This window comes from Glycine soja, chromosome 14, assembly GCF_004193775.1.
Source record: "Glycine soja cultivar W05 chromosome 14, ASM419377v2, whole genome shotgun sequence".
Taxonomy (NCBI): Eukaryota; Viridiplantae; Streptophyta; class Magnoliopsida; order Fabales; family Fabaceae; genus Glycine; species Glycine soja.
Window position 1 is genome coordinate 27,627,175 of NC_041015.1, and position 72,089 is coordinate 27,699,263.

General features: G+C 34.5%; 4 protein-coding genes across 7 annotated transcripts in view; 2 read left to right on the forward strand and 2 right to left on the reverse strand.

The window, feature by feature from the left end:
- Positions 1–8,475: 8,475 nt before the first annotated feature.
- Positions 8,476–11,515, reverse strand: LOC114383474 (uncharacterized protein At4g08330, chloroplastic-like). The gene is made up of 2 exons (XM_028343157.1): positions 10,965–11,515; positions 8,476–9,155 (listed from the first exon to the last, which is right to left on the reverse strand). Exons 1-2 carry the CDS (start codon positions 11,042–11,044, stop codon positions 8,759–8,761), a joined length of 477 nt encoding a protein of 158 aa, XP_028198958.1. The 5' UTR covers positions 11,045–11,515; the 3' UTR covers positions 8,476–8,758.
- A 25,293-nt stretch (positions 11,516–36,808) lies between these two features.
- Positions 36,809–44,355, forward strand: LOC114382995 (exonuclease mut-7 homolog). 3 transcript variants are annotated; one of them, XM_028342562.1, is made up of 8 exons: positions 36,809–37,217; positions 37,896–38,021; positions 39,708–39,831; positions 41,328–41,773; positions 42,031–42,107; positions 42,251–42,386; positions 42,744–42,981; positions 44,040–44,355. In XM_028342562.1, exons 1-7 carry the CDS (start codon positions 36,873–36,875, stop codon positions 42,975–42,977), a joined length of 1,488 nt encoding a protein of 495 aa, XP_028198363.1. In that variant the 5' UTR covers positions 36,809–36,872; the 3' UTR covers positions 42,978–42,981; positions 44,040–44,355. The 3 variants fall into 3 exon arrangements, with proteins under 3 accessions (XP_028198363.1, XP_028198362.1, XP_028198364.1); XM_028342561.1 differs by having other exon boundaries at positions 42,744–42,947; XM_028342563.1 differs by having other exon boundaries at positions 37,196–37,302; positions 42,744–42,947.
- A 24,272-nt stretch (positions 44,356–68,627) lies between these two features.
- Positions 68,628–69,412, forward strand: LOC114384229. Its single transcript, XM_028343887.1, has one exon. It carries the CDS (start codon positions 68,869–68,871, stop codon positions 69,211–69,213), a length of 345 nt encoding a protein of 114 aa, XP_028199688.1. The 5' UTR covers positions 68,628–68,868; the 3' UTR covers positions 69,214–69,412.
- Positions 69,413–69,925: 513 nt separating this feature from the next.
- The window catches only part of LOC114383106 (chlorophyllide a oxygenase, chloroplastic-like), a 5,043-nt gene continuing 2,879 nt past the window's right edge, over positions 69,926–72,089 (reverse strand). For both annotated transcript variants that reach the window (XM_028342699.1, XM_028342700.1), the window contains exons 8-9: positions 71,318–71,612; positions 69,926–70,485 (exon numbers count right to left, since the gene is read on the reverse strand). In XM_028342699.1, the coding sequence (XP_028198500.1) occupies positions 70,303–70,485; positions 71,318–71,612 (478 nt within the window). In that variant the 3' untranslated portion in view covers positions 69,926–70,302. The remainder of the gene's footprint in view (positions 70,486–71,317; positions 71,613–72,089) is intronic.

Below are 72,089 nucleotides of genomic sequence, written 5' to 3' on the forward strand. Positions count from 1 at the left end.
CTCAATCTACTCAGTTGGATTACACATCACGGTCGAGTCCAAAGGTTTGATTAATTTTGAGTTTTAATGGACAATATAATTAATTATTTATTTATTGTTTATTTCTGCAGAATCCAGCAGCCATGACTTTAGTTTGTTAGCGAGGTCAGTTTTGGCCTACAATACGGTGAAAAAGAAAAAGACATTGAGAAATACTTGAATGTCGTTTGCATTCAAGTTTATTATTGATTTGTACATGATTAGTTAATATATTATGCTTTGCTTTTCATGGAATTGTTAGGCTCCGACTGTTTTGATTTTAATTTTTTTTGTAACTTTAGGGTGTTTGCCCATTCTTGAGATAATTAAAAGGATTGGAGGATTGGTGACTGTTTTAGTTTTAATTTTTTTTTTATATTTTGAGAATTTTCCAGTTCTTGAGGATTTTAGATTATTAAAGTGGATTGGTTAATTATGAGTCAAGTTTTTAAGATAGAAACACTAAAAAATAATTACTCATATTGTTGTAAGTAAAGTGTATCAATTTTTACATTGCAGTGATAATATTTTTTTCCCAATTTTGAGCTTCTGGTTGGTTTTCTTAAGTTAATTTTATGATGCATCAAATGGTTTTTTATGTTTGCTAGGCTTAAGTTTGAAATTCACTATAATGGTAAGTTGATTATATTTTTATGTGCAAAAACATAAACATCAGAGAAAAAACAATGATTGAGTATTTGAGTTGTAGTTCCTAACATTGTTTCACATCTATTACAGATTAGCATTTTAGAGGGGCACAATAAAGTAGTACTATGTTGTTGTAAGTATTTTAGACGGGCATAATTTTAGAGGTAGCTCACTTTTGCAGCTAAACAATTATGAGGTAGCTCACTTTGCAGCTAAACATATAACATTTTTTTAGACGGGCATAATCCTCTATGAATATTTTTCCTACTTGGTTTTGGGGTAACTTATTGTAATTATATTTATTTTGTTATTTGCATTAGCTTAAAATGAGGTCACATTAATGTCTGTACTTGTTATTTTTTATTTGAAACACAATCAATCAAACATTTTTTTTTTCTTTTTGAACTTGTCGTTTAAGGCACCCCCACCAAATGTGTAGAACGAGCAATTTCTGATTGAACAAACTTGGAGATCAACTCAGGAGTGCAAGTCACTCGAGCAAACAAGCCAACAACGTACATTCACATTCCAGTGAATGTTAAATAAATATGGAAAGATGTAATTGTGAAAGAATGAGAGACAAGGACATCAAATTTATCCATATTTTTTTAGCATTGTGACTATTTTTGTGTTTTTTTTTTTGTGAGGAAAATGCAAGGAATGGGCAACTATGTGTCAAGATCATGCATGAGTGAACATAATGTGTGAACGATGAAAATAGAATGTATGCAATTGGTAGAACAAAAGTATGCTAAATGAAGATGTATGATAATGTGATGACTTGTGCAAATGCAATGCACGAATATGATAAATGATAAATGCAGAAATGAATGTGTCCATTATGATGCAATGAAGAGATGCATGACATGATCAAGCAACAAGCCAGAGTGAGTTTGCTCTGTGCCCCTAATTCAAGAACCTAATGGAAAGGATCCAAAAGTCCACTTCTAGTGACAACTCCCAACGGTGGTTACACGTAACTTTACTGGCTTCTACAGATATCATCCTTTTAAGTAACAACATTGTGGCAGAAGGGACTACCAGCGACAATGCCTTACCAAAAGAGGAAAACTCTAGATGAGGTTTCACTGTTATCAAGCGAGTCGGAGACCCAGCATGATCATAGATCGACCTCCACTCCCTATGGCTCACACAGACCCGAGTATAGGGCCTAATATCTCAATGTGTGTGCAAAAGTGTAGGTGTCATGTGTGTATATAGCAACCTAAGAATTACCCCACCCTACTTGCCAAGCAAACAGACAATTCCCAAGTAAATGCAACAAGTACATGTCATCTACCCCAGGATTCAATGGCATAAACTATCTCTAACTATGAACGTAATATATAGACAGATACACAGCAAAAGGCAATAACATGGCAAAGGTCATATACAAATATGAACAAACAAAGGATAAAAGAGAAAAGGGAACATAAATAAAGGAGAAGTCACGATAAAATTGCATACCGATCGAAAGGCTTAACTATCTAACAACTCCCCAGTGGAGTCGTCATCTGTCGCAACCTACCCTATGATGGGCGTGCGAACGAAAGCAAAGAATGCGTCTTCCAAAAAGAAAAATGTATGGGAGCCGCCACCAACGTTTATTCGAGGAAAACGTTAGGAAAACCAAAAAGAAGTCTGTGAATTTTGAAAATAAGGATTCAGGAGTTGTTTACGCATAAGGAAGGTATTAGCACCCCACGCGCTCATCACAAGGGACAATAGCCTTTAATCAAGTGTGCAACATGACTTCAAAATTATTTACTTTTCCCCTTTTTATATCTTTTTATTTTTTGGGGTCAACAAGGGTGTTGCCCTTGCTCCTACCTATCCTCAGGTGCGATGAGGAATTCAAGCCTACGTAGTTCTTTAAAGTGAGAAAGTTTATGTGTTGCGTTGGTTTTATGTTTTTTAAAGATTCATTACAAACAAAAAAGGTCGTTAAGGCATTGGACCTTGAAACGATCTCAAGTAATTTTCTATGGAGGGAAATTTAGTTATGAGTTGGTTTTGTTTTGGTTTTGTTTATTAACCTTCAATCTCTTTAAAGACAATTTTACGGCACTAGTGATCGATTAGGATTAAACTTTACAAATAAAAACTAGATCATCGATGATAAATGGAGGAGATGAATATAATAACAGAGAGGACCCCTAAGGGTACATAGATTACATTTAACTCTTGGAAAAAACTAATCGACTGTTGCATGAGGGACACAAAACAAGAGAACGATATAGGGAATGATCACGGTCGTGATTCGGTAGCACCTCAGCTTCATTTCCTCTTCTTTCTTCTTCTTCTCTCTCAATTCTCTCAAGTGCTGACCCTTGGAACCCTTTAAAACACCCATCATCATGCCTATTTATAGGAAAATAGCCACCTTGGGGCAGTTTAAGCTCGCCCAAGCGAGCTGAACCTTAGCCCTGAAGTAATGAGCTCGCCCAGGCAAGCTAGTTGCTTAGCTAGGAGGTAATTCCATGGCCCAAGCAACCCAGATGCTAGCCTGGGCGAGCTGGGGTCTAGAAAAATAAAGAAAAAGACTCTTGCCCCCTTCCTTGGTATCCTTTTGTATTGTTAATCAAAACACTCAGTGATCCTTTACTTTATGCGGTAATTGGTGTCAAACACCGCAATTCGGCTAGTGAGAATCAAAACATCAGTGAATGATAGTCTCCGAACGAAATTAGGGTCTGACACCCTGGAACTCCTCCATGATAAGCACATGTTGCATTCGAGTTGTGTCCTCGGGAAAATGGAGGTTGAGGAATCTTTGCTGGGATTATGGCTACCATTGCATTATTGAGTTGATATGGAAGTAAGTTAGCATACAACACCAGAATTGGGGTGAATTCTATAGGCTTCTTTTCTGGAAAATTCCTTCCTTGGTTGGTGTTTTGGTTCGTATTAATGGTGTCTGGCCTCGGATGTGCAGCAGGCAGGTTTTGTGGTTGATTTAGGGGTGGCCTTTGTGGATGATTGGGTGTTCTTGGCTGATAGGGTGGTGGGTAATGAGAAGGACTGATATTGGCTGAGTATTGATATTGTTGAGCTAGTGGAAAATTTGGTCATGTAGGAACGACAGTCACAACAGTTTTCTCCCTCCTTCTTATTCTCTACATTTGCCCCAGGCTTCCTATTCATCAAAGCAGGATGATCAAATTTTCCTCTTCTCAGACCCACTTCAATCCTCTCACCAGCAAACACTAAATCTACAAAGCTTGAAGGCATGTATCCCACCATCTTCTCATAGTAGATGTGTTCTACTATCATTGTTATCATTTCCCTTTCCATCATTAGAGGTGCTACTTGAGCTACCAGATCCCTCCACTTTTGGGCGTATTCCTTGAAAGATTCATGCTCCCTCTTACACATGTTTTGTAGCTGCATTCTATCCAGAGCCATATCAAAATTATACTGATATTGCCTAATGAAGGCTACAGTGTGATCTCGAAGTACTTCATGTGTCTCTCCTATGGGTTGAGGGACCTGTGCATGACCAGATTGGGGGTGTTGGCTCTCAATGGGTATGGGAGCGGAGTTATCGACATTCTTATCAGGAGCGTGTGCTACATTGGGTGGTGTATAGTTGGGAGGCATGCCATATGGTGGGAAGGAATGCTTGCTCAGGACCTGCACAAAATGGGGGCCGCCCGTACTTCCCAATGCTTCGCCTCCCTGACCTACCATATCTAAGACTAGACGATTTACATGATTGAAGCCAGGTGGGTGAGTCGGGTCCACCTCAGTGGCGGTACTTGCGAAAACGACTATATCCGTGTTAACCTCCATCATTTTTCTCATACTCATCATGGTTTCCATCATTGTGGTCATTTGCTCTTTCATGGCCTTCATGTCGGCCTTCATATGTTCCTTTACCTCCTCTATTTCACTCATCACTCTAGCTTTGGCACACATTTGATAAGGGTGTCGTAAAGCACGTTATTTCCTTTTGATTACAATGATTACAGTTCTAATTCCAAGGAAAGAATGTGATGAGCAATGCAACCAATGTGAAAAGAGAAATAAGCATGGATGTATGTGAATGATACATTGTTGAAGTATTGCAATTCTTACACAGGACATTCAGTAGAACATGGGGTCGAATCAATTCAGATTTTCATTAAAACAACATGGTTCATTACATCTTGTAAGGGTCAAAGTGCAACTAGAAATAAAACATGGACATCAACAGTCCCTAATTTTGTAAATTATTTAGCTCAATCATGTGTTGGTAGTAGCCAAAGAAGCTATGTAAACTCGATCCATCTTCTACCCCAACTTTTGCAAGCTGGTTACTTTCATACTTGACCTTGACTTGATGAAAACCTTTTCTTAAAAGCATGTGCTTGATTCAACCTCATAATCCAAGGAATAGATATTTTGATTGTCAACTTCGACAACCTATCATAGAAAAGAATGATTAGGGCACACTTATGCTATGCATGACAAATGTAATTATGAGATTGACACGAGACGCCCAAAGAACCACCATTTCCTAGTTAACAATGCATTAGGCACCATGTTCACGTGATCTTCAATCATTTTTCAAGAGAAATGAGTGTATAATCCCAACATGGTCTATTTATAGCTATCATCATGGTACCCAACACATGTAACTAAGAATGTGGTGTAAACTTTCATACTTCATTGTGACTTTCTTTTTGTTCTTTTTTTTGTGTTTTTTTTTTAGGAAAATGCAAGACATGAGCAAATATGTGTCAGGATCATGCATGAGTGAACATAACATATGAACGAAGAATGTATGCAATTGGCAGAACAAAAGCATGCTAAGTGAAGATGTATGATAATGCAATGACTTATGCAAATGTAATGCATGAATATGATAAATGATAAATGATAAATGTAGGAATGATATGTCCATTATGATGCCATGAAGAGATGTGTGAAGCGATCAAGGAACAAGCCACAGTGAGTTTGTTTTGTTCCCCTAATTCAGGAACCTAATGGAAAGGATCCAAAAGTCCCCTTCTAGTGACAACTCCCAAGGGTGGTTTCATGTAACTTTACTGGCTTCTAGAGATATCATCCTCTTAGGTAATACATTATGGCGATAGGTACTATCAGCGACAATACATCACCAAAAGAGGAAAACTCTAGATGAGACTTCACTGTTATCAAGCTAGTCGGAGACCCAGAATGACCACAGATCAACCTCCATTCCCTAAGGCTCACACAGACCAGGGTATAGGGCCCAACATCTAAAGGTGTGTGAAAAAGTGTAGGTATCATGTGTGAATAGAGCAACCTAAGTATAGGACATGTCTTATATCCTAGGGTTCAATATTACATATTATTTCTAACAACAAAAGTAATAGGTGCACAGATACACACCAAGAGGCAACAACACGACAAAGGATATATACTAATACAGACAAAACAAACGATAAAAAAGAAAAGGGAACATAAATAAAGAAAAAGTCACGATAAAAAATGCACACTGGTCAAATGGCTTAACTCTCTAACAAGTCCTCAATGGAGTCGCCATCTGTCGCAACCTACCCTACGACAGGAGTGCGACAAAAAAGCAAAAGTGCGTCTTCTAAAAAGAAAACGCGCAGGTGTCACCACCAACGTTTATTCGAGGAAAACATTAGAAAAACCAAAAAAAGGTCTGCGAATTTTGAAAATAAGGGTTCGGGAGTTGTTTGCGCATAGGGGAGGTATTAGCACCCCACGCACCGGTCACAAAGGACGACAACCTTTAATCGAGTGTGCGCAACGTGACTTCAAAATTATTTATTTTCCTTTTTTATATTTCTTTATATTTTTTGGGGTCGACAAGGGGGCTGTCCTTGCTCCTACGTATCCTCAGGTGAGAGGAGGAATTTAGATCTACGTAGTTCTTTAAGTCTGAAAGTTTGTGTGTTGAGTTGGTTTTATGCTTTTGAAAGATTCATTTTAATTGTGAACAAAGAGTCGTTTAAGGCGTTAGACCTTGAAACGATGTTTTAAATTTTGAAAAGCGGAGAGAATCATTAAGGCATTGGACCTTGAAACGATCTCAAGTGATATTTGATTAAATGAAGTTAGTTATGAGTTGGTTTTTATCTTGGTTTTGTTTATTAACTTTCAATCTCTTTTAAAGACAATTTTGCGGCACTAGTGATCGGTTAGGATTAAACTTTACAAATAAAAATGAGATCACCGATGATAAATGGAGAAGATGAATATAATAACAGAGGGAACCCCTAAGGGTACATAGATTACATTCAACTCTTGAAAAAAAACTAACCAACTGTTGCACGAAGAACACAAGACAAGAAAATGATGTAGGGAATGACCACGGTCGCGATTCGATAACGCCTCAGCTTCGTTTCCTCTTCTTTCTTCTTCTTTTCTCTCAATTCTCTCAAGTGTTGACCCTTGGAACCCTTTAAAACACCCCCCATCATGCCTATTTATAGGGAAATAGGCGAGCTGGTTGCTTAGCCAGGAGGTAATTCCATGGCCCTTGCTAGCCTGGGCGAGCTGAGGTCTAGAAAAATCAAGAAAAAGACCCTTTTGCCCCCTTCCTTGGTATCCTTTTGTATTCTTGATCAAAACACTAAGTGATTCTTTATCAATCTCAATGGGAGATTGAGGATGTGCCAAAAGTGACCCATGTGAGAATACTTGTGTAAGCTATAAGTGAAAGGATAGAATACTAGCTTTGTAATCACTTTAATCAGTGAAACCTTTCAAGGAAAACTGGACATAACTCAAGAGTTTGTGTGAACCTCTATAAATCAAGTGTTTATACTCTCTTTAAAAATTTAACTTATTCTCTATTGAGTTCATTTTAGCACACCTTGAATGCATAAGTTCTTGGTTAAAGTCATTTTTGAGAAAACTATTTTAGCATCTTTGGACGATCTCTGATTAAAAACCTTATTTTGTAAAACTTGGCTAAAACTGGGTTGGATGATCTTTTGATCAATTTGATTTTCAAGTGCTCTACCTTAGCTATTTTTGAAAAGGTTTCATCTTTATAAAAAAGATTTAAAGTTTTCACTAACATATTATTCAATTCTCTTTTGTTCCATTTATTAGGAAAACTTCTAGTTACATAATTGAAATGTAAACATATATGATATAGAAACATAAAAGTATTATCTCCTAATGAGGCAAAAAATAAAAAGTGATTTTTGGTATTATTCCTATTTGTAGACCATAATAAGTGATTTATGATAACAATGCTTTATAGTTTGCACTTTGTTTTTAGTAATGTCCAGAGAAAACATGTTCTTAATTTGGATTTTCGTAATTGCACCTATATGAACTTTTATTCATTTCAAGATATATCATATCCATATATTTTTAGAATACAGGAACTACCATATAATATGTACATCGTAGGTTGTTAAACATTAATCATAATCCCTAAAAAGTCTGATATGAGTATGACTGACATTTGTGATTCTTAAGAATAAGGTGGGATTTTTTTAATTCTTAATAAATACTTATGTGTTATCACGGCCAAATTCCAGGGTTCAGTCATGTGAAAATGTGCATCGAGAGTATGAGATTTCAAAAAACCACCCAACCCCACCCCCCACCCCCCATAAAAAAAAAAAAAAACCTCAAGCTAAACCTTCGAACAAAACTACTAATTTGTCCATAACTCTTGTCCCACAAGCAATATACGTTGATTCTTAATATCTATTTCATTGCTTGCTTAATCTAAAAACTTTTGTATGTGGTAAACATTCATGACTAACCAATATTTCTTGTCAATTAAGTCAATATCACTAAATGCAAATCCGATTTTAAGAGGCATCCTTCGTACCACACTAATCCAACAATTCATTTAAAAATAATTTTATTTTTTCTTTTCCCTTAGTTTTTGTTTTTCTTCCAAGTAATATAATATTTTACCTCGGAAGTTTTGACAGTTTAGTCAACTTCATAAAATCCCACACCTGTAATAATTTTTAATTTAATTCTTACAACTCTTTCACACGACTATTAGTCACATTTTCATTAGGAAAAGCACAAAAAACAAGCCAAACCATCTGCATATATTAATGAACTTCTAACCACCCTGTCACCGGATTTGGCTGTGTAGGAATTACTATTTTTACCAGGTAGTTCAAGCAAACACGGGGATTCCAGATTCTTCAGAAGATGAAGGTTGTAAGGCACAAATGCGAATGTCATATTTTGTATGATTGACCACTTTGGAACTAGGAGATGATTCTGCTCCGTCTGACACAAGAGGAAAGGACGAAGTGTAACCATTGTATGCATTTCCAATATGGTTGCCACACTTGCGACAAAGAAGCTTGGTTCTTCGGCGAAACAAACCCCATGAGTGCTTATCAAAATGGGGCACACACTGAATTTCATCAACCTGAGTAAATCTGCTAAGATCAATGCTGAAGAATGATATAATACCTCGCTTTATGGACTTCCCGTATTTAGATCCAATGGATGCAGTGTTCCGGTTTGAGGAGGATAGGTTCAGCTCATAACCACAAGTGCCACAGCTGCCAAATATATAAAGAAGAGGTATTGTAATTGCCAGAATAAAAATAAAGAACCTGGATTCATCACATGTAAATCATACTCAGAATAACAAAGCATAAACAATTATAATGACCAAGGTAAAGAATGCATTGGAAGACGTGGTTGGTTATTATCACAAGTTCTCAACATTTCAAGTTAAAAATATATGCATGTGTCTGATAAGGCTACGGCTTGTTTGCTATGGAAGGGAAATGGACTTGGCCTTTCGTCTTCCAATTTTAAGTTCAACAAGCTCTAACTACAGCACTTACCATGCTGTCCAAATCGTCAAACATCTATCCATCAATCAAGTCTTGGAAAATAAGTAACAGAAATCACTAAAAAAACTTAGAACTTACAAGTGGAATCTAACCAACCCCTCCGTGTCTATTTAAGGTGTTTCGTTGTTTAGAGCTTGGCCCTCTAAGACAAACAGAAATTTTTGCCACACTGTTTGTGGCAATATGATCATAAATTAAAATAACCTCTCATTCCTATCATGTTTTATAAACATATACACCATGAAAATCACATTCAATCATTTGCCATCATTCAAACTTCACTTTTTATTGTCTAGACCATAGACATTTTGCACGGGAACCAATCTTGTTTGAGTAAAAACATCCACAGCATGATAAAGCTCTCCTGACAATGAATTTTTCCATACACAGGACTTGAATTAATGAACTTCCTTAAGGAGGAATCAAGTGTGCACTAAATGACCCAACACATGTTTGTAAACTTCATATAACAAAGGCAAACTACACCTACTCTTTTTTGCTTTGTTTTTCTATTTCAAAAATCGAAGTGTTAATTCATTACTTACATAAATAGAAGCTACTGAGTATTTGTCTATAAATGCCATGGGATTGAGAGCAAACAACCCATTCTTTTCCCATGGAAAGTCAATTTCAATCAAATACCATCTTAAACCCTCAACATATAGGTTACAACTCAAAGAAAAGGTTATATTCCAAACTACTCCAAATTTTCAAATGGTCCACAACTCTCCAGGTAGCAACAATTTGTGAAAAGATAAAGGAGAAACAACTCTAATTCCAACCACTCTCAAGAGTAACATGTAATGAACACTAATATTCAAGGAGAGTTTCACAGTGGTGTATGCAGTTTCTGAAGAAACCAAGATGCAAACGATCTAACAAGCAAGGTTTTAAATTGCAGTTGCCAAATCGTCACAATCCTTAATATGGCAAAAAATTCTGGAAAAATTTGCACCAAATGTGGCCGAAATTACGATTACAGACCCTCTTTTTCAATACGTTGCTTAATAAGAAAGAAAAACAGACACGCCTCTTTTCCTAAGAAGGGGAAAAAGACAAACTATCTCACACAGTCGTTACCAGATGCAAATTCTGATCACTGAAAGTAGCTTTCAATCTTAATTTTTCTGCAACAATCTCTCTAAAATGTTTAAACAATTCCTACTCGTGAAAGTTGAAAGTGACTAAGAGTACCAAATCAAATGCTCTAATACCAATCCGAATTTCCCTCATAAAATTAATAAAAGTAAAATAAAATTTCCCCTTTAATAATGAAAGTTATTAATACTATCATGCTAGTTAAGTAATCACATCACAACCACATCACAAAGGGTTAAAACTTAACAATGAATTTTGACATTTTGTTACATATATAAAAAGAATTATACAAATCACGAATTCACGATCACAATTCGATTGCGATTTATCGAAGAGAACACAAGAATTATTTAACCTAATAAAAGAATCTACGAATTTAACGAAAGCGCGATGATGAGAGAGAAAGCGAACCTGTAACAGACATCTCTCTGAGAAGAGCACGAGTAAGTTCGATTAAAGTGACCGCCTCGTTTGAACGCAGAATCATCCATCTATTGATTAGTGTTTTCCGGCGGCGGCAACGGCGATGGCAGTGGCGGCGGCGGAATGCGGAAGAGCCACCGTCGCGAGGAGGTTACCAGAGAAAGCGAGAGAGAGAGAGGAGTGAATTATAGGGAATTGGGCGAAGAGCGTTGTTCCGGAGGATTCTGAACGCGCGAGTTTAACCGAACGAACGCGATCGGCACGACACCGTTTTGCGAGGGAGTGGAATGGTTCGGTCACGCCAAAGTGAAAGGATCGAAAGGTAGAGAAGAAGAAGATAATGACGATGATGGAGAGGAAGCTTAACTGAATGTAAGTGGCATTTTTGGATTTTTATTTTCTTTTTTTATTATTCGATGGTTTTGTTCAGATTGTTAATTTGTTGGTATTATTGCTGTGGGAAACTGTGAATTGATTGGTTTTTGTTTTTAAATCGGTCGGTGACTCGGTGTGGGTAAACGAAGATCCTGTTGCTGAGTTATACGATTAATCTGTATCTGCCGTTTTTGTTTGATTTTGGATTTTACATGTTTGTAATTTTATTTTATTGGCGTGGTAATATCCGTTTTAGGACTGATTAACGGTTAATAGGATTATTGTTTTTTTAATATCAAAGGGCCAAAGACCCAAAGAAAGAAATTACATCAAAATAAATCGTGTAGTCACTCCAAGAGCATTAGCTAACAGCAATTGCCTCAAACATAAAGGGGATTGCTCATATAGTCATATATCACAAAGTCATCCTCTAACTTATGTGCCAAATTAGCTAAATCATCCGCACAAGAGTTTCTTTCTCAATAAACATGAAAAATTCTGACTCTCGAATCCACACTCAGAAGAGATTTAATCCCTTGAATCAAACCCGGACCAACAGTATTATCGTTCTTGCTTCCTGACAATACCTTAACCACCACATCAGAATCAACTTAAACCTCCACATATCGGTAACCCTTCTCTCTAGCAAGCTTCAAACCTTCAAAGACTCCCCAAATCTCGGCCACAATCGCAGAAGCTCTTCCAATTTTCATTGCAAACCCGCAAATCCAAGCACCACTACTATCTCTCAATAATCCACCACAACCAGCCAACCCATCATTCCATCTAACAGGCCCATCTGTATTGAGTGCCACCCAACTCTGAAATGGAGGCCTCCAACTTATCACAACTTCCTTCTTCGTGACAGCCTTGTGAGTAAATCACCTTTGTAGTAGTACTCATATACTCCTCCCACCTTTTCACAATAATGCTGCAAGGTTTGAATATTAATGGTCTCACAAAAGCCTCCTCATGCTGTTGCTTGTTCCACCACTGCCAGATTATTGTGTGACGTGGCAAAATACAAAAATGTGATTTATTGTATGTGTAAAACACTTTTACACATACAATATATATGAGCATTATTTTTATATTCAATTTAACTCTTTATATGTTTAAAGTGTGTCAAAATATTCTTCTATTAGTTTAAAATTAACATCGTTAATAATTTTAACATAATGCACCACAAAATAATATTTTATTTTTTTGAATTATTTTCACACAAATTATTAACATATAGGTTCTCGGGTTTGACTAAACTCATTATCCAACCTGTTTAAAATTTTACAGGTGTGTTTGATCGGATTTATGTAATTTTAATAACAAACAAAATCCAAACCAAGGCAGTCACAAACGGATTGGGTTGATTTGGATGATTGGGTCTGAACATTTAAAAATGATTTTTTATTTTGTAAAAATAAAAAAATTTAGAACAATAATTTACTTTTTGCCTAAAGCTTTGTGAATTCATAATGATTAAATATACTTAAAAGAGACAAAGTTGTGACAATATTTGGCTAATAGAAATAATGATTTCAATGCTAATATAATTTTTTTATTTTAGATGAAAAAAATACTATATTAGCATAAGAAAACATAAACAAAATCAAGATAAAGATAAAAACTACAACTTAAAAAAGAAAAAAAATCATGAATGATTTAATTTAATAAACTATGTTAACTAAAAATTAACTGGTTTCGTATTTAATATTTTAATTATATGTTATGGGTTAGGTCATGTTAAAAAAAAAAAACATGTTACTTTTGACTTATACATTGATCTAGGTTGATTGGGTTGGGTCAAATTTGATCTGAACTTTCAAAAAAATCAGAACCAAACTAATTGGGTTAGGTTAGGTTCACAAGTTAGTCTTACCCATTAATAGCCCTATTAACATAATGGTGATTTTTAGCTTTCACTAACCATAAAAAAAATGTCAATATTATATAAAAATGAATATAATATGTTTTTAGTCTCTATATTTTTGGTAAAACTTAGTTTTAGTCTAAAGTTCAATTTTGATCAATTTGACCCTGAAATTTACAAAAAATAGTGATGTTTGTCCTCATCACAATGAAAGCTATCTATAATGAGAGATGAAAATCATTATTTTTTTAAAATTCAAGGACCAAATTGATCAAAGTTAAAATAGGTGAACTAATATCAATTTAGTGAAAGTACAATAACTAAAAATATATTTTATCATTTAAAAATTATAACACTATAAAGAAAGCCTCCTCCTCTCTCGGTGCATATTCTACAACCTTTGTCCCACCAAAATAACCACCCAAGATGAAAAGAGTGTAGAACATATGCTTTCTATTTATTCTTTCATTCGATGAAAATAAGAAACAAAATAACTTGAAACTTAGTCTAAAAAATAAGCAAATTTCAACTAATTTTATTTTCTTTAATGAGATCATTCCTAAAATATCATTCTGTATTTAATTGTGGTTTGATTTTTAAGTTTTAACACCTCTTTTATTCGTGGTTGATTAGCTTATAGTTTTTGATTAATAGTGGTCGTTAAAATCACTAGTTTTTCACTCATGCGATGCACAGTGTTAATAGTTTGTTTGTGTATGTATAGTGGTGGTTAAAAAATTACTTCATCTAAAAAATAAGCAAATTTTAACTTATTTTATTTTATTTAATGAGATCATTCATAAAATATCATTCTTCATTTAATTACGATTTGATTTTTAAATTTTAACGCCTCCTTTATTCGTGGTTGATTAACTTTTATAGTTTTTGATTAAAAGTGATGGTTAAAATCACTAGTTTTTCACCTGTGCGATGCATGATGTTAATAGTTTGTTTGTGTATGTATAGGATGATTTTTTATGTAATTTTTTTTATATAAGAAAGGATTGTCCTAAAAAATGTAGGTGTTTTTTAATTATTTATTGTAACATATAATAAATAAAACGTTCCAAAAATAAGTCAATGTAATAAATAAAAAGATAACATAAGAAAACAATTGAGTTATTATGTAACAAAGCATGTATTGATGTTAGAAATAAGTCTCTCATCATTATTTAAACCTATTTTGTTTTTTGTAAATTACTATACATTGTTAAAACGTATCCTTAATTCTTCAATTATGTCCAAACATCTGATAAAAATAATTTAATATATTAAAGTTGATAATAAATTATTGACCAATTAAGTTAAATAATTTTATATTTATAACAATTTTACATGATTAATATTGATAATAATGTAATGTATAGTTAATATAAGATGCTATATGCTGGAAAATATAATGAATTATATTTTGAAGTTTAACAAAATGAAAATCTTTGTTGCAGTATAGTTGTTTATGTGAAAGGTGTCAAAGTTTCAATCTTATGTTACACTTTTATGTCAATTTGAAACAACACATCAATATTGAAAAACATACAAATAAAGAAATAAAATGCTAATAAATATTTAAAAAGTAGATAAAAATGCGTCAGAAAATAATAAATAGTAATAATACTTGGTTTAATTTTTAAAATATTTCTCAATAAATAACATTTGAGTTATCTATATTATTAACAATAATATTTTGTTAATAAGTTTTCATCAGAAAAGATATGAAATATTTTTATTATTAACAAAAATTAACAAAAAAATTAAATTTCACTGATATATATTTATTACCAAAATAATTTTTGTCAATTATAGAACTTTTGTATTAATATAATTATTTTATTTTATCATTATAATATAAAGATACGATATAATACGTTTATTTAAATGTATATCATACATTTTATTTATAATTATATTTATATATTTCAATTCAAATTTATTTATTTTTTAATTACAATGGATTGAGTTGTGCCTATTCAAAACTTTGACAAACTTCCAATATGAGAAATATAAAAAAAAAAAAAAAAACTGCTACAATTATGATTATGACCCTTTATGTTTTGACACAAAAATAAGTTCAAATTATAAAAATCAATCTGCAAACGTTTTGTATTAAATTTTGACATGAAAAACTAAGAAATATTAAGAATTATGTTAAATTTATTTCAATTAATTGATACCAAAAAAAAGGCTAAAATTTAGCAATTAATAAAAATTTAGAAACACTTTTACATATAAAATTTTGGTCCCTTATTTAATTTAATCCAGAATTAGTTCGTACATTTTAAAAAAAAGACATTTAGGCATCACATATTAATGTTTTAAATTTATGTAATTTTTTATAATAACTTTAATTGTTGAATTATGGTTTTTTTCGTGAATACACTCTCTCTCCTATTTTTTCTCAATATACATAGGGGTGGGAATAGGTCAGGCCGGCCTACAGGGGCCTACGACCTGACCTACATAAAGTCTGGTCTGAACTGGCCTCTCAGACTTTTTTAAAAGCCTATTAAATTAAATAGATCAGACTTAGGCTTATTAGAAAATAGGCTGGCCTATATATATATATATATATATACTTATATTATTTTTTGGGTACAATTAATTTTTAAAAAAAACTATCAGACTTTGATTACACATTACTACTCCATAACTTCTATCCCTATAATCAAGTAAGACTTTAATTACAATTTAGGTGTGAGTCATGTGCCCTTTTATATTTTTCATTGTTTTTATTGGCTATCAGGTCAGGCTAGGCTTTTAAAAAGGTCAGGCTGAGCCAAAATAAAAGTCTTTGATAGGCTATATAGGCCAGGCTCAAGCCTCAAAAATTCATCGTAGGCTAGGCTTAGGCCTTTCAAAACCTGGTCTGACCTATTCCCACCCCTAAATATACATCACTTTGTAATTTAATTTCCAATCTACACTACTTTGAACTTTGTGCTTTAATTCACACAACGTGGTCAAAGAAATCAGACAACTACAAACTCAAATGACATGAATATACTCTTTCTCCTTTTTGTTTTTTTTAATTTAAAATATTATAAAATATAAATATTATATTATATAATTTTTTTAATTGGTTTTAAAATTAGTTATTTGTTAAATTAAATTTTATAATTTTTTTAAAGAAAATGATATTATTAAATATAATTATTTTTGTTTTATTATTTAATTTACTTAACATATTTTTTAGGTGAATATTTTTATTTAAAATATGAATTTTCTAATATAATTATTTTTAATAAAATTATATTACTAAATATAATTAGTTTGTTTATGTCATTAGATTTAATTAAAAATGATAAAACTTGTTGTTTAACAATTTATTTATAGAAGAACATTATATTGCATTATCAATAAAATACTTAAACAATAACACTTGGCTAAAGACAAACTTAAGATCAAGATATGCTAGGACAATTGTTTCTGTTATGACCATGTTGCCGACAAATTTCACATTTTTTTCTACTTTCCCATTTATTTTCTTCTTCGTCCATCTCAGTAGGAATGCGAGTTGAAACGGGACGACCCTTTACAGTCCTCTTTCTCATTGGATCAAGACCCCACTGATCTCATTCATATTCTTGCCACATTGATTCGTGTGGCAGTAAACCAAAAGAGTTCTCATAAACGTACAAAATGTGTTGTAAAGTGAATAGCATCGACACATAGTTCATGGGATCAAGATTGACAAATTTATAGGCATCCATGACGTGAGAACACGATAAGTGTTTCGTCTGATATTCACCACAATCACACTTTTGGGATTGTAACATTACTCTAAACCTTCTAGGTGGTCTGGGTGTTTGAAGTGGGGATTGAGTCTCTATTATAATAAAAGTGTGATTGTGTTTGTCGAATTCATTTACAATGCGTGTATTAGATTCCTGTTGACCGTTATTCATTGCATCAGAGATGACTTCAGAATACTATGAGCTGGAGTTGATCATTGCCTGAGTTTGTCGACCTCTGATAGCAAAGAGTTGTGCAGTCTTGAAATACATTTCCTCAACCAACGATGACACCGGCAAATGTCTTGTGTTTTTTAACATGGAATTAATAGACTCTCAGACAAATTGGTAATCATATGTCCCCAACATTTCCCCTCATCGAAGCATTGTACCAAATTTTGTTTGGGTAATTGATCAAGTCATTCAGCTGCACTTGGCTTATTCGCACGGATATTCATGTAACTAAAAAATATCAACAACACATAAATTTAACTACAAAATTACATGCAACGTAACTAAAAAATTGTACTCTAATTTTATCCATTTTTTTAATTTTTCTTTATATAATATAATATTTATATTTTATAATATTTTAAATTTAAAAAAAAGGAGAAAAAGTGTATTCACATTCATTTGAGTTTGCAATTGATCTCTTTGGCCACGTTCATTTACAAAGTGGCGTGAATCAAAACACAAAGTCCAAAGTAGTGTAGGTTGGGAATTAAATTACAAAGTGGTGTACATTGGAAAAAAAACAGGAGAGAGATGGTGTATTCAAGGAAAAAAACCTTGAATTATTTGATTCAAAATAAATATGATTGTCTTATCATAAATTTACCATTCTAAAATTTTAAAAAATGTTTACATACATTTAGCATGTAGTTTTTATTTTTTAATATAATTAAATTGTAATCATCAATTTTCCACTCTAATATTTTTTTTAAAAAATATAATCAGAATTTACACTTCTTATATTATAAATATTACCTTTTAATGTATATGATTACCTAAAAATATTCTTCTAATAATTTTTCATCCGTAAAAATTGAAGACAACGTCAAGGGATTTACGATAACTCACACACTTTTGTTCAACCACAAATTCAATTTTATTCATTGTTATAAATATATTTGAAAGGAATGGTCATAATTCTACAATTCAAGATCATAGCTAATCTTGGCAACAAACTCTCTTCCAATCCAAGAACTCCAATGCTACTTTAAAAAGTTGATCTTCATATCGAAGGCAATTTCAAAGCACCTTAGAATGCTCTTTAAGGTCCAAATGTTTCTCATGGATGGTTCCCCAAAGAAAAGGGTGTCATTCGTGATTTGTTAAATATAAATTTTCAATTCACCTCCTCCTACGTGTATACCTTCGAAGATTTCCTTTGTTTTCGCCTCTCTTGTAAGTCCCTTTTTTCCACCGAGAATTCCTTTGTAGGGGAGCCATTGACCAAGAATGAGGTTGTGATAGACTCAACACAACATCTCATCCAAGTAATCCATTTCTCACTTAAGCTCATTCTTCTCATCATATAATATAAGAAATCTCATCTCATCGAAATCATAAGCCTTCTCAAAGTCCACCTTAAAGATGAATGTAGGCTTCTTCCTTCTTTTTACACCATCAACAATTTCATTTGCTATCATCACCCCATCAAGAATATTTCTTCCCCCATGAAAGTCAATTGTCTTTCATCAATAACTTTGTCAAGAATCCTTCTCATCCTCTTTGATAGAACCTTTGGAATAATTTTGTAAATGCATCCAATGAGGGAGATGGATCTAAAATCTTTAAGACCTTGTGGACTTTAATTTTTTTGGTATGAGTGCTATAAATGATGCATTTGTACCTCTTGGAATTTTTCCATTAGCATGAAACTCCCTCAAAACCATACAAAAGTCCCCTTTGAGAATATCCCAAAAGTGTTTGATGAATTTAAAAGTGTATCCATCCAGACCCAAACTTTTGTTTCCATCACAATCCCACATGACTTCTTTAATTTCAACCTCGGTGAAGGGTGAAGTATGTAATGACCTGCCTCGTCGTTACGAATATCAACACTCTAATATGCGATAATTTCAATTTTTATAAAAAAAACTCCCTTAATTTGCTTATGAAAATAGAAGTAATTTTGTCCCAACATACATTTGCTAAAACATACACATTTACTTAGGTGAATATATATATCTTAGTACACGCCATCCACATGATGGAAAACTAAAATTTGTTCATGCATATAAGTAAAATCTGAAGTTTACATCTTTGATTCAACAAAATGACTTATAACCCAACAATGGAGGAGTTGATAAACAAAATACAACTCTCTCCCAAAATAATGCCAACGTCGTCACGTCGGCTCGGCGGCTTCTCACCAGAATCTTACTCCCTGCATCCTGCTACTGTCATTCTGCTCCCACGAACAATGGTCGTGATCATCACAGGTATCAACCACACGATACAAAATTGCAAGGGTGAGTTTATTATAAAAAGAACCAATACCAATTCCAAATAACCACAATTAGCAAGAAACATAGGCAAACATTATGAGCTTACACAACATTCATTATTTGACACTCACATCCAACAATTATTCATCATCCATATTCAACAATTACTCATCATCCATCCATGGATCAAATCAAGACTGCACAGAATGATGCATGCACCTGACTCAACTCTCAGATGCAATGTGGTACGTACCAACAACCAAATCCCAGGAAATAGCCTAAGCATGTCCACACGACACTCTCACTTAGGAAACCATGCAGAGTTCGTCGAGACCACCCGGTTGTGCACGTAACTGCCCCCCCATAGGTGATCAGCCTGGGGCCCAAAGGATTTCCCTACTAGGTGACACCCCCCTAGTACAAAGTACACTCTGCCACAATTATTCTATTTCCTATGTCATATGAGGTGATCTGCCTAGGGCCCAAAGGAGTTCCCTACTAGGTGACACACCCCCTTAGTACAAAGTACACTCTACCACAGTTATTCTATTTCATGTGTCGTATGAGGTATGAACATGGCCACAAGCAAGTGCCAAAGACCATGGACCAATTAAAGCCCCTAAGCATCCCCTCAGAAATGCTTAGATTCTTTAACCACGCTTGTCCCCACAAATGGATCATCCGACAAGGTCAATGCACTTCCCCCACATAAACATACACTACATACGACGTATGAACGTGGCCACAAGCAAGTGCCAAAGACCATGGACCAATTAAAGCACCTAAGCATCCCCTAAAAAATGCTTAGATTCTTTAACCACGCTTCTCCCCCACGAATGGGCCATCCGACAAGGTCAGTGCACTTCGCCCCCCACGAACATACACAACATCCAACGTATCGAACATGGGCACCATCAAGTGCAATGACCATGGACAAATTAAAGCACCTAAGCATCCTCATAGCGAATGCTTAGATTCTTTAACCACTCTAGTCTCCCACGAATGGACCGTCCGACAAGGTCAAAGCACCCCCCCATGAACATACAAAACTTGCACATGCCAATGCATTTTCAACATCAATCAACATTCCATTTTCATATCATTCTCAACATATACATCATCTCGTCTCAATGACATTATCAACAACAACAACAACAATCTTATTTCATATTCACATAATCATCAACGATAACATTAATTCATGTTGACATGGTCTTTATTAGCAACGTCATCTCAAATCAATATCATCATAATTATCAATATCACCACATATCAATTTAAATCCTCAATAACAACATCAACAATAAATCGCATTCCGCTCATACATATTTCTTTCATGCCTGAGATTCGCATTCCCCAGGTCTTCAAACAACACAAATAAAATAAAGACAACAATTTCATTCATCACAATAAATATATATATATCGCATCCCATTAGTTAAAAACATCATTTTCTATAAAGGAAAAATCAGCATGCAATAGGGACAGGCAGTTATTCCCATAGCTAAGTTTTCTGACCTTAACTATGGTGTTAAAACGGTAAATTTTATAATAAACTCCCCTCACCTATTGTAAGCTACCCGCGGGTCCCTCGTCACGTCACTTGGAGATTTCATTTTCGTCCCCGCTCGTTGATTCCATGTAAGCCTCTACCATACCAAAACGAAGGATACTTAATATGGATTTCAAAAATAAAGCTAGTGACAATATTCTGAGTCAAAACCCTTGTCAGAACGTAAAGGCTAAAGGGCGTTTTGGGTTTTAGAAAAGGAACATCATTTTGAAATTCCAATCACGCCAATGCGATCGGGGTTCAGTGAAGGTCACGAACATAACACCCATTTCATGAAAAGCTAACATTTACAAAGTCTCTTTGCTCTAGGGTTTTTCAGAGGAAGCGTAAAACATGCAATGACGGTTTCCAAACTCAGAAATGATGCAAAGGTAAGATGAAACTAACAAGAAACAAGAGTAGAACCATGGTTACCTCGAAGGAAAACGAAAGGTCAGATTAGGGTTTCGTTCTCTACCAAAATCGCGAGCTAAGTTGGAAGATTCCGCTTCGGTTGAAGGGTTCCTCTCGGTGTGGGGTTTCAATGGAGAACAATGGCGGTTTGTGGTGGCTACTGGTGGCTGTGGGTGATGGAGAAAGAGCTTGGAACGTTGGAAATGGTTTTGGAAGAAAGAAGGAGAAAGAAATGGCATTTTTCCAAGGCTACACGAAAAGCAAAGGCTGAAACACTCAAGTGCTTCTGCTCGCGGGAAAGGAAGCGTTCCTCACACGCTAGACATTGTACCAAAGATCGCAATGGTCAGATCATGGACATATGTCCTATGAACCTCCAGACCAAATTTCGAGAAGATCCAATGGTTAACGAAGGATGGGAAGCATTTTTACCGAGACAGCTTCATGTAGCTTCTCGCATTTGACTTTCTAATTCCTATGTGGCATCTTCTCCAGATGGATCATGGATATACTTACGGAGTTGAGACACATGAAAGACATTGTGAAGATTAGAAAGAGACGGGGGTAATGCAATTTGGTATGCCATAAGACCAGCTCTCTTAAGAATTTGGAAAGGACCGATAAAGCGAGGTGTGAGTTTTTGGGATTTCAATGCTCGACCAACCCCAGTCCACGAAGTGACTCTCAAGAATACATGATCACCAACCTCAAATTCCAGATCTTTCCTCCTCTTATCATGATAACTTTTCTGCCTACTCTGAGCAGTCCTCATCCTTTCCTGGATTAACTTGACTTTCTCGGTGGTTTGTTGTACCACTTTAGGTCCTAAGGTAAGGCCTTCTCTGGGCTCTAGCCAACATAAGGGTGCCCTACACCTTCTACCATACAAAGCTTCATAGGGATCCATGCCAATGGTAGAGTGAAAACTATTGTTATAAGTGAACTCTATCAATGGAAGAAAACTCTCCCAGCTTTCCTTCTACTCTAAGACACACGCTCTTAAAAGGTCCTTCAATGACTGAATGGTCCGTTCAGTTTGGCCATCAGTCTGAGGATGGTAGGCTGAAGTTAGTCTAAGCTTGGTCCCCAACACTCTGTTCAAGCTCTCCCAAAATCTAGAGGTAAATCTAGGATCTCGATTAGATACTATGCTAGATGGCACACCATGTAACCTGACAACCTCACTTATATACATGGAGGTCAACTTCTCCAGGGAAAGTCTGATATTAATGGGAATAAAGTGAGCAGACTTAGTCAGTCTATCAACAATAACCCAAATAGAATCTAAACCTCTAGGGGTTCTAGGTAGTCCTACCACAAAATCCATGGAAATACTGTCCCACTTCCACTAGGGTATCTCTAAAGGTTGTAACTTCCCTGAAGGTCTCTGTTGTTCTATCTTAGCTTTCTGACAGACTAGGCACGCATAGACAAACTCATTAACCTTTCTCTTCATGTTGGGCCACCAAAACATCATCTTCAAATCCTGATACATCTTGGTAGCACTAGGATGTATGCTCAAATTACTCCTATGTCCTTCCTCTAAGATCATCTTCCTAAGTTCAAGCACATTGGGAACACAAACCCTATCTTGAAGTCTCCAGACCCCATCTGATCCAACATTGAAACTACTGTCCATTCCCGACTCTATAGCCTCTAACTGAGTCCTTAGAAAAGGATCAATCTTCTAGCCTTCCCTGATATCACCTAGTAACTCACTAGTGATCCTCAAAGTTCCTAATCTTACACTATTAGGAGTAACCTCACATGTATGATACATTGAAAAGTGATTTGAAGAAGCCTTTGTATTTGGGGTGCAAGAAGTCATTGACACTATTGTCAGCAATGTTAAGTCTAGTTAATGTGAAGGCTAGATATGGGTGGAGTAACAAAAGCTTCACTTCATTGCTTAAGGTAGTGCAGGATATGCTTCCAAAGGAAAACACGTTGCCAAAAAGTTACTATGAGGCAAAGAACATACTATGTCTAATAGGTATGTAGTATCAAAAAATTCATCCATTCCCTAATGATTGCATAATGTACAAACATGAGTTTGAAGAAATGCATAAATGCCCCAGGTGTGGGGTATCACTGTACAAAGTGAAGAATGATGATGAGTGTAGTAGTGACAAAAGCACAAAGAAAGGCCCCGCCATGAAGGTGTTATGGTATCAACCTATCATTTGTTTGCTAATGCAGATGACGTAAAAGACCTTACATGGCATGCAGATGAGAGAAACTACGATGGAATACTCCGCCATTTGGCTAATTCCTCCTAATGAAAGAAGATTAATCAGTTGTATCTAGATTTTGTGAAAGAGGCAGGAAATCTTACGCTTGAACTTGTCATTGTTAGTACAGAGCAATAAGAAGAGAAAGAAATAAGGATAAGAGAGAAAACACAAAGTTTAATGTGGTTCAACACACAATGTATGTGCCTACATACACGACTACACTAAGAGAACTTTTTATTACTTGCACATATAAAAGCTTACAAGGTGTCTCTATATATAACACTAATGAGACAAGTTTTTACAAACCAAGCGATGTGGGACAAAGGAACTAAGACCACAAACTCTAACAATTCTCCCACTTGGGGTCTAAGTTCCAAACTCTAGCAGCTCCTTGTAAGCAATGAGTTCATCGACTCTTTACCTAGTGTAGCACCTTCATTTTCAATTATCCTTAAAGGCCAACTGAGGTAATGCAAAGCCTCAGCTCGTCAGTTGTAACAGCTTTAGTCAACATATCTGTTAGATTCTCTGATCCTAAGATCTTCAACAAAGATAAGTCTCAATCATTTATCAACTCCCTAATAAAATGGTATCTTAATTGAATATGCTTGCATCTATAATGGAAGACTGGATTCTTAGCAAGACTTATAGCACTTTGACTATCACTAAACATTGAAGCATTATCTTGTTCTTGTTGGATCAAGTGGCCTCAGAATAATTAAGAAGGGGGGGTTGAATTAATTATTAATGAACCTTTACTAATTAAAAATCTAACCTTCTTAATGTTACTAGATTTAATTAGGCTTTTACTACAAAGTTAAGAAAGTAAAGAACAATAATTAAAACTTAACCAAAAGTAAAAGCGATAATTAAAGTGCACAGCGGAAATTAAAGAGTGTAGGAAAGAAGAAGACAAACACAAGAGTTTTATACAGGTTCGGCAACAACCCGTGCCTACATCCAGTCCCCAAGCGACCTGCGGTCCTTGAGATTTCTTTTCAACCTTGTAAAATCCTTTACAAGCAAAGATCCACAAGGGATGTACCCTCCCTTGTTCTCTTTGAACAACCAAGTGGATGTACCCTCCACTTGAACTGATCCACAAGAGATGTACCCTCTCTTGTTCTCAGTCACAACAACCCAAGTAGATGTACCCTCTACTTATACCACAAAGGATGTACCCTCCAATGTGTTAAGACAAAGTTCTCAGGCGGTTAGTCCTTTGAAACTTTGTGAAAGGGAAACAAAAGATATCTCAGGCGGTTAGTCCTTTGAAATCTTTTGTTTAAGTGAAAGGGAAGAATCAAAAGAATTCTCAGACTGTGTCGTTTTGAATTCTTTGACAAGGGAGAAGGGAGACACAAAAGAATTCAGGTGGTTAGTCCTTTGTTCTTTTGGAAAAGGGAGAAGAGAGACAAAAAGAATTCAGGTGGTTAGTCCTTGGCGAATTCTTTTTGGCAAAGGGGGAAGAGAATGAAAAAGATGAATAGCACACTTTTGTTTTCTGTGAAAGAAGAAAGTTTGGAAACCAGAAAACTTAGAAAATTTTTGGCAAAGGAAGAAGAAGAAGATATCAAAAGGTTATCAAAAAGTTGTGTGTAAAAGTTGTAATAATTATTCTTAAAATGTAAGTCAAGGTCTTGCTTTTATAGACTCTTCATGTCTGGTCAAGAAAACCATTAGAATAGTTATAACCTTTAGAAAAACCTGAAAACCATTGGAAGAGTTATATCTCTTGATTTTTATTCAAAACTTGTCACTGGTAATCGATTACCAAAATCATGTAATCGATTACACAAAGCTTTTTATGAAAGGATATGACTCTTCACAATTGATTTTGAATTTCAATGTTTAGATACAATGGTAATTGATTACCAATATCTTGTAATCGATTACACCATTTTGAAATCAATTTGAACGTTGCAAATTTAGTTAAAAACTTTTGAAATCAAACTTTTCCACTGGTAATCGATTACAGGAAACTGGTAATCGATTACCAGAGAGTAAAAACTATGGTAACTTAGAAAATTTTGAGAAAAACTCTTTTGAAAAACAAAACTGTGCTATGTTTGTTTTTTGAAAAATCTTTTCAATACTTCCCTTGTGAAATCTTCTTGATTTCTTCTCTTGAATCTTGAATTCATCTTCTCTTGAATCTTGAAATCAACCTTCTCTTGATTCTTGAATCTTCTTGATTTCTTCTCATGAAACTTGAAATTAAACTTGATCTTGAACTTGTTGACTCAATCTTGAAATCATTCTTTGGGCTTTTTGTCATCATCTTTGTCATTATCAAAACTACTTGAATCAACTTGATTCATCATCATGAAGCTTGCTTCTACAGTTCTTTCCCTAATTCATTGAGAAAATTCTTTAGCCAAATCATCTCCTTAGCTGCTTCTGAGATAGCTATGTACTCGACTTTCGTGGTTGAGAGAGCAACTCTATTTTGAAGTTTAGACTTCCAACTCACAGCAATACCTCCCAAAGTAAAAATGTAGCCTGTGGTGCTTTTCTTGGTATCAAAATCTCCTCCCAAGTCTGCATCTGAAAATCCCTGTAAAGTGAGATTGCTTTTTCTGAAGCACAAACACATCTCTGAAGTACCCTTCAGATATCTGAGTATCCACTTTATGCCTTTCCAATGCTCCTTTGCTGGATTTGATAGGAACCTACGACAACTCCCACTGTATGTGCTATGTCAGGTCTGGTACACACCATAGCATACATCAAACTCTCGACTGCTGATGCATATGGTACTCTTGACATGTAACATTTTTCTTCATTTTTCTGCAAAGATTGCTTCTTTGAAAACTTCAAATGAGATCCCAAAGGGGTATTCTTGGTCTTAGAATCTTCAAGGTAAAACCTGCCAAGCAACTTGTGTATATATTTCTCTTGAGACAATTTCAAAATTCCTTCTGATCTATTTCTAAGAATTCTCATACGAAGGATTTGTTTAGTTGGACCAAGATCCTTCATTTCAAAGTTTTCTGCCAACTGCTACTTCAACCTATTAATTTCTGTCATACTAGATCCTACAATCAACATGTCATCGACATACATGACAAGGATAACATAACTATTAGTATATTTCTTAACATAGCAGCAATGGTCCATGTCACATCTGTTGAATCTTGAGTTGCTCATAAACTCATTAAACTTCTTGTACCACTGCCTCGGTGCTTGTTTCAAGCCATATAAACTTTTATGAAGCTTGCACACAAGATTCTCCTTTCCTGGCACTTCAAAACCTTCTGGTTAGGTCATATAGATGTCTTCCTCTAAATCCCCATGCAAGAATGCAGTTTTAACATCTAACTGCTCCAAGTGAAGATTCTCTGCAGCTACAATACTTAGAATAACCCTGATGGTAGTCATCTTTACAACTGGAGAGAAGATCTCTGTGAAATCAGTTCCTTGTTTCTGCTGAAACCCTTTCACCACAAGTCTTGCCTTGTATCTTCTTTTACCGTCAGATTCTTCCTTTAGCCTATAGACCCACCTATTTTGTAACGCTTTCTTTCCTTTTGGCAATTTAGTTAGAGACCACGTCTTATTCTTCTAAAGGGATGTCATCTCATCTTTCATTGCTAGCTCCCACTCAATAGAGTCATTCCCCTGCATAGCCTTACTGAAACATTCTGGCTCACCAGCACCAGTTAACAACAAATAATGCAATGAAGGGGAATACCTATCTGGTGACTGAAATTTTGCTAGATTTTCTTGGAGGAGTTGATGGTTCTGGTTCTGAATCAACCTCTATGCATGTACTCTGGTTTCTGTTGGCTACATCACTTTCTGAAATTTCTTCAAGATTTGCTTTCTCAGAAATTTCTAACAGTTTACCTACACATGTAGATTCTGTAAAAAAATTGTCCTTATAAAATAAGTTCTCATTAAAAGTAACATTCCTGCTTTTGATAACTTTCTTGGTTTGGTCATCCTAAAACCTGTGGCCATACATGTTAGATCCATAACCAATAAAATAACACTTCCTCGCCTTCGGATCCAATTTATCTCTACTATTAGAGTCTATCAGTATATATGAAACACAACCAAAAATTCTCAAATGTGAAAGTTTTACCTCCTTTCCAGACCATACTTCTTCGGGAAATTGATAATTCAAAGGAACTGATGGTCCTCTATTGATGAGATATGTTGTTGTGTTTATTGCTTCTGCCCATAATGCTTTAGGCAAGCCAGATTGGATCCGCATACACCTCGCTCTCTTGTTCAAGGTTCTATTCATCCTTTTTGCAACACTGTTTTGCTCAGGTGTTCCTGGTATTGTCTTGATCATTCTGATCCCATGTTCGGAACATAAGTCTTTAAACTCCTGACTATCATACTCCTCGCCATTGTCAGATTTCAGACTTTTAACCTTTAGACCTGTCTAATTTTCAACTTTTGTTTTCCACCTTTTAAACACAAAAAACACATCAGATTTATTTTTAAGAAAATAAACCCATACCTTTCTGGTAGAGTCGTTGATAAAGGTGACATAATAGAGTGAGTTTCCAATAGATTTCATTGGGGCTGGCCCCTAAACATCTGTGTGCACCAATTCTAGCCTTTCAACTTTAGGAGTCTTCCCTGCCCTTGAGAAGCTGACCTTTTTCTGCTTTCCAAGGATACAGTGTTCACAAACACCAACATCAACATGCTTCAAGCTTGGTAGCTTACCCTTTTCCGCCATAAGCTTCATTCCCTTTTCACTCATGTGTCCAAGTCTTTGATGCCACATGGTTGAATTATTGACAGCCTCAGTAACTGCTACCATATCCTCATCTGCAATCATGTAAAGAGATCTTTGCTTCTTTCCACGAGCCACAACGAGATTGCCTTTTGTTACCTTCCAAGCTCCATCTCCAAAAGTGGTGTGATGCCCCTCATCATCCAATTGCCCTATAGATATTAAATTTCTCTTTAAGGTAGGAATATGTTTGACATTGTGCAATGTCCATAGGGATCCACTGGAGGTCTTGATGTTAATATCACCTCTTCCGACAATGTCCAAAGATTTTCCATCTGCAAGGTAAACTTTCCCAAATCTTCCAGAAATATAGTTAGACAATAAATCATTACAGGAAGTGGTGTGGAACGACGCACCTTAGTCCATGATCTATGAATCAATAGGACTATCCAAATTGAAAATTAATGCATCATCAAATTCATCAGTTGTTGCATTTGTAGATTCATCATCATCGCGCTTCTTGTTTTTGTGAGACTTGTTCTTCTTTGGTGCCTTGCACTGATTGCTAAAGTGACCTCTCTTGTCACAATTCCAGCAAGTAATGTTACTTTGAAATTTTTTTTGACCTTTCCCTCTTGACTTTGATCTGCCTCGACCATTTTGACCCTTCTGGGTAGTCCTTCCCCTGCCTTCAGTATTCAATGCTGAATTGGAAACATGACTGGAAGATTCTCTTGAATCTCTCTTGTGAACATCTTTACTTAAGATCAAGTGACGGATGTCACTAAGCTTTAATGTGTTCTCCCTTGTAGAACTACTAACTACAGTAACAGTTGCAGTCCAACTATCCGATAGTGATGACAATAGAATCAATGCCTTCACCTTATCCTCAAATTTAATCTGCATTGATTCCAACTAGGCAAGAATAGTATTAAATTCATTAATATGATCAGTTACAAAGATGCCTTCTCCCATCTTGAGGTTGAACAACTGGCACATCAAGTATACTTTCTTGGTTACCGACGGCTTCTCGTACATAGCTTATAACGCCTTCATTAAGCCTGCAGTAGTCTTCCTGTTTACAATGTTGAACGCAACGTTCTTGGCTAATGTCAATCTGATCACGCCAAGAGCCTGTCGATCTAGAAGGTTCCATTCTTCTTGCTTTATGTCGTCTGGCTTAACCCCTGATAAGGGCTGATACAACTTCTTCTGATATAGATAATCCCCTATCTGCATCTTCCAAAAGCTGAAATCTCTACCATCAAACTTCTCGATCTTCACCTTCCCATCTTCTAATGCCATTGCTCCCACTGCCTCCTCTAAACTGAGAAGACTCCCACTAATTCCTTTAAAATAAGGAAATCCCGTGGAGTAACCAAAAGCTCTGATACCAGTTGTTAGTATAGAGCAATAAGAAGAGAAATGAATAAGGAGAAGAGAGAAAACACAAAGTTTAACTTGGTTCAACACACAATGTATGTGCCTACGTCCACGACTACACTAAAAGAACTTATTATTACTTGCACATATAAAAGCTTACAAGGTGTCTCTATATATAACACTAATGAGACATAAGTTTTTACAAACCAAGCGATGTGGGACAAAGGAACTAAGACCACAAACTCTAACAGTCATTGATAGAATGAATCCCTTTGGCAGTTCAAGCACTAAGCACAATTCGTGGCCTATTTTGCTAGTAATTTACAACTTACCTCCTTGATTGTGCATGAAGAAAAAATACATTATGTTGTCTATGATGATATCGGGCCCAAGACAGACACGAAATGACATTGATGTTTATATTAGTCCTTTGATTGAAGAATTGACAAAGTTGTAGGACGAGGGGGTTGACATGTTTGATGGGTATCAAAATGAGACATTCAAGTTGCGTACAATGCTATTTTGTACCATTAATGACTTTCTAGCATATGGGAGTTTACATGGATACAATGTTAAGGACCATTTGCATGCCCTATTTGTGAAGAAAACACAAGCTACGTACAACTGAAACATGGAAGAAAATAGTATACACTCGGCATCGACGTTTTCTGAAACCTTATCACCCTTACCGATGATTGATAAAAAAAAACTTTTAATGGAAGTCTAGAGCGTGAAATTGCACTGATACCCTTAACTTGTCAACAGGTTCTTGAGCGGGTTGAGGATATCAATACTATATTTGGAAAGACCTAAAAGAAGTTGACAAGTAAAACTTGCATATGGAAGAAGAGGTCGATATTCTTTGATCTTTCATACTGGTCTGATCTATATGTTAGACATTGTATTGATGTTATGCATGTGGAGAAAAATGTGTGTGATAGTGTCATCGACACACTTCTTAACATTCAAGGCAAGATAAAGGATGGTTTGAATACTCGTCAAAATCTAGTTGAGATGGGTATACGTGACTAGTTACATCCAAGATCTGTTGGTAAGAAAATATACTTGCCTCCAGCATGTCATACTTTGTCAAGAAATGAAAAGAAAAGTTTTTGTCAATGTCTATGCCATGTGAAAGTGCCACAAGGATACTCTTCAAATATTAAGAGCCTTGTGCAGGTGAAAGATCCAAAATTAGTTGGCTTAAAGTCTCATGATTATCATGTCTTGATGCAACAACTCTTCAAATGATCATATGCTACCCTGTAGTAGTGAGCTCGCCCAGACGAGCTTGTTTCTTCACCATGAAGCTATTTGGTGGCCCAAGCAAGCCAGAAGCTAGCCTGGGTGAGCTAGGGTCCAGAAAAACCAAGGAAAAGAACCTCCCCCCCTTTTTTGGTATTTTTCGCATTCTTGATCAAAATACTGAATGATCATTTGTTTCGCACTGTAACTGGCGTTCAACACCGAAAGTCGACTAGCAAGGATCATAAGATCAACGAACGATAGTCCCCGGATGAAATTAGGGTATGACAGTTGCCCCTCTTTACTTATCTTTTATTGGAAATAAAAGGGAAGTAAAGATAAAGCCACTAATTTCATTCGAGTGACTTTGCTATTCGACCGGGCAACTAGTGAAAACCAAGGAAGTGAAATCGAAGAAACAAGAGGACATCGAAGTCTTATAAAACATAAAATGGAGGACACTGAAGTCCTGTAGAGCAGAAGACATTTGAACTTTTTTTTCTTTTCAAAGCATAGAAACAGAGGACGTTGAGTCCTAAGAAGCACAAAGACAAGGACATTGAGTCGTATAAAAGACAGAAGACGTTGAAGTCTTATGAAGTGTAAAAGACAAAAAACATTGAAGTCTTGTAAATGTAAATGTAAATGAAGACATTGTAGTCTTTGAAATTGTAAATGACTGAAGACATTAAAGTCTTTGAAATGTAAATGAAGACATTGTAGTCTTTGAAAGTGTAAATGATTGAAGACATTGAAGTCTTTGAAATATAAATGAATACGTTGTAGTCTTTGAAAGCGTAAATGACTGAAGACATTGAAGTCTTTGAAATGTAAATGAAGACGTTGTAGTCTTTTGAAAGCATAAATGACTGAAGACATTGAAGTCTTTAAAATATAAATGAAAACATTGTAGTCTTTTGAAAGCATAAACGACTAAAGACATTGAAGTCTTTGAAATGTAAATGAAGACATTGTAGTCTTTTGAAAGCGTAAACGACTAAAGACATTGAAGTCTTTGAAATGTAAATGAAGACATTGTAGTCTTTTGAAAGCGTAAACGACTAAAGACATTGAAGTCTTTGAAATTTAAATGAAGACATTGTAGTCTTTTGAAAGCGTAAATGACTGAAGACATTGAAGTCTTTGAAATGTAAATGACAGAAGACTTTGAGTCCTATGAAAGCATAAAGACAGAGGACTTTGAGTCCTATGAAAGATAAAGGCGAGGACTTTGAGTCCTATGAAAGATAAAAGTGAGGACTTTGAGTCCTATAAAAGATAAAGGCGAGGACTTTGAGTCCTATGAATGATAAAGGCGAGGACTTTGAGTCCTGTGAAAGGTAAAGGTGAGGACTTTGAGTCCTGTGAAAGATAAAAACGAGGACTTTGAGTCCCATGAAAGAAGCCAATAGGTACTAGTATCAAAGGGCTCAACCTTATGAGAAAGCAAGAAGTTGACTCTTTGAGAGGGCCTCTCATCCTAAACTCAAAAGATAGGACATTAGATTTGGGAAATTGGTATATGAAGAGAAATCTATGCACTTATAGCCTAATATGAACATGAATTTTAGGATGCAAATGCATGCAACCTTCATCTTGAAATGCTAGTAATGCAAAAGGTTTTGAATCATGAAAATTGTGTAATGCTCATGACATTCTTTCCTATTTTTGTGATTTTTTTTTCTTTTTGTGGAAAACACAGATTGACTGTCTCTTTCTGAAAGACGTGATAACTCATGAGACCTCATCCTATCTTTTTGCAAATCTCTTCGGGGACTCCCTCAAAGTGTATGTTTTGTTTGATTTAGTCACTTGACAATAGAGCCGCTTGACATTTAATCAATCAACCGAAATATTGATCTTAGGGTTTTCCCCTTTCCTTTTAAAAACTTCGATTATTCTGCACAACAAGAAAACATAAGGCTTTGGGATCGATCATGCGCCCCATTGAAGGATGGCAATAGATTGTCACACTTTGGCATGTGACCAAGTGAAACTTTCCCGATTTAAGATCGTAGAGTGATGCCAAGGGTCCATCGCTCCCGCTGAAACTTGATGACATGGACTGATCCTGAAAGAATTTATACAACAAAGGCCATTCTTGGATTCAAAAGGAATCCTAAGGAGTCTGCATGAGCGACTAACATCAAATGTATCCTACTATAACAATTGTCTTTGGGCATTTTCCACGAGCTCCTGGTCGAATGAGTTTTCTTCTCAAATGTGAAAGTGCGAAACCTCAAGGATTCTTTTTTTTTAATATATATTTTTTCAACAATCACAAGCGTGTGCGGGTTTTATTCCAGAATCCCAACTTAAAAGTAAAATTAGCCATTCCTTGATCCACATGGGCTTTATTGGGCTTGTAACGTGGTTAGGGGTAAGAGAGCTATGAAAGAAAGGGTTAGAGGGGCTCAAAGAGTGTTTGAGGGCTATGATGCGATCAAGGAACAAGCCAGAGTGAGTTTGCTATGTGCCCCTAATTCAGGAACCAAATTGAAAGTATCCAAAAGTCCACTTCTAGTGATAATTCCCAAGGGTACTTTCATGTAACCTTACCGATCTCTAAAGATATCATCCTCTTAGATAATACATTGTGGCGATAGGGACTATCAACGACAATGCATCACCAAAAGAGGTAAACTCTAGATGAGGATTCACTGTTATCAAGCGAGTCAGAGACCCAGCATGACCATAGATCAACCTCTACTCCCTATGGCTCACATAGACCCAGGTATAGGGCCTAATATCTCAACATGTGTGCAAGGTGTAGGTGCCATGTGTGCATAGAAAAAATATTTCTAACTATTAATGTAATAGATAGACAGACACACACCAACATAGCAAAGGTTATATACAAATATGGACAAAACAAAAGATAAAAGGGAAAATGGAACATAAATAAAGAAGTCATGATAAAAAAAATTGCACACTGATTGAATGGCCTAACTCTCTAACAAGTCCCTAGTAGAGTCGCCATCTGTCACAACCTACCCTTCGACAGGAGGGCGAGATGAAAGGTAAAAGGTGCGTCTTCCAAAAAGAGGATGCGCGGGAGTCGCCACCAAATTTTATTCGAGGAAAACGATAGAAAACCAAAAAGAGGTCTGCAAATTTTGAAAAGAAGGGTTTGAGAATTGTTTACACATAGGGAAGGTATTAGCACCCCTCGCGCCCGTCACAAGGGACAACAACCTTTAATTGAGTGTGAAAAAGCGTGACTTCAATATTATTTATTTCCCTTTTATATTTTTTATTTTTTGGGGTCGACAAGGGGGCTGCCCTTACTTCTACGTATCCTCAGGTGCGATGAAAAATTCAGACCTACGTAGTTCTTTAAGTCTGAATGTTTGTGTGTTAAATTGATTTTATGTTTTTGAAAGATTTATTTTAATTGTGAACAAAAAGTTGTTGAAGGCGTTGGACCTTGAAACGATGTTTTAAATTTTGAAAAGCGGAGAGAATTGTTAAGGCGTTGGACCTTGAAACGATCTCAAGTGATATTTGATAAAAAGAAAGTTAGTTATGAGTTGGTTTTATCTTGGTTTTGTTTATTAATTTTCAACCTCTTTAAAGACGACTTTACAACACTAGTGATCGGTTAAGATTGAACTTTACAAATAAAAACGAGATCACCGATGATAGATGGAGAAAATGAATGTGCACATAATAACAAGGGAGATCCCTAAGGGTGCATAGATCACATTCAAATCTTAAAAACAAAACTAACTGACGGTCGCACGAAAAACACTGAACAAGGAACGATGTAGGGATTGGTCACAGTCATGATTGGACAGCGCCTCGGCTTCGTTTCCTCTTTTTTCTTCTTCTTCTTCTTTCTCTCTTCTCTCAATTTTCTCCACTTCTAACCCTTGGAACCCCTTAAAACCCCCTTAGGACGCCTATTTATAGGAAAAGGGTCAATTTAAGGCAATTACAGCTCGCCCAGGCGAGTTGAAACTTAACCCTGCAGCAGTGAGTTCGCCCAGGCGAGCTGGAGCTCACCCAGGCGAGTTGGTTTCTTCACCATGAAGCTATTTGGTGGCCCAAACAAGCTAGAGGCTAGTTTGGGCGAGCTTGGGTGCAGGAAAACCAAGGAAAAAACCCTTTTGCCCCTTTTTTTTTTTTGGTATTTTTCGCATTCTTGATCAAAACACTGAATGATCAATTGTTTCGCACTGTAACTGGCATTCAACACCGTAAGTCGACTAGCAAGGATCAAAAGATCAACAAACGATAGTCCCTGGACGAAATTAGGGTATGACATGGTGGATGTACCTGGTTGAGCGATACATGAAGATCTTAAAAGGGTATACAAAGAATTTACATCGTCCTAAAGCCTCCATTGTTAAAAGGTACATTGCAAAAGAAAATATTGAGTTTTGTTCAAAGTACATTGAAAAGAAAAAACTTGTTGGACTTCCCGAGTCTCAGCATGACGAGAGATTGAGAGGTAAGGGTTCACAAAGGCAACATGTTATAACTCCAGGTCAAGAGGAATTGAAACAAACTCATTTGTATATATTGAATAATTGTAATGAAGTTGTGTCATCCATAGTTCGTCACAAATCCTTAGTCAAGGAAAGTAACCCAAAAATGACCAAGAATATGGTGTTGAAAGAGCATAACAAGACTTTCTTAAATTAGTTTAAAGATACAATCTTTGGTGACGATAATGCTTCTAAAATGTTAAGGAATTTAACAGATGGGCCTAAAAGAAATGTTAGAAGTTGGCAGGGATACAATATCAACAAGTATTCGTTCTAAACCAATTCACAAGACAACAAGAGTATAATGCAAAATAGTGGGCTTAGTCTTAGGGCTGAATCCCAACACTTTGCTATTGTAAATGATGACAATCCTCGTCTGGCGTCCATGCCTTACTTTGGAGTCATTGAAGAAATCTGGGAGCTTAATCATGTTAAATTCATTGTGTGTGTTTTTAAGTGTAAGAAGGGTTGATAGCAATATCAATGTGCGAACCGATGATTTCAAATTTACTTTGGTAGATCTGAAGAAGCTAGCTTATCAAAATAAACCTTTTATTATGGCAGAACAAGCTAAATATGTGTTTTATGTTCAAGAACCTTGTGATGAAAGGTAGTTAATGATTCTACTAGAAAAAAAATCATTGGTCTCCATGTTGAAGATGACGATTTAACCCTTGATACTTGTCACTCTCCTTTCTCTATAAACATGCCTAACATCAATGGAGAAGAAGAAATTGATGACGTCCATGCAAATCATAATGATCATGATCAAAGAAAATTAATTAACATCATATAATGTAATCATTTTTATATTTACTTGTTTCCATGATGAAGATTCCTCCCTAACATTGTCACCATGCAAAAACCCTTCCAAAGCTTACACCAATTAATAAATTCCTCATTAGAGATGGGAACCTCCCGAAATCTTTCCTTATCCTCCTTCAATATTAATGGTGGAGGAATCTCCTTGTTCGAGCTACCATGACATCTACCATCAAAGGCAAAAAATGGAATAACCTTTTCACTTGAAAGCAACTTTTCTTTGTAAGTAGAGTTCTCTTCTCCTCGTGTCCCTTCTTATCTACTTCCTTTTTGAGTACAATCTTCTCTTCATTAATTTTCCTTTTAACTTTTCTTGTGTTTCAAAGTAGAAAATTGTCTTCCTCCTTTAAAATCTCTTTAGAATTCACCCTCTATAAAAAAAGAGTTTAATACTCTTATTAAGATGTTACACTATTATACTACAAATTTTTTCTGTATAATAATTATGTTAAAAGTCATTATTTTTTAATATGTAGCATTTTCAATTCATAGTCTAATATTTCATAAAACAAATAAAACATATTATATTTAAAAACTATTTTAATTTTAATTTTAATTTACGAGTAAATATAGGCAGCGTCCCTCCTCCCATACATCACAACTAACAAGCAAACAGAGCTTCCTTCCTCCCTGGCTGATGGATGGTGGTGATCCAGCGAAACTCAAAGTCCACCTAGTCACCCGCACCGACTCGCCCGAGTTCGCGCTCCTGAGCTCGGCGCTGAGTCGGACCTCGGTGGTAGGCCTGGACGCGGAGTGGAAGCCCGTCCGAAGGTCGTTCCCGAGGGTGGCGGTGCTCCAAATCGCGTGCGGCGACTCGGCGGTGTTCGTACTGGACTTGCTGTCGCTTCCCCTCTCTTCCCTGTGGGACCCCCTGCGCGAGTTGCTGCTGTCCCCCGACATCCTCAAACTCGGATTCGGATTCAAGCAGGATTTGGTCTATTTGTCCTCCACTTTCGCCTCCCACGGCGGTTTCGATAAGGTCAGACACACAATGAATGCTACTTAGGGACACTCTTTCCAATACTCTGTCTGCGAGCGGAAATTTACTGGGAATCACTAATTTGGTGGGTCCCACTTTTAATTTAAGACGGTGGGTGTCACACTTTTAAATTAGGAGAGAATGAGAAAGAAAATGGATAAAAATTAGTAATTTTCAATAAATTTGAGTAAATTATAGAGAGAGTATGAGTTGCTAGCATTCCTCAGTAGTTCTTGGAAATCTTCTAAATTTTAGTTTTTGTCCGAGCTATTTGTTTTCCTGGCTGTGAAAATATACGTACAAATATGGTGTTAGTTGCGTTGTGGTGAGTCAAAAATCTTTTACATTGTGGGAAAATGCAGTTGATGCAGCTGCAATTGTGGTCGTGATTCAGTTGCAGTGAGTCGAAAACCCTTTAATTGCAGCTGTGGACCACAATTTAAAACCATGCATGCAAACTTTATTTCCTACTGCTAACATCTTTTCTCTCTTACGTGAAAATATAAATGCTTAGTTATTTCAAAAAATATGTAGACTAGAGCAATGTTGTAAAAGACATGGACACAACCAAAACTTGAAAATTTTTCAGAAACTACAAACACCACTAGTCCTTATAAATGAACATTTTTGCTATGATCCTGTTTTTGACAGAGACTTTCTGAATTCAATTGTGGACAGGTTGAGCCATATTTGGATATCAAGAGTGTGTACAACCATCTGCAGCATAATAAGAAGCATGTACCCAAGCAAAGTAAGAGTTTGTCAACCATATGTACAGAAGTATTGGGGTTTTCGCTCTCCAAGGTTTGTTTCATTTTCACAAGTTATTCATTCAACTTCAGCATTTGATAAACTTCTATGGCTATGCTTATTTGAGTTATTGTGTGCAATTCTATGCTTTAGGTGAAATGAGTTTTCTATTAGCATTTGGAGGAAGGTTTTATCAATTGTTTTTTTTGCTAGGATTGTTAGGCTGTTACTGTCGATATCTTTTCCTTTTAAAAGAAATTGTACTGCTGGAAGCTTGTTGGTCGGTCCATGTTTTTCTTTCTGTATCTTGTTTTGGGTTGATGAGAAGAAAGAATGGGAGGTTGTCCATTGGCAAAATTTATATTTGATTTTGTTAGAGAATTAATAATCCTGAAATGGTGGCTGAGGAAATGAGTGGATTTAAATCTCTGTCATGGCCACTCAAACTGGAGTCGTTAGACTTGAAGCATGGACAGTGAAAAAGTTTCTTTTTACCTCGTGATGAAATTTAGTTTTATTACAAAAGATTTACGTTATCATGGATCAATCCAAGTACTGTCCACTGAGTTGTTGAAGCTTTGGTATCATGTTAAGAACCAGTAATCTTAAAGCTTAAGTAATTAGGTAGAGGCATATTGATGGATTTGTAGCTCCTAACTAGTACTTTATTCATGTCAGACATCAATATGCATATTGATCTTAAAATTAGTGCTTCATCCCAGTGGGTAGCAGAACAATTGTTGGGAATGTGTTCTATATCTAGAAGATTCCTGATTGTAATCTAAATTGAATTTTTTTTTTCTTTTTGTTGGATGCAAATCCCATTATTGGATTCAGTAAAATGTTCTAGTAACAATTATCAATTCCAGAATGATAATCATCCAATAAATAATGATTTTACTGATTAATGGGCTGGTTTAAGTTCTATCAATATATCTAGAAGATTCCTGATTGTTATCTAAATTGAAAATATTTTTCTTTTTGTTGGATGCAAATCCCATTATTGGATTCAGTAAAATGTTCTAGTAACAATTACCAATTCCAGAATGATAATCATCCAATAAATAATGATTTTACCGATTAATGGGCTGGTTTAAGTTCTATCAATATATCTAGAAGATTCCTGATTGTAATCTAAATTGAAAATATTTCTTTTTGTTGGATGCAAATCCCATTATTGGATTCAGTAAAATGTTCTAGTAACTATTATCAATTCCAGAATGATAATCATCCAATGAATATTGATTTTACCGATTTATGGGTTGGTTTAAGTTCTATCAAAATTAATCTTTAGTTGGCTGTCTTCAGATAGAAGTGACAATTGCATATCAAATTTTGACTTATAACCTGTCATTTGATTTATATGCTTTCTGACCCCCCAAAAAATTCATGTTTGCTCTCTTATTTGCAGGATTATATCAATCAGAATATCTTTGCTTTCAAAGTGATTTCTGAGGATATTTGTTTGATCCCAAAACAAATATTGCAAGTTACAGATTATTATGTTTATTGATTTTTCAAAAGCAATAATAGGATTGACCTGAATACAATAGAAAGATACTACTGTTCATATTCTTGTATTTAAATTGAAACAAAATGTCTGTAATGGGACATGCAAGGGGGTCCCCTTATTTGCTCAAGGATGTGTATATGCTCTCTTGGAAGGTCAGGATCCAGAGTTGGTCCAAATGGCATTTTTCAATTACTGTATGGTGTTAACCAAACTTATATCTGCTTTAGGAACTCCAATGTAGTGATTGGTCATATCGTCCGCTAACAGAAGAGCAGATAACATATGCAGCTATGGACGCTCATTGCTTGCTTGACATATTTGAGGTCTTCCAGACAAAGTTTGTCAAAAAAGGTTTGTAATGCCTGGAAATTTTATAGCACAAACTCTGGACAAATTGCAAGCCTGTCATTGTTTGTTTTTCTTCTATTGCAACATTTGAATTTTTGATTTATTAATTGATTGGATATTTGGTCGCTCTGATTTACAAAATTTGGCTACAGGTAAATGTTATCCTCCTATTTTACAAATATAAGCAGTTTGACTGGTCACAACATCTGAAGGAATTTGCCAGTGTGGTTCTAGAAAAAGAGCTGACAGGATAATGTAGTGTGATGCTTCAAAGATATAGACAATCCACTTAGGTCCCATGGCAAAAAGTAGGGCCAGATTGCCAATTTTTACTTTCAACTGAACAAGTTAATGTATCGTCTAAGTGGTTCAAATTTGAAAAGTAGGACAGCAGCAATGCAGCTATTGAATTTAGGAGATGTATTTGCAATTTTGGGAATCTAGAGGAAACATAACCTGAAAGTATGATTGAGCCTTTTGTTTTTCTCTTTCGATAGTGTCTTTAAAAATGTATGTAACTTGCATGATTATCATCACTTGGAGAGGGCTTTCACAATGAATTTTATTAAGTTTGTTTAAAGAAATTGTTTATTTGTTAGTTTATTGGACTTTGCATTATTTGTGCTGGAATTGCTATGAAGTTAAATAAAGACTTCTCATTATGTCGGTAATTCTGTCAATAATATGTGGATTATCTGAAATTTTAGATTTTTGAATATTAGGATTTTTGTTATGTCAGTAACTAGTTTTAGGTTGGGCTTGAACAGGTTTTCTCAACTAGTATTTTATGTATATGTATATTAGCATAAATGTGTTAGTGGTTTGAAGCTAAAACACTCATCTCATATCATTGGAGCTCATTATTTGGTACTTGTTATTCAAATGTGTAACTAGCACACATCTCATTATTCATTTCATACCTGTATTCTCTTATCCATTTAATCCCTCCAGTCTTAGTATTTGTTATTGTTTAAAGCTTTCATCAAAGATTTTAAGAGGGTAGTTTGTTAGGAATGCTTGACTTGGCTAAATCTTACAAATAAGAACCTTGGCATTAAATTCTCTGAATTTGTGTAGCATCTTTGAAACTGTTGATTTGTGTGTTCCTTGATTTAATCATAATTCAATCTGTAAACTAATTTCACTGTAACACAGCAGACTATTACCAAGCATTCTATGGAAATGATTCTTACAAATTTTTATTTTGAAATGATTTTTACCAGAAGATATATAGTTCCAACATCCCTGCAACTTTATATGGAAATTTTCATTTCTTACTCAAGCATCCACAGAAATAAACCTCATGTATGTGCAACACATTGGATAAATATGGAAACTATTCTGTATAATTGTTTAATCTTACTTTCAGATCACAGGATATATTCATTCATCCCCCCTCTATTATCATCTAATAATGATTGATTTATTTGTTATCTAAACATTGAGGCATTGTACAGAGAATTTTTGGTCATGACATTTTGTTAAATTTTTCACTGCAGGAGACTTGATTCTTGAGACTACGGTATTGTCTTATCCTAATGCAGGTCTTGGGTTGAAAGAGCTTTTCAGAAATCATGACACGAGTGATAAAGTCCTAAGAGCACAGTTTTGTGAAGCTTTAGCAATTGTCCAAGCCACTACTTGTTCTGATGCTGCTCAGATGATACCTTTAGCAGGGGGAATGATCCAAAAATCATCATGTTGGGTTACTGTGCCAATGGATGAAGTTTTGTTGAAAGTTGTGAAAAAATATGGTGATAGGATTTTGCTTAAGGAGTCAGACAGAAAGCCCAAAAGCTCAAAAAAGAAAGGGAAGAAGCATTCACTATTTAATGGGATTAGTCAAGAAAAACATTTTGAGAAGTCTGATGGTTGGCAAGGTACCCCACCTTGGGATCCTTTGGTGGGGGGAAATGGATATCCAAAGTTCCTTTGTGATGTCATGGTAAGCATCTTAATTATGAATATCTTATGTTCCCTTTCTTCGATATTAAGATGTTTAGCTATAGGATTTTTATAAATATAGTTAAATTCAATCATCATTATCAGTGCCTATAGTCATTGGTATTCCTTTTGTGGTCTCCTGTTGTATGAATATTTTATGGAACTTTTATATATAAAAAATGGGGGGTTATTTTAATATTGGATCTGAATGTTTATTAAATAAAAATGTGAGCATGAATTTGTAAGGGATTTACTCAGGTTGAAGGCTTGGCAAAACATTTACGGTGTGTTGGGATCGATGCTGCAGTTCCTTATTCAAAGAAGCCTGAACCAAGGTTATAAATAGAGTATAATTATATTATTATTGTTTAATAATTGTTGATTCTAGTATATGCTTAATGCCATTCTTCTGACAGATGAATTACTTCTATATGTGTTTTTCTCTCTTTTTTGTGAAACTATTTTCATTTATATTTAGGATGTTGATAGAGCAAGCACAAAAAGAGAAACGAGTGATTTTGACGTGGGATGCAAAGTTGCTTAGACATGATTATCTGACACAAAACCAAATCTATAGAGTGAAGAGTCTTCTAAAAAATGAACAGCTACTTGAGGTATGGTTAAATTAACTATCCACATAAAGAGATTGACAATATACATTCCTTTGAAAGTAAAAAGATAAATTATACAATATTATGGTTACGTTGTCTTTTAAGGAACCCTTATTTATTAGTTTTAGAATGTTTAAATTTTATGGACAGTGCAAAAATCTGGTGATGGGCTAGAGTTTAGTACATGGATTTTGAAGTTATCTTTGTGTTATTTCTTCCACCTTAGTTCAATTATTGCAAAGTGAACAGAAAAATTGTTAAATTTCTTGCATGAGAGAGTGATATATATATATATAGAGAGAGATCACAGTAGTACTTTTTCTATGTGGTCACAAAGGCTAAACTTGAAGTGTTTTTCAGGTTATTGAAGCTTTTCAGATAAAAATTAATGAGGATAAGCTAATGTCAAGGTGCACAAAATGCAATGGGACATTTATTCAGAAGCCACTGACAACTGAAGAGGCTATTGAAGCTGCGAAGGGCTTTCAAAGAATTCCAAATTGCTTATTTAACAAGAATTTAGAGTTTTGGCAGTGCATGGATTGTCACCAACTTTATTGGGAGGTATTGTTTACCTGTCAATTGCTTATTTAAAGAGGTATTGCTTATTTAACAAGAATTTAGTCAATTGGACTTGTTATTTTTGGAAGCATGATAACACAGTTTTTCTTTGACACTTACGGCATGTACACATTATTGCTTTACTGGCTGTTTGGTCAACTTATACCCCTTGCTTGTTGAAGGATCTATGCATGACTTTTGGCATATGAAGAACGAATTTTCAATGAGAATTAAGAATGTCAGATTTCAGTCCTATCATCAGGACATGCTAGTGGAAGGATAAGCATACAGATATAAACTGTCTATAATGATTATGTTTTGAATAAATTACACTTGCATCTCCTGAGCTTTTTTTAAATTACACATAACATTACTCTTTTTATTTATACACCAATCTCTCTTTATGTTTGAAAACATTACATTGACACTTCCTTGTATGTTACACTAACACTCCCTTGTATTTTACATTCACATCCCCTACTAGAGAGGGTATTGCAATGGTTAAAAAAATAGGGGGTGTTTGTGTAATTTCACAAAACCTCTGGGGTGGTTAGTGTAACTTTTATATTTTTCTTTTCCTATAAGCCAAGCAAAACATTTTTGTATATGGACAACATCTTACATGTTTGCACTTCTTTGTTTGATTAAGAACAATAGTACTCTCTTTGGACTCATAAGCAAAAAAGTGATCTTGTATGTTGGACTTAAATATAAGCAAATCTAACTAATTTTGTCCTATTTAATGTTATCATTCCTAAAACACCTTTCATTTAATTCTTATTCTATTTTCAATGAATTCTTTTTTATTCATGATAACAAGTTCCAATAAATAACATTTTATAAATAACCTTATTTTTTATTCGAGATTAGGAAAATTAAATGGTATCACCTAACTTTTTTTAATTAATGTGAAATTAGTTATTTTTACTTATATGAGTTTATATATGAGTTTAGACGGATGAGTTTAGAGGGAGTAATAGGAAACAAAAATTTCTTTGTTTCTAGTCTATTATTTTGTTATTCTTTATAGTACATATGTTGATAAAATATAGCCAACTTTCTAACTATCACATGTTGTGCCTGTTCTTTATACAGGGAACCCAATACCATAATGCAGTTCAGAAGTTCATTGACATTTGCAAACTGAGTGACTAATTTGAACTACTCTCATTTCTCTGTGATGTGTTTTCGAGTATGGTGCCATCAAATAACTTTCGATGGAAGAAAAAAGTCGTTTTCACTTTAATGTATGTTTTAATGCAGTTTTATTCATGTGATGTAGTTTATATTTTACACATTGATTTGGCCATCACTGCCCCCACTCTTGGTTGTTCCTGTGTATTCTACTGAATGCAAGAACCGAAACCACATTGAATTTCAATAAAAATAAATAAATAGGTTTAATTGTACATTTTATCACATCAATTATCATTATTTCATAAATTTTATCATCCAAGTTTTCTTTTGTGCATTTTACTATCATTTTTTAATGTATAACAAAATGCCGAGATTTTTCTTAAAAGAATGGCATCATTTTGTCAGGATTTTTTTTATGAAATGATGGTCAAATGCATAAAATTTGGTAAATATGTGGGCAAAATACAATGAAAAACAAGCTTGGGCGGTAAAATATGTGAAAATTGAAAACATAATAGGAAAATGAGTGAAAGAAAAAAGCTTAAATAGTAAAATTCATAAAATTATGTTAGTTGAGTGACAAAATTTATAAAAATCGGTTACATAATAACTTGTTGGCTTGTTAGCATGACATGTTTACTCTATACGTGCCAGATTGTAACCATATCTATTTTCTCATTTTTCCTATCTTTAAGCATTAATTAATTATTCTTTTTTTAAAAAAAATCATTAATTGTACAAATACACAACGTAAAAATCTTTTGAGGAAGCATTACAAGTATAAATTAAAGTCCTAGGAAGCAACTTTAATATCAGAAAATCTAACCAAAATTAAAAATTTACATACTGTAATATATAGAAGTTAATAAGCTCAAAGTTTATTCTTTTTTATTGGTTAATCAATTATATGATATCCTGGGATGAAATATTAATTATATGGATATTTAATTGTGAATATATTTAGATTGAGTAATCTTGGATTCTATTTCTTTAAGTAAGGTCTTGGTTTGAGTTTTATGAATGAAAAAAATGTGATTGGGAGAAGAAATCTCCTTGAGAGTGATTAGTCCGATTTTCATGTGAAAATTAATCATCGACATGTTATGATGATAACAAAAAATAGTGAATGTATTTTTGAAAAATATATACAATTTAATAATCTCAACTTTTTACTCTTCAAGGTCATCATCAAATCTATTTAAAATATAATAATTATATAATTCATATATATATATATATATATATATATATATATATATATATATATATATATATATATATATATATATATACTACAAATAAAAAAATTGCAAGGAGCAAAATATAAAATCTGTTTTAGTATGGACCTGAGGCAAATAGAAAAAAACTTAATAGAGATCCAAAATAAAATTATTTAATTTATTAAGGACTAAGAATATATTTAAAACATTTAAAACGGTTTAAATATATTTTTCATCCTTGATAAATTAGTGAATTTTATTTTGGGTTCCTAATAAAAAAATTGTGTTGGATTCTAAGTAGAACAATAATGTTGTTGGTCATTGTTATTTTGTTTTAATTCTTCTAATATATTATTCTTTTTCATTTTAATCTTTAAAATATTTTGTTCATTTTGTATTAGTCCATTTGAAAAATATTTGATAAGGACTAATAATAGATAATCTACAAATTTTAGGGACAAAAATGAAAAATAGATATATTAGAAGTACTAAAACAAAATAACAAGGAACAAAAACAAAACTTTTGTTTTATTAGAAACTTAATACAATTTTTTTATTAAAGACCCAAGACAAATTTTTTTAATTTATCAAGAACTAAAAACATATTTAAACCTAAAAGTAAGTTAACTTAAGTATGTATATAACATTTTTTTATCTTGGGTTTGAGACCACATGTCCCTTAATCTATTGAATCATAGACTAATTTGGCTTAATCTATTGAATCATAGACTAATTTGCCTTGCAGTATACGTTGACCAAGGGAATTTTACACATGGAGGAAATTGAACATGTTCTCCTGCTAATAGACCATTATCACACATGTGAACAGAATGAGACATTATATTAGTGGCGGATCCAAAAAATTTCTTAGTGGAAGCAAGAAATAGTTTATACAAAAGAAAAAAAATACTTAAATGTAATTTTGGTCCCTCTATTTTAAAATAGAGACATTAGTCTCTGCAACTTTGGTCATCCTATTTTTAAAATAATCATTTAGCCTCCAATTTTGCAAAATCAATGATTTTGGCCATTTAATCAAACTAAAAGTGTTGACTATTAAGAGATTAATGCTGATTATGATATGAATTAAACAAATAATCTCGTGTTACATCACTAAATTTGGATCTCATTAGATTAATCTCTTACCAATCAATATTTTGGAAGGACCAAAATCTCAAATTTTGCAAAAGTGAAAACTAAATGTCTATTTAAAATAGAGGGATTAAAATTGCAAATTTTCAAAGATATAAGGACTAAATGTCTCTATTTTAAAATAAAGAGACCAAATTTATGGATTTTAAAAAGTAGGGAGATAAAAATTACATTTAAGCCAAAGAAAAACATCACAAGCTTTTGTAAAATAAATAATGTCATGACAAATAAAATCCAAAATACTTAAGTTTCTACACATTATAATAGTCATGTATGTATTTTTATACTTTGAAAATGTTCTACGATTTTTTTTTTATTTTCAATATTATATAAAATGAAAAAATAAAGTAATAAAATTAGTATCAATTTATTCACTTTATTTTATTTCTTATATTTTTTTATTATACATATACTATTGGAAAAAATCTTGTGGGGGCAATTGCCCGCATAGTCCAATACGTGCATTCGCCATTACCTTATAACATAGCACCAACCCTACAACTTGTGCATATCATTTATTAATGACATGTGATCATTTTCTTCCCTATAGGTCCAAGTCTACAAAGGAAAATTAATGTTTATTCAAATCATTTCAAATTGATTTACTGTAAAGGAAAATATCACAAGAAGGGGGGTTGAATTGTGATTTTAGAAATTTAAAACTTTTTTTAACAACAATGTTATCGTCTAGTGATAAAGTGTATAAACAAAAATATCAAATTTTTGCAAAAGGTTTCAGATGATAGACCTGGATTTTGTAAAAACAAATAGAGTTTTTCAAAAACAAAAATCAAATTTGAACCCTGAGCTAGTTTAAAGCAAAGAAGAGGAAGCTAATAAAGATAAGGCACAAAAAGTTATACTCATTCATCTCAACCATTGAGACTATGCTCAGTTCTTAGCAAATCACCAAGTTCCACTAACTTTAACAAGTTACAAGTATTAATCATTGTCACTTGCTCTACAGTTCAAGCTCTACACCAAGTATTCTTTTTGCTACCAATCACGGCTAGCTCTAATACAAATCAAAAGATTTATTGTTTGCTTGCACACTGTGTAACGACCCGCCTTGTCTCTACGATATCACTAACTATAAAATGTGACATTTCAATTTTAAGCGAAGGCTCCATTAATTTGATTATGAAAATGATGGTAAATTTTCGTGATATACATTCATTAAACAACACACAAATACGTGAATATATATATATATATATATATATATATATATAACCACTATATATCATTCACATGTCAGAACATAATTCAGTTTTTACGTATATCTAAACATGGGACTTACATGCCTAATCAAAAAGAGTCAAGGAACCAACTAAGGAAGAGTTGATAACAAAACACAACTCTCTCCCAAAATAAATTTCAACGTTATCACGTTGGCTTAGCGGCTCCAACAAAAGGACTTCCATCCATGTCACCTATTGTTGCTCATCTGCTCCCACGAACGAAAGTTTGAGATCATCACAGGCACCAACCACATAGTACAAAAATTGCGAGGGTGAGTTTATTATAAAAGATCAACAAACACCAAATGACAATGATTAGCAAGAAAACAACAACAATAACCACAATCATTCTTAATAATCCATCAGTTCAACATACACTTAACAAACTAGTCATAAACTTTTCCACAATTCAAATCAATTATGTTCAGAATGATGCATGCACCTGACTCAACTCTAAAATCCAATGTAGTACCATTCGTCAGGAAATAGCCTAAGCGTGTCCACATGACACTCTCACTTAGGAAAACTAGGTAGCAAGTATCGAAGTCACCCTGTCGTGCACAGGCAAATTTCCCCTATGGTGATCAACTTGAGTCTCAAGGAAGTTCTAAACCGACATGCCCCCAAGTACAAGTATTTTTTCTCATGAAAAACTATGAGTACTTACTGACAAAATTTATACTATTTTCATACAATATGAAGTATGAAACATGGGCATCATCAATAAACTTACTATGGATAGTAAAAGATTCTACGTCATCTCCTTTTTTTTCTCCAGAGATGCTTAAAACTCTTTGAACACTTTATTTCCCTCTCCAGGGATATCCAACATGTTCACTACATCCCCCATGTACATAAACATCATAAATCATCACAATGATATCAACATCAACATCATCTTATTCCAATGTCATTATCAACATCAACATCATCTCAACATTATCATTATCATTACAAGCAATCGCATTCCAGATACATACATATAAATTCATGCATGGGATTCACATTCCCCAGGTCTTTAGACAACACAAACCTCATACAACAACAATCTATAATATCACGAGACTAGTATTTTAAGGAAAATTCTAAATTAAAGAGGAAAACTATGGTATTCAAAACAAACTCTTATGCCCATTCAAAATTTAATAAAGAAATAAATAGAAGAACAAATAAAATTTTGGGTAGAGGCTCCTCAGTAATCAAGACTTTTCCCGAAAATTTCAATCATTACAACGACAACATTATTCACAATTTCAATCATCAATAACAAATATATCACATCTCATTAGTTAAAAATTTAGTTTTTTTTTTCTTGAAAATCAACATGCACATCAATAACAAATATATCACATTCCACTAGTTAAAGACACAATTTTTCTTGAAAACCAGCATGCACAGGGACAAACATACATCCCCATAATTGGATTCCATGACCCAACTATGGTATCAAAAGCTATAAACAAATAATAAATTCCCGTCACCTATGTATATCTCTCTGTTAGTTCCTTGCGACATTGTTCTAAGATCTCTTAAGTTCACATCTGTTCGTCCAAACGCAGAGCTCTATATACCAAATTGAAGATAATTTAGTAAAGATTTTAAAAAAGGGCTAAAGGGGTCAAATACCCATTCAATTTAAAAAGGGGCTAAAAGGGTATTTTGAGATCCACATCAAAGAGACATCATTTTTTAAATTTTGATCATGCCATTGTGATCGGGGTTTAGTGAATGTTACAAAAATGAAGTCTATTTTATAAAAAGACAACTTTTACAACGTCTCATTTTCAAGGGTTTTTCAAAGGAAGTGTAAAAAATTCAATAATGATACCCAACTCAAACTAACTAGGAGAAGGCTTAGTAATCATGGTTACCTAGAAGAAACCGCAAAGGGAGGATTGGAGGCTCCATTCTATACCAAATCCTTGAGTTGAATTTTGAAGATTAAAGTGTTCATTTCCGTGCAATGGTCTTACGGCAAGCAATGATAGCTCATGGTGGTCACCGGTGGTCGGTGGTGGTGAAGGAAGAGGTTGGGAGTGTTGGGTAAGGGTTTAGGGAAGAAGATGGAAACAAAATTGTTGTTTCATGTTGCTAGACGTATTTGTAACCTGCAAGACTTGTCCAGGAAAAATTTTACTCGCCTGGGCAAGCTGATCCAGCTCAAATTAGCCTGGGTGATTTCTGCTCTAACAAATTTTACTACTTCACTGAAAATATCATATCTCATACTCCAAATGTTATTTTGTAAATCTCATAATTTCAACCTAAGTCAATAAAACTCCACTTAACTAAACATTCACATCAAGCAAATCACACATGTCTAATTCACACAATACCTTAACTCATCCAAATTAATCAAGTAATAAAATAACATAAGAAAAACATCAAACATCTATTTTTAGTTATCAAAATTTCAAGGCGTTACAACTCTCCCACCCTTTTTAGAATTTTCGTCCTCGAAATTTTCTTGGCTGAAACAAGGCTGGATAGGCTTCTCGCATTTGACTCTCTAATTCCCACATTGTGTCTTCTCCTAATGCACCTCCCAAGATTACCTTGAGCAATGAAATCTCTTTCCCTTTTAAGTGCTTTGTTCGCTTATCCTTGATCCTCAAAGGCAATGTTTCATATGCCAAATTCTCCTTTACTTGAACAACATCTAATTTGACCACGTGAGAAGGATCATGGATATATTTACGGAGTTGAGAAACATGAAAGACATTGTGGAGGCTAGAAAGAGACAAGGGTAATGCAATTTGATATGCCACAGGACCGACTCTTTTAAGAATTTGGAAGGGACCGATAAAATGAGGTGTGTGTTGGACAAGTGGCCTCAGATATCTTAAGAAGGGGGGTTGAATTAAGATATTACAACTTATTTCCCCAATTAAAAATTCTATTTAACTTTCTATTCAAGTTATAAATTCCCTTAATAATGAATTTCTTAAATATTGATTCAAATAGAACAATTTGAATATGAATATAAAACAATAATAAATAAAGGAGTTTAAGGGAAGAGAAAATGCAAACTCAGATTTATACTGGTTCGGCCACACCCTTGTGCCTATGTCCAGAGCAACCCGCTTGAGAGTTCGACTATCTTGTAAATTCCTTTTACAAGTTCTAAACACACAAGGACAACCCTTCCTTTGTGTTTTGAATTCTTTCACAACAAGAGACCCTCGGTCTCTTAATCCCTTTTCAGAATGAAGAAGAAGAAAAGAAGAAATCTCTCTTGAAAGAGATAGATTGAACAATTTGAGCACTCAAATAATTCCTTATTGAATTACAAGTGTTTTGGCCAAGGAATTTGTAAGAGGATAAAACGATTTTGCTTTTTAAGAGGATAAGACCTTTTTGTTCAAAAAAAAAACTCTTAGCAAATTCGTGTCTCAAGTCACATATATATAGGCTTTTGATAGCCATTCAAGAACCACATAAAAAGATGTGACTGTTGAGAATATTTTCTGAAAATTTGCTCTGGTAATCGATTACAGTATATGTGTAATCGATTACAAGCTTTAAAATTTGAATTAAAACGTTAAGAAACTGCTGGTAATCGATTACCATATATGTGTAATCGATTACATAGTGCAAATTTTGAATTCAAATTTTAATAGCTGTTGTAAATTAGTTTTGGCCACTGGTAATCAATTACATCCTCTGGTAATCGATTACCAGAGAGTAAATTTGTTTGAAAAAGACTTTTTAACTTAAAATTCTTGGCCAAACCTTTTGCTACTTCAATTGGAATTCCCTTCCTATTTAATATACCCTTTCTAAGGCTCTAGAGACTGTCTTGATCATCCATCTTGAATATCTTTAATTTTTTTATCTTGAATAAAGCTTTGAGACGCATGTGAACCTTTCGCATCATCAAAACATTCAGCTTGATCCTTTGTCTACAGTGTGAGTTTTCGGGATTTTAAAGCTCAACCAACTCTAGTCCAAGGGGTGACTCTCAAGAATACATGATCACCAACATCGAATTCCAGGTCTTTCCTCCTCTTGTCCTGATAACTCTTCTGCCTACTTTAGGCAGTCCTCATCCTCTCTTGGATCAACTTGACCTCCTCAGTGGTTTGTTGTACCACTTCAGGTCCTAAGGTGAGGTTCTCTCCAAGTTCTAGCCAGCATAGGGGTGCCCTACACCTTCTACCATACAAAGCTTCATAGGAAGCCATGCCAATGGTAGAATGAAAACTATTGTTATAGGTGAACTCTATCAACGACAAAAAACACTCCCAATTCTCCTTTTGTTCTAATACACATGCTCTTAAAAGGTCCTCCAATGAATGAATGGTCCGTTCAGTTTGGCTATCAGTTTAAGGGTGGTAGGCTGAACTTAGCCTAAGTTTGGTTTTGAACGTTTTGTTCAAAAGTCTCCCAAAACCTAGAGGTGAATTTAGGATCTCTATCAGACACTATGCTAGATGATACAACATGTAATCTGACAATCTCACTAATATACAAGGAGGTCAACTTCTCTAAGGAAAACCTGATATTGATGGGGATAAAGTGTGAAGATTTGGTCAATCTGTCAACAATAATCCAAATAGAGTCTAAACCTCTAGGGGTCCTAGGTAGTCCTACAACAAAATCCATGGAAATATTGTCCTACTTCCACTAGGGTGTCTTCAAGGGCTGTAACTTACCTAAAGGTCTCTAATGTTCTATCCTAGCCTTCTGGAAGACTAAACACGTATACACAAACTCACTAATCTCTTTCTTCATGTTGGGCCACCAAAACATTATCTTCATATCTTGATACATCTTGGTACCACTAGGGTGGATGCTCAGGTTGCTCGACCTTCCTTTAAGATCATCTTCCTAAGTTCGGGCACATTGGGAACACAAATACTATCTTGAAGTCTCAAGACTCCATCCGATCCCACATTGAAACTACTATCTCTCCCTAACTCTATAGCTTCTAACTGAGTCCTTAGAAAAGGATCAATTTTCTTTCCCTCTCTAATATCTCCTAGTAACTCATTGGTGATCCTTAAAACTCCCAAGCTCACACTGTTAGGGGTAACCTCACATGCAAGGCTAAGGTCCCTAAATTGTTCTAGGAGATCCAACTCCCTAACCATCAAGGCAGATACATGTAGGGAATTCCTACTCAAAGCATCAACCACTACATTGGCTTTGTCAAGATGATTGCTAAGCTCAAAATCATAGTCCTTAAGAAACTCTAACCATCTCCTCTAACACATGTTGAGCTCTTTTTGACTAAACAGACACTTAAGGCTTTTATGATCGCTAAGCACTTCAAACTTGGAGCTGAACAGGTAATGTCTCCATATTTTATGAGCAAAAACTACAATAGGTAACTTTAAATCATGGGTAGGATAATTCGTCTCATGAGTCTTGAGTTTCCTAGAGCATAGGCCACTACTTGGCCATTCTGCATTAACACTCCTCCTAAACCCATCTTTGATGCATCACAGTACACCTCAAAGGGTTCTCTTGGGTTAGGCAAAACTAACATAGAAGCAGTCATCAGCTTTTCCTTAAGGGTTTGGAAAGTATGCTCACATTGGGTATCCCACACAAAATCTTGACCTTTTTGAGTCAGCTTAGTCAAAGGCAAGGCTAACTTGGAGAAGCCTCCTATGAATCTCCAGTAATATCCCACTAAACCCAGAAAACTCCTAATCTCAAACACAAACTTGGGAAAATCCCAACGGTTAAAACATGCAAAATTGGGTTGCAAGCCTATAGTCTAAATTTGAAGGCGATCCAATGGTTAACGAATCCAGGATTGCGATTTTAGTGGAATTGGTTTAGGTAAAACTTGAAATCTCATAATTTCAACCTAAGTCAATAAAACTCCACATAACTCAACATCCACATCAAGCAAATCACACATGACTAGTTCACAATACCTTAACTCATCCAAATTAATCAAGTAATCAAATAACACTAGAAAAACATCAAAAATATATTTTCAGTTATTGAAATTTCAAGGCGTTACACACTGACTAACACTAAATTGTCTTAAAGACAAATATACAATCTCAATACTTAGTCTTTTCTCTCAAGGTATTCAAGGTGTTTTGAGACCTTTACAAAAATTTACATGAATATACAAAAAGCATTTTACAAAAAGAACTTGAATATAAGCACGTAGGTTCTTGTTTCATGTCTTCAAAGCTTCTGGTATATATATGTCTTCTTCATGCTGAAGACTATGGCCATTGGAGCATTAAATGCATGTACTTCTTCATGCTGGAAAACCGTTCTCTTTATTTATCGTGCTAAACACTCCACCAGGAAACCACTTCCTTTTGCATTAGAGTAGGTCTGCATAGTAGAGCGCTCTTTTTTATGGTGATTGACAACTTTCATAACTTGATCTTCATTTATTTTTTATAGGATTCAATAGATCCTATGAGAATATCTCTGCAAAACAAATCCTAGACACATGGTATTAAATGAAGTCTCAAATGTCATCTTTTAACGTTGTATCAGATCATGACTTTAGCTTGCTATCGTCTGAAACATCAGATGTAAACTCATGAAACATGTTTTGATATCACATAAGACACAACTTTTAACATTTGTATTTGCTTACATCTAATCAAAATAATTAAGGGTTCTAATTCATGTGAAGACATAAATGTCTTTTGAATTAACAGTCTCCCTTTTTTATGTTGTCAAACAAACACAAATTTAAAAGATGAAGGCAGACTTATAAAATTGTCCATTAAAACTTTAGTCAATCTTATTAGATGCAAACATATACATCATAATCAAAGCATAAAGCATTATAAGAGATTGGGATAAAGTCTGAACAAATAACAAAAAAACATCTCATTTTATTCATTCAAGAATTTTCACATCAAGATGTGTTTTAAGAAGAAAATAAAATGTTTCAAGGAATAAATAATCAACATTAAAACTTTAAACATAAAGCTGCCCCTGAATCGATGCTTTCTTCAAACTTTGGCTCCCCCTCAGATGATGCCATTTGCTCTTTAACTTTGACTTTTTCTCTTTTTGTTTGAAAACTTCTTTACCAAGCTTCCTTAAAAACTCATCACCAAAATTCATCATAACCTGAGGACAAGTGAATGGAACTTTCAAGAGGAGAGAGAGATCGAGGAGATTCTTAATCCACAACTTTCTTGTAAAAGAAAACACCAATCAGAAGCCACTAATAGCTTTTTTCGCAGCATAACGTTGATCTTCAAGAGCTTATGCAAGGGCTTTTTGCATTCTTAGAAGCTCAACCTTAGAATCATCTCGACATATGCCTATGAAGGTTGATGATCATACATGACAATAGTCATTGCATTAGGATCAACTACAACTTCAACATCAGAATCCACTTCTTTAATGATACACTACACATGGTGAGTAAAAGTGAATTTAGAATGGGGCAGATGCACAACGAATGAGAAAGGGTGATCAAACATAGCATATAACTCCATTTTCCATAGGTAGACCATGTTGAAAGGGGTCTCCTAAGTGAAGCAAGTTTGATGAAGAGTCTGATAGCATCGTCCAATCTCATGGTGCACTTTGTCCACTAGGGGCTTCTCATCTAGTTCCAGACCTAAGCAATGAGCTCTGAGTTTGTAGTACCTCTCCATTACATACCAGTCCAAACTTGAAAGCTTAGTCTTCTATTTAAGAGCCTCAAGCTCATGTTTTAATAGTCTGCTAGGACGAGCCTTCACATACATAGTTGAGCTTTATCATCCTCTTCAATTAGAAACTTATTCCCTTTGTAGTAGTTAGCCTTCTGGTGAAACACAAGCTTATCTATTACTATTTGAAAGAAAATGTTGGGGGTGGCCACACATCTAAACTAAGTTCCAAGCATAAAGGGTAAATGTGTAGAAAACCTCCCCAATCTTCTTAAAGAAGACTGTCTTCCTTGAATCTTTTCTCTATAAGTTAATAAATTCATTCTCAGTTCAGGTCCAAAGTCAATTTTCCCCCATTCTAAAAACATTTTAACTATATTCAAGATCCTTCAAAGTGATGTCCTTTGGCTGAAAATTTTCTTCAATCTTGGTTATGTCCCAAGGAAGAACTAGATTCATTAAGTACATCAAACCAAGAAGCTGTTGGAGCTCCAATGTAGTGGAGAAGGGCATCTCAAAAGGTTTTGCTTCCCTGCTTCTCTAGATGGTGGCACTAGGGGATAGACCTTCCTTATGGTTGGCCTATGTTTAAAGATTAGTGTGTCCAATGGGAAAGTCTTTGAGCACTGGTTCCTTTTCTTAATACACTCCAAGTGCATATTGTTCCTCTTCCGGAAAAGTATCACAAGATGGATAATTGAAGGGATCAATACTTGGAAAACCTTCATTCCAGAGCTTTGTAAAGATTAAGCTTGTCAAGCTCTACTTGTTGCATCTTTGAATGAAGAACGTGAGACCTAATATCATTGTTCTCTTTCCAAACTCTATTGTAAGTCTGCTACTCCAAGACTCTATGACCTCTTAAGCCAGGATAAAATCTAACATTAGCACTACTCAACAAGTGTAATATGTGGAGGTGGAGGCAAGGGTCTTGAAGGAAGAAGCCATTCAATGGCTTGTTGTTGATCTTTCCTTATCAAACATCTATCAATACGGGCAAAGAGATAAATTAATCTAATAGGCTACTTAGAGGCCATCATGTTCTTCCTTTTCTTCAGATGATCCATAATATCTTCCACGAATACAAACTCTATAACACCATATACTTCTTCCAATCGCCTGAGTTTGTCTGCATCCATTTCTTCAAACTATGCAGATTTAACTAGCTTGCCATCATCAATAGACACTAGTTTTGGATAGACATGATCTACACTAGGATTTGTCTCAACTATATCATTCTCATGATCTTTAAGAAATGCTTCAATGAAAGATTGGAGCATAGCCTCTTCATTACTTGCAATCTCCTCAGGCTCTATTTCTTTAGTAACAATATCGGTATGTAACTCTGCTTGTGTTTCAGCAGCATATAGAGACACAAGTGCAGCTCCATGCTCTGTTGTAGATCCTTTCCAGTTTATCAAGCTCAGCTTTTCTTACCTTAGTCTCAAAGTGAGCTAGTATATGTTCAAGGACAATTGCTTCAGGAACTTTCTCACTACCTATCTCCATCATGGTGTCCTTTTCAACACTTTTCCTCAATAGATAGAATCTTCAGAGATTTCAGAATGACATCATATGGAACTTCTTCAGATACCTTGCTTGCCAAGGCAACAAGCTTAATATTTACTCTTTGTGCTTCCTTTCACACTTTTTTCTGTAGATAGAGTGGCTACAAAAGCTAGAATGACCTCTTCTAGCTTGAAGACCTCCTTTTTCTTCAAGGATTTATCCACCTTGGCCTTCTTCTTTGTTTCAGCCCAAGACTTCTTAGATTTTTCCAAGGCAAAAACTTCATTTTTGCTCAAAGGGGGTGAAGCCGGTTTAGGTGAGGGTTGAGAGGTCTGAGGTGGAAAGGCTAAAGAGGGTGAAGTTGAAGGGTAGGGATTTTAAGAATCTCAACATCAGATTCTTGAGCATTTGGGGATGAGAATGGTTTAGGTTGAAGGGTTGCAAGAATCTCAAATACAAATTCTCGTGGCTTGGGAGGAGAGATAAGAGTAGGTTGGGATTGGGGGTGTTCGATTTTGATGGTTGGTCTTTTGGTTGTTGGGCGAGATTCAAGTTCAAACTTAGGGTCTAGAGCCTTCCTCTTTTGGGTTGTTATGGGGTTTGAGGGTTTAGGGTTTAAAGGTGGTTGTTTCTTTGGCTTTTTAGCTTGGTAAGAAGGTTTGGGTTTAGATGAATTTGAGGGGCCTTTTCTTTTTGTGGGTAGTTCGGGTCTGGTTTGGCTCAGTTTGGGTTAGGCTTGCTCCCTTTACGTCTATTGAGATGTAGATCTTGACTCAAGATCCTGAGTACCCATCGGTAATAACAACATTTCTTGTAGTGCCCACCATAGACCGTGGTTCCTTCTTGGACTCCTTCTTCTTAATATGCCTCAAAGCATATTTTGGAAAATTATTAGCCACTCCCATTTTCAATGAAGGTTACCCCTTTAAGTTGTAAGGCTCCAATAGATGCTTCCATAGCAGATACATTTAGAGGTGACAATGAACTAAACCAACTCGAAAATAGTTCGAAACTCGATTTGATAATCAACTTATTAACTTTGGTTCATAAACCAAATTCGCCAGACTTGAGCTAAAAATTGAGCTCGTTAAATAGATGAGTCAAACTTGACTTGTGTATAGTTTAACTTATTTGGTTCATGAATCGACTTGATATACACACACACACAAACACACAAACACACACATGCGCGCGCGCGCACGTGCACATACACACATACACATATTATTGACTTGGTTTTCTATTATTTTATATATGCAAATGAAGTAGTTTTTATTTATGCTAACTTTGGTTATAATTATATTTTTTTTGGGTCATACCTCGTGGCCCTACAAAGCTAATAGAATAAGTTCAGTTTTTTCTTTTTAAAAAAAATTAAATAATCATTTTTCTAAAATATACTATAAATTGAAAATTTGAAATGTATTAGATTTTAAAAATTTGACTCTTAGTTCATGTGATCCAAGCTAACGAGAAGCATTGAGCTATTCACGAGCCTGAACCAAGTCGAGTTTGAGCTAAAAATAAAGGTTCGTGTTGAGCTCAATTCTAGCTTCAAGCTAAGCTAAAAGATAAATATCAAATTTACCGAATTTTCATATGCATTTTGTAATGTTTATTTGACATTTTAGTTAACTTTAGGCCTTGTTTTGAATCAAATTAGCTTTAAATTCATTTTTTTACTTTGTCTTAGGTAGAATTTTACTTTTATTTATTTTTAATGAATTTTTTATAGTATTTTAGCAAAAACAAATCATTATGACAAGAGCTCAAGAGGCCCAAAATCAACAGAAAGTTTTGGAAGGAGAAATTGTGAAAATTGAAGATAAAAGCTAGGGAAATCAAGAGCAAGATATTTTTCATAGATAAATCAGTTGAAGAAGAAGATAATTACATGAATTAATTAGAGATATTATTTGTTTGTAATTTCTAGTCATTATCTGCTTAATTAAACCTAGCTACAATTCTATGAATAGGAGGCTAGACATTCATTGTAAGGGTATAGAAGTCCCGAGGAGTTCTTAGAATTACATTTTAGACTTCCACCTACTAGAGGCCTTCATTATACCATTAGATACTCTAGGTTTCATTGTATTATTTTTTAGTGCAATTCCATCCACCTAGGAAAGGAAAGGATGAACCTTGTTTCACTTTAACTCTATCAATTCAATACTTCATCTTGAGTTCTTTATTTATTTTTGTACTTAATGCTTTTATTTGATTGGTCATCTTATAGATGAATTCAAGAATTGCCTTGTTAAAACCCAAACATGAATCAAGTACTTAATTGGGATTATCTCTAGGGATAGAATAATCTTGGTTAAGTCTTACTAATTCTTGATCATTAATATTGATTGCTTGTGTTGGTATGTCCAAGGGATTGGGTATCGGGCAACTAGTTTAGAATTTGTGACCGTGCGTGAGTTGGGATAAAATACATTAGTGAATTAGGGATGAGCAAAAAGATGAGTAGAGAATCATGAAGTTATAGTGGGTCGAGTGAATTCCAAGTCCAAACCTAAAATTCATTCATCAAGATTGGCATCACCATCCAAGTCTAGTATTTCTATCTTTACTTAATTATTTTAATGTCATTTAATTTTTATTGCAATTTATTTTATGTTATTTATTTCGTGACAATCATAAAACAAAAATACAAAAACCTAGTTCTTAGTTAAATAATTACATGAAATCCCTCCTTTATTCCTTTAGGAGACGACTTGGATGATAGTTCAATTACTATATCATGATTGGGTTACACTTGGCTTATAAGTTGAATCTAACGTGAAATAAAATCCTAAGATTATATATTAACAAGCCAAGTCGAGTTGAACCAACATTCCTCATGATCTGAGTGAATAGCATCCTAAAAGGGACAAAATTCTTCTTCACTTTAGGGTTGAATCTTTCTTTGAAGCCCTGCATCCAGTAATAGAAGATGACTTTAGGTAGATTCACCTTTTCTCCCACCATGACCTTATACATACAAAATCTATCCTTTTCACTAACATAGTCTCACGACCCCAGTTTGGGTATCATCTGTAGAAGCAAGCTTCATGATGAATCAAGATTGATTCAAAGGAGTTTTGATGATAACAAAGGTGATTACAAAAAGCTCAAAGGTCAAGAACACTTCATGATAACAAAGATGATGATCTCAAAGAATCAAAGAATGAGTTCAAGATGTTCAAGATTGAATCAAGAACACTTCAAGGTTCAAGAGGAAATTTGATTTCAAGAATCAAGATTCAAGGTTCAAGCTTCCAAGAATCAAGATCAAGATTCAAGACTCAAGATTCAAGAATCAAGAGAAGAATTAATCAAGATAAGTATGAAAAAGTTTTTTCGAAAACTGAGTAGCACATGGATTTTTCTCAAAACATGTTTACCAAAGAATTTTTACTCTCTGGTAATCGATTACCAGATTGTTGTAATCGATTACCAGTAACAAAATGTTTTTGAAAAAGTTTTCAACTGAATTTACAATGTTCCAATTGATTTCAAAAAGCTGTAATCGATTACAATGTTTTGGTAATCGATTACCAGTGTGCTTGAACGTTGAAATTCAAATTCAAATGTGAAGAGTCACATTCTTTCACAAAAAAGCTTTGTGTAATCGATTACACTGATTTGGTAATTGATTACCAATGATAGTTTCTGAACAAATCAAAAGATGTAACTCTTCAAAAAAAAATTGACTTTTTCAAATTGGTTTTTAAGCTTTTCTAAAAGTTATAACTCTTCTAATGGTTCTCTTGACCAGACATGAAGAGTCTATAAAAGCAAGGCTTTGTTTTGCATTTCAAGAATCTTGAACAATCTTTACAATACAATTCTCTACAACCTTTGAATCTCTTTGAACTTCTTCTTCTTTGTGCCAAAAGCTTTCCAAAGTTTTCTGGTTTTCTAAACCTTGAAAACTTGTGCTATTCATTCTTTTCATCTCTTCTCCCTTTGCCAAAAAGAATTCGCCAAGGACTAACCGCCTGAATTCTTTTTGTGTCTCTCTTCTCCCTTTTCCAAAAGAACGAAGGACTAATCGCCTGAATTCTTTTGTGTCTCCCTTCTCCCTTGTCAAAGAATTCAAAACAACACAGTCTGAGAATTCTTTTGATTTTTTCCTTTCCCTTATACAAAAGTTTTCAAAGGACTAACCGCCTGAGAATTCTTTTGTATCCCCATTCACAAAGTATCAAAGGTTTAACCGCCTGAGATCTTTGTCTTAACACATTGGAGGATACATCCTTTGTGGTATAAGTAGAGGGTACATCTACTTGGGTTGTTGACTGAGAACAATAGAGGGTACATCTCTTGTGGATCAGTTCTAGTGGAGGGTACATCCACTAGGTTCAAAGAGAACAAGGGAGGGTACATCCCTTGTGGATCTTTGCTTGTAAAAGGATTTTTAGAAGGTTGAAAGAAATCTCAAGGACCGTAGGTCGCTTGTGGACTGGATGTAGGCACGGGTTGTTGCCGAACCAATATAAAAACTCTTATGTGTTTGTCTCCTTCTTCCCTACTCTTTTACTTTCCGCTGTGCATTTTAATTTCCGCTTTTACTTTTGGTTAAGTTTCTCTTCTACTCCTTATTCTCTTAACAACATAAGTAAAAGCCTTAAAAGAGTAAATTTTTAATTAGTAAAGGTTTAGGAATAATTAATTCAACCCCCCCCCCCTCCTTCTTAATTATTCTGAGGCCACTTGATCCAACATCATCATGTTGAACAAGAACATATGAATGAGTTTGCACATGTAGGTTAGGTTTATAGTTCTTAGGAAGCTAATCATCGCCTTCCTATCATTTGTGTTTGGGCATGGACAATCATAGAGCATGATATCCACGGTTTTTTGGGTTATCTCCTTCTCTCAGTCCTTGTCAAACACCAAACTCTCTTACACAACAACGATGGTTGTTAGAGAGATGATCACTTCCTTGCCATTGATGGTGCCTTTGATGCTGACTTTGTTCTATTGCACAATTCCCCAGAACAAGGCATAGGGACGACAATGCTAGGAACTGAAATTTTTGAGGAATGATATCCACAAGACTCGATCAAAAAGTCATTTAATATGAAAACCCTTTTCTTTTAGGCTTCAGAAGTTCACCCATGCATCATCCAGGAATGAAGGAATCCTTTGGAAAAGTGTTATTGGGCTCTTATTTAGTGTTGATTCCTGGAATTACAATTGTCTTGTTCTTCTTTGGTCCCATTATTCACAAAGATCAAAACTTTTTGAAAGAAAATATGAGATTTTTGAAAGTTTAAGTTCTCAGATGGAAGCAAAAATGCACAAGGAGTTCTGAGAGTTCAAAGTTTCAAAAGAGTCTCTTGAGTGCTTGTCTTTGCCTTATAAATGCACAAGGAGTTCTTACAGTATTAGTTCAAATAACATTTCATATTTTTCAATCATGGTTAAAAGGGCGGCACAATCTCTTAAGAGAAGGCAAAAGGTTTTTATCTTTTTTGAACATGCTTCCCCTTCTATCTATACACCTGAATACACATCAGTCCAAATAGATTAATGAAATATTATAAGATAATGCCATTGTCTGAGATAGTGTAGCATACATCATTACTTTGATAACTAACCATATTTAAATGCACCCTAATTCAAACTAAACGATCTTCATACAAAGGCTTAGTAAAGATATGAGCCATTGATGATCTATGTCTACAAACTTTATATCAAAGACACCTTTTTGCACATAATCATAGATGAAATGATATCTTATCACAATATGCTTAGCCTTTGAATGTTGTATGAAATTCATAGACATGTTGATTGCACTAGTGTTGTCACAATATACTGTTATATTGTTCTCTAAACTAGAGTAATCTTTTAACTGATACTTTACCTATAGAAGTTTTAAGCAATAACTTGCAACAAACACATATTTAGCTTCTACTGTATACAAATTGATGGAGTTTTGTTTCTTGATTGTCCAAGATATTAGACAAGGTCTAACATAGTAACATCCACCACTTGTGCTTTTTCGTTTCACATTGTCCCTTGCATAGTCTGCATCACACTATCTTACTAACCTAAATTCTTGATTTTTCTTGTAAAACAAACTTTGGTTAGTAATACCTACTAGATAACATAAGATCCTCTTAACAACTTTGAGATGTGACTCTCGAGGATCAAACTTAAATCTAGCACATAGTCATACACTATACATGATATCATGTCTACTTGCCATTAGATGCAAAAGTGATCTAATCATACCTATGTAGATTGTCTGATCTACTGGTTTACCTGATTTGTCTTTGCTCAAAGGATTAGAAGCATGCATAGGAGTTTCCATTGGTTTAGCACCTTCCATATTCAACTTCTTTAGAAGTTCCTTAGTCTATTTCTATTGATGAATATATATTCCTTTACTATCTTGCTTGATTTGAAACCCTAGAAAGAAATTAAGTCATCCCAATGCTCTGACTAGGTGAATTGCTTTAAGGAACCTTGTGCTGAAGAACGTTGGGACACAATGCTCTGATAGGATGTGACATTGGGGCATGAGTTTTGTTTAATTACATGATGTTTTGAGAAAAAAATGTTTCTCACAAGTTTATCTGGTAATAATGAAGTGAATGTGAGCCTTTTACCCTTTTGAAAGGATTTTATTTAAATGTGTTTTAAGAAATTTTTATTAATTATGATTTCTTATTTCTTTTATTATTAGTCCATATATGTGTGGGGTAGAGGGCATCACAAAGAGAAATTAATTATTATTAATTTGATTAGAAATTCATATAAAACGAGTGATCATACAATGTTATACATATTTAATTACTTCACATGTTCAATTATTACAAGCAGTATATTGTTGATAGATAATTAACTATGAGTTCAGAGTGATCATTTCCAAATAAAAATTAAATACAAAGAATTAATTTAATTGATTGTATTAATAATGATGGGATTTCAATTAAAATAGACAATTGGGGTTCACAAGCACATATTACACCGTTATCCTAGCTTTGAAATTCAGGGACACTAATGCTTATATCACTAAAGTAGATTTTGTCTAATGTGTGAGCATTTGATTGTTATAATATATTTGATGAATGAGTACTCTTAATTATTTTGATTAGATGTAAATAAATACAAAGGTTAAAAGTTGTGTCTTATGCAATATCAGACTGTGACTCATGTATCTGCACTTGTATTTTTAGACAATAGCAGAGATATGTCATAATTTGATACAACATTAAAAAATGACATTTAAGACTTCATTTAATACTTTGTATCTAAGATTCATTTTACAAAGACATTCTCCTAGGACTTGTCAAATCCCATGAAGCATAAGTGAAGTTCAAGATGTGAAAGTTGCCAAACGACTTCAAAAGACGTGCTCTGCTATGACAAACATGCTTTAACTTAAAGCAAGTTTTTTCTGCTCTAGTAACAAACACAAAAGCCAACCAGAGTTATTTTTAGCATGAAGAAAGACATGTATTTAATGTATGCATTAAATGCTCCAATGACCATTGATTGAGCATTTTTAGTTTAATATTTTTCTATTCTTGTTAGCTTATTTGACCTCTCTTTGATTCTTATTTTCTCATCCTAACTCAGTTTTGGTCTTAGGCAAATATTTGGGCTTAATTGATAATTGTTGCTTATTTTTTAGATTTTGTGCTTACTTAACCTATCTTCCTTGTGCAGGGCCTATAGGACACTACAGAACTCCAAATGGAGCATGTGAGAAGTCCATGGAAAGCTGAGGAAAAGGGCTTCAATTTTGTCAAAAATAAGCTTAGGCTAATTCTTCCATTTTGAGGGTCATATTAGGCTTGGAAGTTATAACCTCTACACTTGAATAATTGGGCTACAAAATTGGGTTTTGCTTTGTGTAATTAGCTTAATTATGTAGATTAGATGGGCCTAATCAAGGCTCATCCCTTCCTTCTGAGTAGATGGGCTTAATTATGTAGCTTAATTATATATTAGTGAAGTTAGTTAGTTCATTTTGTACAAAAACATATTTAGAAACTTGTGCAAAATTTTAGGATCAAATTCTATTCTCTCTTTTTCTCTCAATTGTTGTTCATTCTTCTTCCTCTCTTCAATTATGTTCTCCCTTTTTCTTGCACAAATTTTGTTGCTCTTCTACTGGTGATGCTCATGGATGGCTAAACAATCAATCAATCCAAGGATCCACTCCAAGCAAGGTTCAATTTGAGTTCTAGTTTAATATTTTGATTATGTGTGAATGTTCATCTTCTTCTTCAATCCTATTTTTTATTTTCATGATTATGAATGTGCTTAGGATTGAAAATGAATTAGGTTATGGATTCATTTCCTAATTTTGAATTTAGTCATAGATTGTTTGGATGATATTTCAACCTAATTTGTGATCTCAATGAATTTAGGGATTAATTTGATTGAACTTATTGAAGTTAGTGAAACTTGGTGGTTAACCAAGAATTGGATATAATCTCAGTGGTAGAGACAAACCAGTATAAATCTGTGTCTTATATTCTCTTTGTTTATCTTTTGTTTTAAACTATCTAGGGCTTGAATTTGTTTTTGCTTGTGAAAACTTTTTTTTGTTTTGCAAAATTTGTTTCTATTGTTTGAATTTGTCTTATGAATTTTTTTTTTTATCTATTTTGCTAAACTTATACTTCTGACAATAACGTTGTTGTTGAAGAAAAAGACTTTGAAATTTCTAAAATCATAATTCAATTGCCCTTCTTGTGATATTTGTATTTACAATATGCATATATGATTGTGATTATATGATCCTAATTCTTAGTGTTACTACTTGGTGATATGTAAACATGTATGTGTTTTGTCACCTGTTACATTCTCTTATAATACTTGTGTCTTTATTATCACCCTTATCATATACTTTGTTTGTCTATTTGCATCTTAAGTTTGTTGAATAGGTATTGAGGCTTGACATGCATCTTAAGGAATTAATAATTTAGTTTCTACAATGCAATTTTAACATTATTGGAAATTAATTAATTCAAGAATGTACATTGCAAGTAAAAAAAAAATCAAAAATTTAATTTCAACATGTTAAAATTATTTTTCATCTCTTGTTGCTATCAATTATTCTATGGGTGAAGTGGATGATCTTGTAGTATAAAGGATGTCGCCTTGCACTGAGGGAAGTTGTGTTCAGTATATTGGCTAGTAGTTTGTATGAAAGGAATCTACTTGGTGAAGGTGATTATATTGGTATTTATAGTGGTGAATAGGTTGAATGTTTAGTGGTTTGATATCGTCATCCTACTATGTTTGTTCAAAGGAATGGTTAGGATTGTAGGTCGTGTTAGGTTGTCTCTTATACATTAGGTTTATTCCTATGTTAAGGATAGTTAAATAATTTGATGGAGGTGCTAATTGGATTTTTGGGTACATAAGTGTATGGTTTTGAGTGAGATAGTAATCTAAATATTAAGTATTTGAATAATGAGTTGGTTCAATGATCCATAGTTCAATATAGTGGTTGATCCTAAACATGGTAGTCCAAATGTTGGCCTTATCTAGAACAATTACATTTTAAAAATTAAATTTCAAAACTTGTATCAATGTAAAGAAAAAAGTACCAAAAATAAATTTCAAAAAAGAAAAAAATGTCAGCTAAAAAAACATACAAAACTTAAAGGATGTGTATGAATAAATGGCGACAGCTAGTATGGGAAAGGTAAGTAGGTTTCCAATCATGGGTAAGGGTTTTTGGATCATCAATTTTTTTTTAAACTTTTGAATTAAAGGCTAAAATCTCTTCCCTGATTTACCCTTTTTTCTCTTTCTACTTCTATCGCCTCTCCTTCTCCCCCTCTGTGCTTCTACCTAAGGATTTCAGCCACGATGGTAGTGTTGCAAACATGGTGGGTTGCCCATCATCGAAACTAGAACCGGATTGCGTCGACGCATTTGACACGAGCTATTCTTGATGACAGAGTCACCAATGTATTTGAGTGTGTTGACTTGAAACTATTCTCATTTTTTTTCTTGCTTTCTTCATTGGATCTTGTGGAATCCAAGAGTTCAAAACTGAAACAATTAGAATAAGAAGAAAAGAAGGATCTTGTATAAACAAAAGTCTTTGGATAATGTACTATTTATATTTTTGAAAAAGATCACAAAACTGTCTCTTTAAAGTCTTGATTTTATGGTTTCAATTTAAAGATCACTTTTTTTAATCATGGTAATTCTCCCCATTATCGTAAGAGTAAAAAGCAAAGCCATAAGCTTGAACTTCACAAATTACTTGCATATATCCCCTCTGCTCTTCACTCTTGGCTCCAATTTTTTCAACTTCGTCGATATCATTAGTCGCCCCTAATTTTTCAACTTTTGAATCTGAGACCTATTTGTTCCTTTGTTGGCCACGACTCCTTTACTCAATTCATTGTTGTGAGATTTGACTCTTGGTGTCGCGGTGGAGTCATGAATATTGAGAAAAGGAAAAAAAATGGAAGCTACAAACCAAGGACAAAGGGAACAAAGGGCAATTTGGGAAACAAACAGAGAAAAGAAAAAATATTTGAGCTTTATATTCAAAAAGAAAAAATATTTGAGCTTTATGTGAAACAAACTATCATTTTCAAATTATACCTTCCTCTTCCTCAACATTCAACTCCACATTCTCTCACTACATCTCTGTGTCGTACATACGCAATGATTCCTCTTCTTCAACCTTCAACTCCACAAGGGAGTCTTCCATATAAAAGCAGTGATTCCTCATTTCTAGGTACATTTTCTTCCAATTTTTATGAAGCTATTGTTTTATGGGTCACCCTTTCCAAAAGAGGAATAGTAGAAACCATTTCTAGAAGAACAAGTATTCCAAAAGCCTTCAAATCATTTATGAAAAATTTATTATGGAACAAAAATTGAGTTCTAGAATAGGCTTTTCAAAGTACATAAAATACACTTCTAAAATACATGTTCCGAAAATATGTGTATTTGCTCCAAAACATGCAATCCAGCGTTTTATAGAATACCTATTCCAAAAGCATATTTTATGTTCTCCAAGAATCCTATTCCAGTACTCAATCTGAGTTTTGGAATGACCTTTTCGTAAGCTATTCTAGAATAAGGATAAGTGCTATGGAAGCTTATTCTGGAAGATAATTGGTATAAATTAGGCAAATTGACTTCAGGGGGTTTCTTTTAGAAACTAATTCCCAATCAGGGTCTGTTTTGAAATATTTTACGAAGGGGTCTATTTTATGTGAGCGTTTTGCTGAGGGGAATGACGAAACACATATTTCGCCAAGAGGAATAGCGAAATAGGTGCATATTTCGCCGAGAGGAACAACGAAATAGGTGCATATTTCGCCAACAGAAACAGCGAAATAGGTGCATAGGGGTGTAGTGTGCATAATGGATTTCGCTATCCTTATTAGCGAAACAGGTGCAACATGTGGATTTCGCCATCTTCATTGGCGAAATAGGTGATGCTGTTGCTTTTTTACACCATTTAAATTTTGCCATCAACTGGACCAGATTTATAATTTTTTTTTGTCACTTATTGTATTATATTTTATTTTGTAATACTATAAAAAAGCAACAGCACCACCTATTTCGCCAACGAAAATGGAAAAATCCACATGTTGTACCTATTTCGTCAATGAGGATGACGAAATTCACTTTGCACACTATGCACCTATTTCGCTGTTCCTCTTAGCAAAACATGTGTTTCGCCATTTCCCTTAGCAAAACACTCACACAAAACAGACACCCTTCGCAAAATGTTTCAAAAATGATCCTGATTGGAAATTAGTTTCTAAATGAAACCCCCTGGGGTCAATTTGCTAAGATTACCTTCCCGAATAGAAATTCCTTATGAAAGGATTATTTTTGTCCATATAAGTAAAATGGGAGATGCAGGATTCAAATGTCCTGATCCAGCTTTATAAGGCCCATTTCACAGAAGCCCAAAGATGAAGAAATCGCAGGAAGGCTCCAGAGAAACGAAAAAGGCGAATATTTCCCCCGAGTGTATATTACAAAACACCAATTCAGTTCACTTCAACGCTGAGATTGGAGAACAAAGAAAAAAAAAACGTAGAAGGAAGGTTAAGACTTAAGCGAGGTTATAGCAATGTTCTTTTTCTTCGTGGGAGGGTTGCAGCAAGAGATACGGCAAGTGCTGAAATCCGGTGTGGGCAAGTGCACGTTCTGCGCCAACAACCGCGTGGATCTCGTCAACTACGACAAGGTTCTCAAGCTCTTCTTCGTTCCCGTCTGGCGGTGGCCGGCGAAGGATCCTCTCTTGTATTGCGGCGGTTGTAAGAACTTCTTCCCGTACAATTACTCCCTGCCTCCCGGCGGCGACGGCGAATCGGCATCGCCTACGGCGGTCACCGACGCCTTGCGCTGCCGCTTCTGCGACCGCTCCGTGGAGGCTGACTTCCGATTCTGCCCCTTCTGCGGCTCCGAACTGTGAAGAGAAATGTGTGGAGAGGTTTTGGGAAAGTTTAAAGAGCGAAAAAATGAAAGTGAGGGTTCGTTAATTGTTAATTGTTACTATATTTTGTTATGTACGATACTGCGATCGTTTTTTTAATTTTTCTTGTTGTAATTGGAAAGTAATTTCGGAACTTCTACAATGCAATATGCCTTTGTTGCGTGGGAATTTTGTGTCACTTTTTAAGTTTTGGCTTTCTTTAGAATTTCACTGTAAAGTTTGGCTCAGTTAAATAATGGGAAATTAAAAAATAAAAGTTCTTTTTCTAGAATACACATTAGTAATTTGTACGATTATATATGGACTTAAATAATGATGATAAAATTTGTATAAAGCCTTAATTAAGAGAAATTAAGTGTTTGAAATATTTAATGATCATTTGGATTAAAATATTAAGTCTTGGTGCAAGACTGTGCAAGAAGAAAAATGGAATTTGAATTAGAAAAAAAAAAGTGAACATTTCTGTTTTCACCCTTAATTTTAATAAAAAAAAAACTTAGTTTCTAGTAGGAAAATTAGAAAAGATAAAGACTCATTGTAACTACTCATGTCTAGAAAATCCTGATGTCTTGATCCGCCACCATTGCATTAACCGTGTTTATCAGCAATTTTTTGTAATATGAAAGATCACAATGAAATCATAATCATTTAAAACTTTGGATTCATTCATTACAAACACAGTTGGAAAATATATGAAAATCTGAAGATGTAACCCAAACCAATCAGGAATTCTGAATTAAATTACATTGTACTGAATATTGTGTCAGACAACATGCCCCTTTGTATAAGGGTAAGGTTAAGGCACCAGGTGAGATGGTGCAGATATCACAAGGGAAAAAAATTGATTTCGCACTGTACATATTAAAAAAAATGAAAAAAAGGGTGAAAAGGTGTCAAGAATGGAGTATTTTAGGGAAAGGAACAGTCTCTGATGAATACAACAGTTCCCGCATGGTCTTGTAGAGATGATGAAGCCTTCAGTTGAAAAAGAAAAATTACTTATTGGAGGATTTAAGAAGCATCACTGAGTGAGAAAAAAAAACAAAAAATAAATTGTTCACTCTGTGCTTAATCTATGTGGTGTGGTGAATGACTGAATGGTAGTTGTTTAACTCCTCTCTCCAATGCATCTCTCCACATTCTGTATCTGACCCCAAGCTTGTCATATGCCACTGGGAAATTCCATACGTTTGCACCATTGTTCATTCTCTCTTGCTGCCCCACCACTAGCCGTAGATCCTCATTTAAAACCTTTTGTAGATGAAACATTAAAACACACAATTAACACAAGTTGGAGAGGGCAAAGATGCCATTTATTTATGGACAAAACTTGCATCAAGTTTTTCATGTTCTTGTTATTAGCTTCTCAAATTGAATGATGGCATGTGGATTTTTATTTTGCACCATATTGCTATCCACATATCATAATTTGAGTTGAGAACTTGATAGTAAAGACATAATGAGAACATGATCATTTTTGTAGAGTTATGTCTTTCATTTAACTAGGGTACTTTAATAAATAATCAATACTAAAAATTCAAATCATATTGAATTATAGGCAGAATTAAGTTAGATTTTTAAGATTTCCTGTTAGTGTTTTTGTATCCTCTGCAAGTTTAAATATCCCAATTTATGAGGATATCTACAACAAAACCTGGTATGTCCTGAGTTATAATTTTTTTTTGGGTAAGTCCCTTTTTTTTGTCCTGAAAGTGTTAAATGTTATCACATGGGTCCCTGAAAGCTAGAGAAAATCCAAATAAAGCCGTGAAAAACTGCTAACTGTTTCATAAAAGTCTCTAAATTTAACCAATTACTATCATTTTGATCCCTGAAGATATGCTAAATTAACACTTAAATCAAGTGAAAGTTGGATTAAAGTGATTGGTAGATTGCAGTTCTAGGAACTTTTTTTTTTTTTTAAATTTCCTTAATTTTAAGGACTATGGTAACAACACCTAACACTTTCAAGGACAAAATAGGCGATTTACCGTTTCTTTTCTCCTTCTGTTCTTCCTCCCTAATTCAAACATGGTTATCAAACATAGTAAAATATGCATTCATGATTTGAAAAACACTCTACCTGTTCTGCGAAATGCCTCCATAGATATTTCATTAAAGGTATATGCTTAAGCAGAGGAGCAAAATCCAGTGACATTCTGTATAGCAATCTTGTCTTTTGTTTTGAAGATGGTAAGCAGACATGAAGTTGGTGCAGGTGCGTTGAACATTCCCTGGTACTTTGTCCCTCCAGTCTCCCAGGCTTTGAAATTCCAATGGTTGATAGTACCATGCAGGGTGGTCGAAACTCCATATCGATAGGATAGGGATCCCAGTATCCTTGCAGGCCAGATGCAGGTGTCAAAAAATTCACCAAGCTGCAAGTTCAAATTCATGCAAGGAGACTGAGTGAGCTAGAAATTTATTGTTTTATAAGATAAAGTTAAGAGCCTAACAAAAGGCTGAACTATTCCATTAATGCACAACTAAAAAAAAATGTGTGATGCACTGACTACATTATGAAATTGAACCACCCCAGAAAAATATCACTCTTAAATGCATTTACCATAAAATTGTCAATGGAAAAAGGCTTAGAGTGAATTATTATAACTATTTACTATTTTCAAGAACATGAATCAGTTTAACATATTGAATCCTCCAGATGACAAAATTCCAACTAATAATTGAATATTATATTTTGCCTTGTCTGAGAAGTGTATTCTAGAAGCCAAAAACTTCAAATGAAATTGGAAAGGGAAAGAGACTTTCGATCAATTTGAAACGAGCTAAATTGTAACATCTCCAACAGGCAATTTTATCCCTTCATCACTGGTTACCCCTTCTGAATGACAATT

What these genes read in the sequence shown, in the direction of transcription:
- LOC114383474 (XM_028343157.1), bottom strand. Translation starts at nt 11,044, where the DNA reads ATGGATGATTCTGCGTTCAAACGAGGCGGTCACTTTAATCGAACTTAC. An exon ending in CAGAGAGATGTCTGTTACAG is followed by an intron (nt 9,156 to 10,964) that starts GTTCGCTTTCTC and finishes TATATTTGGCAG; the next exon opens with CTGTGGCACTTGTGGTTATG.
- LOC114384229 (XM_028343887.1), top strand. Translation starts at nt 68,869, where the DNA reads ATGTTCTTTTTCTTCGTGGGAGGGTTGCAGCAAGAGATACGGCAAGTG.
- LOC114382995 (XM_028342561.1), top strand. Translation starts at nt 36,873, where the DNA reads ATGGATGGTGGTGATCCAGCGAAACTCAAAGTCCACCTAGTCACCCGC. An exon ending in GACAAAGTTTGTCAAAAAAG is followed by an intron (nt 39,832 to 41,327) that starts GTTTGTAATGCC and finishes TTTTCACTGCAG; the next exon opens with GAGACTTGATTCTTGAGACT. An exon ending in GTCACCAACTTTATTGGGAG is followed by an intron (nt 42,948 to 44,039) that starts GTATTGTTTACC and finishes TTCTTTATACAG; the next exon opens with GGAACCCAATACCATAATGC.